Here is a 62,500-nt window from a genome sequence, read left to right on the forward strand (position 1 = left end):
TATTCTATTCGATTCTCATAAATTGTAAATTCTACTCTATTCCATTCTATTCCCTCTTCTCTTCTCTATATTCAATATGTCCTACGTTCTATTTTAAATTGTAAACAGTAAAATCTATTCTATTTTTAATATACTGTATTTTCTATTCTACTCTAAATTGTAAATTCTATTGCATTCTATTCTATTCTATTCTATTCTATTCTATTTTCTATTCTATTCTAATTCTACTCTTATTCTATATTCTATTCTATTCTATTCTATTCTTGTAAATTATAAATTCTACTCTATTCCATTCTATTCCCTCTTCTCTTCTCTATATTCAATATGTCCTATGTTCTATTTTAAACTGTAAACAGTAAAATCTGTTCTATTTTTAATATTCCATATTTTCTATTCTAAATTGTAAATTCTATTGCATTCTATTCTATTTTATTCTATTCTATTTTCTATTCTATTCTAATTCTACTCTTATGCTATTCTATATTCTATTCTATTCTCGTAAATTGTAAATTCTACTCTGTTCCATTCTATTCCCTCTTCTCTATATTCGATATGTCCTACGTTCTATTTTAAATTGTAAACAGTAAAATCTATTCTATTTTTAATATACTGTATTTTCTATTCTACTCTAAATTGTAAATTCTATTGCATTCTATTCTATTCTATTCTATTCTATTTTCTATTCTATTCTAATTCTACTCTTATTCTATTCTATATTCTATTCTATTTCTATTCTATTCTTGTAAATTATAAATTCTACTCTATTCCATTCTATTCCCTTCTCTTCTCTATATTCAATATGTCCTATGTTCTATTTTAAACTGTAAACAGTAAAATCTGTTCTATTTTTAATATTCCATATTTTCTATTCTAAATTGTAAATTCTATTGCATTCTATTCTATTTTATTCTATTCTATTTTCTATTCTATTCTAATTCTACTCTTATGCTATTCTATATTCTATTCTATTCTCGTAAATTGTAAATTCTACTCTGTTCCATTCTATTCCCTCTTCTCTATATTCGATATGTCCTACGTTCTATTTTAAATTGTAAACAGTAAAATCTATTCTATTTTTAATATTCCGTATTTTCTATTCTATTCTAAATTGTTAATTCTATTGCATTCGCTTCGTTTCTGTTCTCGTAAATTGCAAATTCCGTTCCATTCCCTCTTCTCTATATTCTATATTCCGTTCCCCCCCATTTCCCCTTCCCCCCACCCTCCAGTAAAATAAGGCCATAAAACCAGGCACCCCTCACTAAGCACAATCTCCCTGCTTAACAACCGAAACCCTGATTCCCAATTGTCGTCGTAAGTCGAGGAGCAGCTGCACGCAAAGCTTTCCCCTTTCCCTGGATTCCACCTGCTGCTTTGCACAATCCCGCCTTCCTCCCTGCCAGGCCCTCGTTCACGCCCGAGAAAAGCGGAAAACACGTTGGTTCGTGGGGCTGCCAACGAGTGCCCGCTTTTCCGGTTTTAAGGACAGCTCCACGCCCAGAAAGCTGGACGCAAACGTTGCCAGCGAGGTGACTTTCTTGGCAAAGGAATTTTAATTTGGCAGGCGGAGAAAAGGGCAGGGCGAGGTTTCTCAGAGCGAAGACGCACCTGTCGGGGGAGAAAAAAAACAGAGCGAAGAGGGATTAGATAAAGGCAAAAGTTCCCCTCGCACAGATCTGCCAGCCGTTCCCGACTCTAGGGGGCGATGCTCGTCTCCGTTTCAAAGCCGAAGAGCCAGCGCTGTCCGAAGACGTCTCCGTGGTCACGTGGCCGGCGTGACTCAACTCCCGAAGCCGCACGGAACGCTGTTCCCTTCCCACCAAAGGTGGCTCCTATTTTTCTACTCGCATTTTTTAACGTGCTTTCGAACTGCTCGGTTGGCGGAAGCTGGGACGAGTCACGGGAGCTCACTCCGTTATGCGGCGCTGGGGGTTCGAACCACTGAACGGGCCGGCTTCTCTGATCGACAAGCTTAGCTAGGGAGTCCCTCGACCAGGTTGAGCATCACTAAAGCCAAGGTTCAGCTTTCTCTTTCGGAACCGCGCAGGCTCAGAGGATCCTGGGCTGTTTTCTACCCTTCCCGATGCCAATTCCTTGCCGTTGTTCCGAGATAGACTTCTCCCGAAGCTGGAGGCTCTAAGATGGTTCTTTGGTGGCTAAAGAGTCCAGCTGGATCTCTCTCTTTTTTTTCCCCTCCCCTGGGTTCCTGCCAGGCGATTCCTCCCTCGCCCTTCTCATACTTCTCGGTGTGAGTGTGTCAGGAAGGATTTCCTGGTTGGTGAGACGGCGGAACTGACTGCCACATGAAGTGGCGGATCGGCTGTCAAATCAGCGGATCAGGCAGCCACGTGTAGGGAGTTTCTTTCCAAAAATGAAGGCTGGACGGACAGATGTCGGCGATGCCCTATCAGATTTTATTCAGTGATTTATTTCATTTGATCTTCTGCCACCTCGTCCTTTCCTCCTCCCTCAGTGAACGGACATTCCTTTTTCAATTGTGGCCGTAAGCCGAGGACTCCCTGTGTCCTTGAACAACGCAGGGATTAAACCCCAGTTAAACAGATGTGCCTGGCATCTTCCCCCAAGATAGATCCCAAAGAAACCCCATATGTTGGCTTAAATCGAGAGAGGGACTTACTTACAGAGTCGGAAGGGACCTTGTAGGTCATCTAGTCCAACCCCACCTTGTCCACCCTACAACCTGAGGCAAATTCCGCTTTGCAAGGTGGAGTTTTAGAGCAGGAGACCAGTCAATGGTGGCTTATAGAGCCGAGGTGGTGCAGTGGTTAGGGTGCAGTACTGCAGGCCACTTCAGCTGACTGTTTATCTGCAGTTCGGCGGTTCAAATCTCACTGGCTCAAGGTTGACTCAGCCTTCCATCCTTCCGAGGTGGGTAAAATGAGGACCCAGATTGTTGTTGGGGGCGATATGCTGACTCTGTAAACCGCTTAGAGAGGGCTGAAAGCCCCATGAAGCGGTATATAAGTCTAACTGCTATTGCTATTGCTATTATTCCATAAACTAGGATTAGGGAATTCATTTGCTGATGAATTGACCATCTCTTCTTCTTAATGTCGCATCCATGAAAGACATCCGTCCTGGATGTGTGGCTTGCAATAGAATTAGGTAAAAGTAAAGGCTCCTCTCGCACATATGTGCTAGTCGTTCCCGACTCTAGGGGGCGATACTCATCTCTGTTTCAAAGCCGAAGAGCCAGCGCTGTCCGAAGACGTCTCTGGGGTCATGTGGCCGGCATGACTCAACTCCCGAAGCCGCACGGAACGCTGTTCCCTTCCCACCAAAGGTGGTTCCTATTTTTCTACTCGCATTTTTTTACCTGCTTTCGAACTGCTAGGTTGGCAGAAGCTGGGACAAGTCACGGGAGCTCACGCCGTTAGGTGGCGCTGGGGATTCGAACCGCCAACTTTCTATCGACCTTTCCGATCGACAAGTTCAGCCTCTTTGCCCCTGAGCCGCCTTGGCAATAGGATAAAAAAAAATGCAGAAAAATCACCCCCCCCCCCAAAATGACGTAAAACCATCGCTGATAAGAAGGAAGAAGGGGATGGAGAGGAGGAAGGAAGGGAAGTAGAGAAGGAAGGGAGGGAGAAAAGAAAAGAAAGAGAAAACAAGGTGGTGTCTTAGCAGGTGCGAAGGATGGTAAACAAAGCATTTTAAACTATACCTTATAACCTTCCAAATGGAATAATAATAATATAAGAATGGCAAAGAAAAAGAACAATTATGTGAATGTATATCTATAATCTGTACGTAAGAGATTAAACGACAGTAAAAATATAAAGCATAATATAGGTAGATAATATTTGGTCATAAGTAGCTAAGTTTAAATAAATAAGAAATGTACATAAAAATGGATAACGAATAAGGAGATTATGAACGCAAGATAGAAATGTATAGAAAACTGCAAAGAAACCAATTCGGAACTGCGGTATGATATACAATGGAACTTATCGTTCCTATGTTGTTTTTAAGTTATGTGTTTGCTTTTGTTGATGTGTTTAAAATAAAAATTTATTAAAAATGAAAAAACAAAAAATTATCGCTGATAATGGCTTAACTTGGGGGAAAACAGCCTCGTTGTAGTTAATATTAACTCTCTTTCTTTGCTCCCCTCCGCGCCAGGATTTTCCCCCGTGAAAATAATCATATTATCTCCAAATAATTTTGCCGGTGGGGCTGGCGGGAATGGGTTCCCCCTTATCCCCTGCGCCGTTCGGGCGATAGTCTTCGCGATAAATGTTTGATTTCGGGCCGAAGTAAATGCTTTTTTAAAAAATTATTATTATTTCAAGATCAAGATTGTGAAAAGCCGCTCCACCCGTTGCCTCTCCTTCCCGCTGACGGTCACCACTTTCCTGGCCTCGGCCAGCTGGACGTTTTATGGACTCCTTCTAGATGATCTATATATCGCGGTTAGTATCTGGCCAGGTTTTGGGGAGCGGAGGGGGGGGGAGCTGAATTTGGCTGAAATAGACCTGGGTTTCAGGGCGGAGGGGGGAGGGCAAGCAGGGAGGGACGGTGGTCTTTTGACAGGTTTTTCTGCTTATGCTGCACGCCCGTTTTCTTCTTGGAGGGAAGAGAAGTATTTGTAGCTGGGGATTGAACTGCAGCACTGATGACGTTCCCTAGTTGGGTTATGAAACGTCTGCAAGAAAACCACCAAGCTCAGAGAGCACCAAGGGTCCCAAAATTTCCTCCTCCTTCTTCTTCCTCTCCTTTCCTCTTCCCCTTCTCTCCCTCCATCACCTCTCCCCCTTCTTTCTTTCTTTCTTTCTTTCTTTCTTTCTTTTTCTTCTTTTTCTCTTCCTCCATCACCTCTCCCCCTTTTTCTTTCTTTCTTTCTTTCTTTCTTCCTCCTCTATCACCTCTCCCCTTTCTTTCTTTCTTTTTTCTTCTTCTTCTTTTTCTCTTCCTCCATCACCTCTCCCCTTTCTTTCTTTTTCTTTCTTTCTTCTTCTTCTCTTCCTCCATCACCTCTCCCCCTTCTTTCTTTCTTTCTTTCTTTTTCTTCTTCCTCTTCTTCTTCCTTTTTCTCTTCCTCTCCTTTCCTCTTCCCTTACCCTTCCTCCACCACCTCCCCTTTCTTTCTTTCTTTCTTTCTTTCTTTCTTTCTTTCTTCCTTCTTCTCCTTCTCCTTTTTCTCTTCCTCTCCTTTCCTCTTCCCTTACCCTTCCTCCACCACCTCCCCTTTCTTTCTTTCTTTCTTTCTTTCTTTCTTTCTTTCTTTCTTTCTTTCTTTCTTCTTCTTCCTTTTTCTCCTCCTCTCCTTTCCTCTTCCCCTACTTTTCCTCCATCCCTCTCCTCCTCCTTCCTCCTCCTTTCCTCCATTCTTCCTCCTGCTGTTATCATCATCATCATCACCACCTCATTCCTCCTTCGTTCTAGTCTTCTCTTTCTTTCTCCTCTTCCTTCCTCTCTTTTCCCCCTCCCTCCTCCTGCTGACACCATCTTCATCTCCTTCCCCCCTCCATTTTTTCTTCTTCTGTTTCCTCCCCCTCCTCCCTGCAAAACCCATCCCCTTCGATCGCTGATGATGTTACCTAGTTGGGTCACGAAATGTCTGCAAGAAACCCACCAAGCTCAGAGAGCACCAAGGACCCCCTCAGTCCTCCTCCTCCCCTTCCTCTTCTCTTCTTCCTCCTTTTCCTCCTCCTCCTTCTCTTTGCAAGCCCCACCTCCTTCTAGCACTGATGATGTTACCTAGTTGGGTCACGAAACGCCTGCAGGAAATCAATCCAGCTCAGAGGACCGCAGAGTCCTCCTCTTTCTCCTTCTCCTCCTTCTTCCCTTATCTTCTCCAACTTATCTCCTCCTACACGCCCAATCCCCCCACTTCCTCCATCCCTGATGACGTTCCCTAGTTGGCTCGTGAGATGTCTGCGAATGAATCTCCCACACTTGCACACACACACACACACACACACAAGGACCCCACAATTCTCTTTCTTCCTCTTTCCAGATTCCCAATGTGCCGGGCATCGCAACCAGTCTCGTACGTTTTTGGCTCTTCTGGCGTTTTCCCGCCGAGCAGGACAAAAGTTACAAACTGCTCCTCACCTGAAGACGTGTGGGGAGGGGGGGCGGGCAGGAAGCAGAGAAGACCCTCCCTCCCAGAGCCCCCCCGGGGGAGGAGAGAAAGACCCTGAAATCAGAACATGTGCAGATGCTGGATTCACCCGCCTCGCCTGGCGCAACTGTCCATGCATTTCCACCTGGAAGGACCATGCTGGATTCCCGTGTGTTTTTGCAGCGGGAGTGTGGGGGGGGGCGTGAGAAATCCCCCGCCCCCCCTGGGTCAAAACAGATACCGGAAGAAGAGGGACAAGAATCCCACGCTGGCCTCTTCAAAAGGCCTTTGCAGACCTCCGAGTCTTGGGGAACGTAGAAGGGGCTTCCCCATCTCGTTTCGAAGATGGAGCTTCCGAAATTTTTCTTCCCAATCTTTCCCTCGCTCTTCCGAGGACTTTATTGCCAAAGCGGCAGGCTTGCCCCGTTGCCTTATCCGTCCACCAGAAGTGCCTTTTCTTTAAAAAATTAAAAAAAAAAACTAGCCAATAACCAGGGTATTTATTTATAGGGAGGGGGGAAATGTCCGGACCATATGTAATTTCTAATGTTGGATTTTCCTCCTTCCCAGAGGGAGCCCCCTTGTGGAGGGCTGTGAAGCCGTTACCGTGGCAACTCCACTGCGCTGTACAGTAGAAGTCATTTTACAGCAGTACGGTAGAAGCCATTTTAAGACACAACAGGCTACATCTTAACACACACCGAGGGGTGTTAGGGGTGTCTTACCCCCCCCCCCCCAGTATTTTATATATATATATGTGTGTGTGTGGTGTGTGTGTGTGTGTGTGTGTGTATATATGTATGTGTATATATCTGTATATATATATGTGTATATGTGTGTATATATATATATATGTGTGTGTGTGTGTGTGTATGTATGTGTATGTATGTGTATGTATGTATGTATATATATATATATATATATATATATATATATATATATATATATATATATATATATATATATATATATATATATATATATATATATATATATATTTAAAGTCACAACCCCTGGTATGCCCAAGTGTGGGAGGAAGGAGAGCTAAATAGCTTGAAATAGATCTATACTAGTCTTCCTTTATTTATTTATCAGCACAAATAAAAACACACATATATATATATTCTTCCCCTCTTCCTTTGCCACCAGCTCCTCTTTCCATTTTTTAAAATTTGATTCCAAAGATTAAAATCCAAAAGAAAAAAAAATCAGAGACAAAACAAGATTTTTTAAAAAAAGGTGAATTGAAAAGGACGAAACGCCTTTTTTCTAAAAAATAAATATTATTATTTAAATAATATGTATGTATGTATGTATATTTATATATATATATAAATACACACACACACACAAACACACACACACACACATATATATATATATATATATATACATATATATACATATATATATATATATTCTAAAAAACAATAATTCCCCCACTCCCCTACTGCAGCCAGTTCCTCTTTCCATTTTTTAAAAAAAAATTGATTCCAAAGATTAAAATCCGAAAGGAAAAAGGAAATCGGAGACAAAACCAGCAGATGAAAAATGACGTGAATGGAAAAGGACGAAATGCCTTTAAAGGAAAAAAAGAAAATACTTCCACTCCCCATTTACAACTGCCTCCTTTTTCCTTTCTTTTTGATTCCAAAGATTAAAAGATGAAATCCAAAAGAAAAAAAAAATGAGGAACAAGAGTAAAACGTATTCTTTTTACAAGAGTAAAAAAAAAAAAGTGAATTCAAAAGGACAAAAATGCCATATATGTATGGCATACACACACACACACACACATCCCCGTTTGCGACTGGTCTTTGGAAAATATTTACATGGCAGCTTTCCAAGATAGATAAGTTCTGTGGTCATAAATACTCCTTTGAAAGACAGTTTCCCAGGCCTTGGCTTGAAGGCGAAGGAGAGGAATTCACATCCCTTTAATAAAAGGTTTTTGTCAGGATCAGGAGTCCTGATCCTGACAAAAACATTTTATTAAAGGGATGTGAATTCCTTTTTGGGGAAGCCTCGGTCGGAACGACGGGGAGGAAAAATGTGCAATTTTAGGAACGATCAAAATTGTCACGTTCCCAAGTCCTGTTGGACCAGAACGCCAGGGAAACCGAGTCACGCCCTCCTGTCCTTCAAGCCACTTGTCTCTCCGGAAAGGGCGAATTATTTTCCCAGCTAATTACTAGGTGCCTTCAGCTCTGCCCCGGCCAACTTTGAAGGTGTGAGTTAAATCCACCCCAAAAATCTAGACTAGCCTGGTTGTTCGTTTTTTTTTTTCCGAGAAAAGAACATCCCGAATTATTATTATTATTATCATCATTATTATGGATCGCAGACATCATTTATCTTGTCACACCCAACAACACAACTCGGCATGTGGGCTAGTCTGCAAAAAAATGCAGAGTGTGACGGTAAAAGGAAGGCATTCATATTTATGAATAATTATCGGGTGGGCAGAGAACCAAAGGAAGGGGGGGAAAAATGAATACAGGGAATGCTTGAACTTAAAAAGCTTCATTTAGTGACCGTTCGAGGTTGTGGCGCGCTGCCAAAAAAAAAGGCTTTTGGCCTGGCTCAAATAGCAGGCAGACACACAAACACACAGACACACACACGAATTTGAGTGATATTCCCCCTGTGCTAAATGGACAATTTAAATTCCTTTCACCCCTTTTTTTAGCTTGCACAAGATCCTGGAACATCAGCTAAAAAGAATAGCATAGAATATAGATAGACAAAATAGAATAGAATAGAGGATAGATGGAATGGAATGGAATAGGATAGAATAGAATAGAGGATAGAATGGAATAGGATAGAATAGGATAGAACAGAATATAGGATAGACAGAATGGAATGGAATAGAATATAGGATAGACAGAATAGAATAGAATAGAATAGAATAGAAGATAGACGGAATGGAATAGGATAGAATAGAAATAGAATAGAGGATAGAATGGAATAGGATAGAATAGGATAGAATACAATAGAGGATAGACAGAATGGAATGGAATAGAATAGAGGATAGATGGAATAGGATAGAATAGAATAGACTAGGATAGACAGAATGGAATAGAATAGAATATAGGATAGACAGAATAGAATAGAAGATAGACGGAATGGAATAGGATAGAATAGAAATAGAATAGAGGATAGAATGGAATAGGATAGAATAGGATAGAATAGAGGATAGACAGAATGGAATGGAATAGAATAGAGGATAGATGGAATAGGATAGAATAGAATAGAATATAGGATAGACAGAATGGAATAGAATATAAGATAGACGGAATGGAATAGGATAGGATAGAATAGAATAAAATAGAATAGAATAGAGGATAGAATGGAATGAAATAGAATAGAGGATAGACAGAATGGAATGGAATAGAGGATAGAATGGAATGGAATAGAATATAAGATAGACGGAATGGAATAGAATAGAATATAGGATAGACAGAATAGAATAGAATATAAGATAGACGGAATGGAATAGGATAGAATAGAAATAGAATAGAGGATAGATGGAATAGGATAGAATAGAATAGAATATAGGATAGACAGAATGGAATAGGATAGAATAGAAATAGAATAGAGGATAGATGGAATAGGATAGAATAGAATAGAATATAGGATAGACAGAATAGAATAGAATATAAGATAGACGGAATGGAATAGGATAGAATAGAAATAGAATAGAGGATAGATGGAATAGGATAGAATAGAATAGAATATAGGATAGACAGAATAGAATAGAATATAAGATAGACGGAATGGAATAGGATAGAATAGAAATAGAATAGAGGATAGATGGAATAGGATAGAATAGAATAGAATATAGGATAGACAGAATAGAATAGAATATAAGATAGACGGAATGGAATAGGATAGAATAGAAATAGAATAGAGGATAGATGGAATAGGATAGAATAGAATAGAATATAGGATAGACAGAATAGAATAGAATATAAGATAGACGGAATGGAATAGGATAGAATAGAAATAGAATAGAGGATAGATGGAATAGGATAGAATGGAATAGAATATAAGATAGACAGAATGGAATAGAATATAAGATAGACAGAATGGAATAGGATAGAATAGAATAAAATAGAATAGAATAGAGGATAGAATGGAATGGAATAGAATAGAGGATAGACGGAATGGAATAGGATAGAATACAATAGAATAGAGGATAGAATGGAATAGGATAGAATAGGATAGAATAGAATAGAGGATAGACAGAATGGAATGGAATAGAAAGAGGATAGATGGAATAGGATAGAATAGAATATAGGATAGATGGAATGGAATAGGATAGGATAGAATAGAATAGAGGATAGACAGAATGGAATGGAGTGGAATGGAATAGAATAGAATTTTTTATTGACCAAGTGTGATTGGACACACAAGGAATTTGTCTTTGGTGCAGATGCTCTCGGTGTACATCAAGAAAAATAAAACACATTCTTCAAGAATCACAAGATACAACACTTAGCGATAGTCATAGGCTACTAATAAGCAATCAAATTATACTAGGAAACAAACAAAACAACATAAATTTTAAGGATAGAAGCAACACAGGTATAGTCCTATGTGGGAAGAGATAGTTACTAGGAAGGAAGAGAAGAAATAATACAGTAATACAGTCTTAGTAGCTAATTTGACAGTGAGGTGAGGGAATTAGATGTTTAGCAGAGTGATGGCATTCGGGGAAAACCCATCCTTGTGTCTAGTTGTCTTGGTGCGCAGTGCCTTATAGCGTCGTTTTTGAGGGTAGGAGTTGAAACAATTTGTGCCCAGGATGCGAGGGCTCCGTAGACATTTTCCCGGCCCTCTTTTTGAATCGTGCAATATACTGGTCCTCAACGGAAGGCAGGTTGGTAGCCATTGTGTTTTCTGCAGTCCTGATTCTCCGTTGAAGTCTCCGTCTGTCTTGTTAGGTTGCAGAGTTAAACAAGAGACAACGAGTTTAATCTACTCAGCTAGTGGATGCATGCAAAAAAGGTTTTGTCTCTCTTCGGAGGTCGGTACGTGTGTCTCTTTTGCATATATATATATATATGCAAAACTTGTCGCCTCTGTGGCACCTTCCTTGCAAATTAAGCCTCTAGAATAGTATAGCCAGCAATTCCTCCCCCACCCGCTCTCTTTGGGATTTCCTACTTCCCCGTAAGATCCCACCCGCCACGCTCCAGAAATGAAAATTCAACTTAATTAAGAAAAGCAGAAAGGACATTCTCAAATCAGTTCTACCCTCCTTCTTTGTCGCCACGTTTTGGCTCCGTGCGAAGAATCTCACCTGTCTGGATTTTTTTTAAATTTTTCCCTCTTGAACTGTTTTTTTTTTCCCCCCTGAGTTGCGTCGGCCAGTTTTCCAACATTGTGGATTGCTGTATAGCCCTCCTCCAACCTCCGAGTAACTTTCTACATGAGACGGGCGGATTAGATAAAAGAAATCGGATTGATCAAATTGGCGCATGTATAAAATGCTGGGAATCCTTAAGGAGCTTTTTCTGGCTGAAAAAATGAATAGAAGTTGAGGGGTTTTTTTGGGGGGGGATTTAGCAACTGAAAAAGGAACATGGGAAGAAGTGATTTATGTAATCTAATATCAAAGGGGAAGTTGCTTATCATTGCTCTAAAGAAGATTGGAAATTGTTTCCTTAAATGGTTTCCTTTCCTTTCCTCTCTCCTTCCTTCTTCACCTCTTCTCCTTCCTTCCCTTTCTCACTTCCTTTTTTTCCTTCCTTCCCCTCTAATCCATCCTTCCTTGTCTCCTTCAGATTATCATCCCTTTCTCCTTCCTTCCCTTCCTCCCACTTTCATTTTCCCTTCCCATTTTCTCCTTCTTTCCTCCTTCCCTTTTCTCCTCCCTCCCTTTCATTTTTCCTTCCCCTTTTCTCCTCCTCCTTTCAGTTCCCTTTTCCTCTTCCTCCCTTGCTTTCATTTTTCCTTCCCCTCTTTTCTCCTCCTCCTTTCAGTTCCCTTTTCCTCTTCCTCCCTTGCTTTCATTTCCCTTCCTCTCTTTTCTCCCTTTTTCCCTTCCCTTCTTTTCCCTTTCCTCCCTCCTTTATTTTCCCTTCCCCTCTTTACTCCTCCTTCTCTCCCTTCCCTTCTTTTCCTCTTCCTTCCTTCCTCCCTCTCTCCCTTTCATTTTCCCTTCCCCTCTTTCCTTCTCCCTCCTCTTTCCCTTCCCTTCTTTTCCCCTTCCTTCCTCCCTCTCATTTCCATCTCCTTCCTTCCTCCTTTCTCTTCCTCCCTCACATTTCCATCTCCTTCCTTCTTTCCTTCCTTCCGTACGCCTTCCTCTCCCTCTCCTTTCCATCTCCTTCCTTCCTCCTTTCTCTTCTTCCCTCTCATTCCCATCTCCTTCCTCCCTCCCTCCCTCCTTCCCCGCTTCTCTGCACTATTTTTCTTGCTGCATTTCTTATTTTACTTATTTTTACTTAAGTCAGATTTCAGATGACCTTGTGCTGCTGTTCAAACGTTTAATAAAATTTTTATTTTTTTAAAAAGAGGACGCTCTCTTTCTTGACACGGATTCCACAGCCAAGCTGCACTCCCCCCGCCCCAACAATTCAGTCATACGCTGAACAATCATTTACTGTCCATTTCTGTTCCTGTAAAGGCCCCCCGGGTCAAAACTTCATGCCATGTCGGGCGAGGTCGGCTCGGGCCTCCCGGATTTGGGCCTGCAGCTCGAAAGAGGCCTCCTGGCAGTCGTTGAAGGTAGCCAGGCGGTAGCCCACGACTCCCAGCGAGTAGCAGCCGAAGGTCACCAATAGATAGGTTGGCAGGGCCCACAGCACTTGGTGCCAGCTTGGGGATAAGGGGTGGGACCCCACGAGGTCCAGCATCAACGCAGCCCAGATGCCACCCAGGAGGAACAGGGAGCCGAGCCACTGAAATAGTTTCGTCATGATCCTGAAAAACAGAAGTAAAAAAACCAGTGAAAACTTGAGACATTTGCCAGGAGCAAATATATTTATATATTTTTTCAGGACACCTCTGCCAACATTTAAGAGTTTTCTGTGCAAAAAAGGATTTTTCGTTTGAACCATCCATTCCTCCCTCCCCCTCCTGCAAAATCTGGAATCAACTTTGAGTATTAAGGCAAGATATCCCTGCCAGGCAGAGAAAGAAAATGTATCTGAGTATCAGTAGCTATATAGTAGATAAGATAACGGTAAAGGTTCCCCTTGCACGTATGTGCCAGTCGTTCCTGACTCTAGGGGGCGCTGCTCATCTCCGTTTCAAAGCCGAAGAGCCAGTGCTGTCCGAAGACGTCTCCGTGGTCATGTGGCCGGCATGACTCAACGCCGAAGGAGCCCGGAGCGCTGTTCCCTTCCCACCAAAGGTGGTCCCTATTTTTCTACTTGCATTTGTTACGTGCTTTCGAACTGCTAGGTTGGCAGAAGCTGAGACAAGTCACGGGAGCTCACTCTGTTACGCGGCGCTGGGGATTCAAACAGTAGTAGATACATTAGTAGATATGATAACAGATTAGTAGGTATTAGTAAATATATTAGAGAGAGCACTTCTACCCAAACAGCAACATTTTTGCAATCCTTTCCACCAGGGCCTCTCCTAATAGCAATGACAGTATGTATATAATAACATCATATCATATCATATATATCATATATTATAGAACAGTGTTTCTCAACCTTGGCAACTTGAAGATGTCTGGACTTCAACTCCCAGAATTTCCCAGCCAGTGAATGCTGGGAATTGAAGTCCAGACATCTTCAAGTTGCCAAGGTTGAGAAACACTGTTATAGAATATAGAATAACAAGTGTTGGAAGGGACCTTGGAGGTCTTCTAGTCCAACCCCCTGCTTAGGCAGGAAACCCTGCACCACTTCAGACAAATGGATGTCCAACATCTTAAAAACTTCTAGTGTTGGAGCATTCACAACTTTTGGAGGCAAGTTATAGATTAGATTTATTATATAACATGTGTTGTTATATCTGTGCATTTCCCAATAGCAATTGCAATTATATTACAATTTTTTATTATTATTATTATTATTATTATTATTATTATTATTATTATTATATCAAGGATTACATCTGGGCCTCTAACAGCGACGGTTATGATACCTTTATTATTACAAGATCCCATCTGTGCATCTGCTAATTGCCATTATCTACGGTTATATATATTTATTATTATTATTATTAGCAGCAGCTGCAATCAAAAAAAGGATGCCAACCCACCCTTTTCCAATTTTTTGCAACAATTGCACAACAATGCATAAAATAAACAAGCCTCCCCGAGGGTAAACCCGCAAATGTCGCCCCGTGCCCGCATTCACACGACTCACCGATTCCGGGTTGCAGCGAGTTTTTTTTTTTTCCTTCCAGTTTCCCCGACTTCCCCGTCGCTCGCTGGTGACGTCACTAAACGCACCTGCCAATCACCGTGCCCGCTGAGCGGGTGGCGCCGGTGGAGCGCCGCGATGCTTGCCGGGAGTTGTAGTTTTGTCCCCCCCTGAACACGTTTTACGCTTCAGCGGAAGGTGGAGAAGGGAAGGCGGGTTCTTGAGCATGGGCAGAGTGCTGGGGAGGAGTCCACCACTTTTGGGGTGGTGTCTGCACCAGGTAAGCGTCTTTTTATTTATTTATTTAAGACTAAGCCCCAAAACTCTCATTTAACCCTGTTGGAAATTATTCTGGGTTAAAATGTTGGCCTCTGAACAGTCATGAGGACTGGAAACTTGGTTATGAGGGCTGTTTTTATTTTTTTATTTTATTTATTTATTTAGTAACTCGTGTACAAGATAACAGGAAAGAATAAACATGAATAAAAACACAGGAAATGGGTACAAATAAATGGGGAAAGTGCTTAAACATGAAAACATTTAAACTTAAACATTTAAATTTAAAACTTACACATTTTAAATGTTTCACGTTGCGGAAGCATGAGGACCGGAATCCTCACTACCTATCAGCGTGGCCTTTAAATTGCTTTTCTGTGCAAAACCATGAGGACTAGAAACTTTATAATAATACTAATAATACTAATACTACTACTGCTACTACTACTACTAATAATAATAATTGTAAATGCTGTGTAGTCTTTTCTGTGGAGAATCTGGCATCCTGGTTATTTGTTGGCATGGCGTTTCAAGCAGTTTTCTGTGCGTGTTCTGTGCAAAACCATGAGGACTAGAAACTTTTATTATTATTATAAATGCTGTAGTCTTTTGTGTGCAGAATCATGAGGACTGGCACGGCGTTTAAAGCAGTTTTCTGTGCAGAATTGTGAAGGCGGGGACTCTTCAGTGACAGTAACGGAATAACAGAGTTGGAAGGGGAACTTGGAGGTCATCTAGTCCAACCCCCTGCTCATGCAGGAGACCTGTGCTAGGGATTCGAACCGCCAAACGGCCGACCTTTCTGATCTTAGCCCCTGAGCCAGCCTTCCTTAGAAATGTTGCATTATAAAATCGGTTTGTCTGTGCGAGAGCCACGAGCGTCAGGATTTTTTTTATTGTGTATAGTGGGTGTTACATTCAATTGTCTCTGCAGACTCATGAGGACTGGGATCTCGTATTGTATTTAAATCAGTTGTCTCTATGCAAAGCCGTGGGAACTGAACTGAAGTCTTTATTATCAAGCGTTTTACACCACTTTTTCCATGCATAACCATGAAGAGGGCGCTTTTATCACAGAGCCACCCTTCAGCATTTAAATCGGGCAAAATATAAAACCATGAGGACCGGAAGCTTGGCATTATTCCTTGAGAAAGAAGCCTAGCTCCCGGCTTTCTGGCTGCCTCGATTTTGTCACCTGATATATAAAAAGCCATGTATTTATTTATTTTGTTGCTGTTTCAACTGCACACACACACACACCCCTCTGCCTTGAGGACACAGCCATGAGGACTAGGATTTTGACTTTTTTGGGGGAAACAAAATATTTATTTTTTGTTACATATTTTAACTTCTTTTATGAAGAAAGCGTTGTCCTGGCTCCCACCCACCCCTTTACATCTTCTGTTATGCATCATTTTACATCATTTTTCCATTTTATGTTTCAATCATCTTGTTTTTATTCCATATTCTCCCACTTATTTTTTTTTTAAATTCCTCAATATATAAACAATAACCTTTTGCCTCTCAAAGTTAATCAAATTTAACCTATCCTTTCCATCTGTTATTCTGTATTTACTCTTCATAATACATATCTTCGAGTTTAATTTTAGATGATAAACCTTTCAATTACTTAGTTATCCACATGTAGCAATTTTAATCTATATCCCACGCATTTTTTATTGAATATCTAGTGTTAAATTTCATTCTATTTTAAGAAAATCCTTTTCTTCCTTTCCTCCTTTCAATCTTTTTCTCTTAGTTTCTCATATTCTCTTCTCTCCACCTATTTGTTTTCTCTCTCTTTTTTTAATCTTAAAATTCCTGGATTTTCCCTTTCCAATCAGGACTAGAATCTTGACTTCAGCAAAAATACGAAGAACCGATCGATCGAAATATAAACGCCTCGTCGGAACTGGCCTAGACAAAACCATGAGGACTGCCGCCTTGGCTTTATTCGTCGAGGAAGTGGCTTCGAATCCACCCAGAAAGCCCGTTTCCTTAACCAACCAAGGCAAGGTGCCAGTCCTCATGATTTCGACTCGGGATTGGAAGGGCCAGCCTTTTCCCGTCAACCGAACTGCCACTTTCCTCGACCAGGACTCAAGTGCGCCTGGCCGAAGGTGCTGGGAACCAGGCGCCGCGACATTCCCACTGGGTCTCTCTGGCCAGGCGCGCGGGAATCCCGGCGGGCGCGGGAAGCAGCGGGAGGGGGTGCCACCCGCCGGGTTCCCACTGTTGTTCCCAGCTTTCTTTCTTCCAGATTCTGGAATCAGGCGCGTAAGGAAAGGGAGACCCGTCTTGGGAAATTGAGGCGGCTTCCGCAGGAAACATCTGGCTTCCTCCGCCGTCCAGCCTAGGCCGGGAGTTGGCCGGGATGGGAAGGAGAGGCTGGCATGGAGGGGGCAGAGGCCGAAGATCTGAGGGAGGGAAGGTGGGGCTGTAACTTTGATCTCCTCTTGGGACTTGATGGAGCTATCTTTCTCTTCCTCCTTTCTCACCTTCCTTCTCTTTCTCCTTCTTCTCCATCTTCTCCTTTGTCTATTGGTCTGTCTTCTCCTTCTGCATGTCCCTCCTTTTCCTTCCCTCCCTCGTTCTCTCCTTTTCCTCCTTCTCCTTATCACTCCTTTCCCCTTCTCTCCCTCTTTCTCTCCTTCTCTCCTTTTCCTCCTTCTCCTTATCACTCCTTTCCCCTTCTCTCCCTCTTTCTCTCCTTCTGTCCTTTTCCTCCTTCTCCTTATCACTCCTTTCCCCTTCTCCCCCTCTTTCTCTCCTCCTCCATCTTCTCCTTCGTCTCTTGGTCTAACTTCTCCGTATCCCTCTTTTTCCTTCTCTCCCTCTTTCTTTCCTCTTCCCTTTCTCCTTCTCCACCTTCTCCTTTGTCTCTTGGTCTAACTTCTCCTTCTCCGTATCCCTCCTTTTCCTTCTCTCCCTCTCTTTCTCGATCTCCTCTTTCTCCTCCTCCTCTCCCTCCTTCTGCTGCTCCTCCTCGTCTGTCTTCTCCTTCCCCTTGTTTCCCCCCTCCTCCTATTCTCCCTCCTTCCCTCCTCTTTCTCCTTCTCCATCTCCTCCTCCACCTCCTCTTTCTCCACCTCCTCTCCACAAACCCCACTTCCCTTCTAGCACTGATAATGTTACCTACTTGGGTCATGAAATGCCTGCAAGAAATCACCCCAGCTCAGAGACCATCTAGATTCTAGTCCTCCTCTTCTCCTCCTCTTTCTTTCTTTCTTTCCTTCTTTCCTTCTTTCCTTCTTTCCTTCTTTCTTTCTTTCTTTCTTCCTTCCTTCCTTCCTTCTTCTTCTTCTTCTTCTCCTCCTCCTCCTCCTCCTCCTTGCTAAAAAGTTTCTTCTTCTTCTTCTTCTTCTTCTTCTTCTTCTTCTTCTTCTTCTTCTTCTTCTTCTTCTTCTTCTTCTTCTTCTTCTTCTTCTTCTTCTTCTTCTTCTTCTTCCTCCTCCTCCTCCTCCTCCTCCTCCTCCTCTCTCTTCTGTTCCCCTCCATAAGCCCCTCTTTCTTCTAGCATTGATGTTGTTACCTAGTTGGGTCATGAAACGTCTGCAAGAAAACCACCCAGCTCAGAGAGCACCAAGGATCCCACAGTCCTTTTCCTCCTCCTCCTGTTCCTCCTTTAGCACTGATGATGTTACTTAGTTGGGTCATGAAATGCCCGGAAGAAAATCACTAAGCTCAAAGGACACCAAAGACCTCACAGTCTTCCTCCTCCTCCTCCTCCTTTCTTCTTCTTCTCCTTCTCCTCTTCCTCCTCCTCCTCTCTGGCCTTCCTCACTGCTAACCAGAATCCACCCAAAAAGCAAAACAATCTTTATCAGCCTGCGCAAAAAAAGGCCTCTGGGATCGGAAAGATTTCAATTCCGCTATTATAGAAACGTGGCCCGCAGGTGGCCTCTGGGCACGCACAGAGTACTTTCCTCCTTTCTGGTTAAAAAATAAAACACACACACACACAGAAACCCCAGATTTTCTGGAACTTTGCTGCGATGGAAGGGGGGGGGGTTGTCTGGCTTCCTCCTTGCAAACCTGGGTGCCTTTTCTCTCTCCCCCCCCCAACCCCCAGATCAAAGGCAGAAAAACCAGCTGCAAAAGTTGCTTTGTCTAGAAATCCTGGCTGGCAAACAGAGAGACGCCAGAGGCTGGCTTACTCGGAGCGCTGAATCGGCAGAAAACCCCCAACAAAAAAACCCTCGTGTCTCTTCTCCAGCCTTGCAAAGCAGGGCGTGCATTCTCCGAATTCCCCCTTTTATTCCGGCAACATCCCGCTTTGGCACATAGCCGGGCAGCGCCAACAGACTGGGGGAACGGCCCTCGAACCGGACAATGGGCCTTGCCAACCCCGTAGCCCATCGCCCTCGGCCAGCCCAGGCGAGGTCCTTTCTCCCTGCAAAATATTTGGGAATCTTCCCCAGTTTGGGGAAGTGTGTGTGTGGGGGGGAATTAATCAGCTTCGGATATATTCTCTTAGCAAATCTGTGTGTCTGGGGTGTGTGTGAATCACACTTTAGTCTAAACAATACCCTGTTTTCCCAACAAGAAGACCTACCTGGAAGATAAGTCCTAGCATGGTTTTTCAGGGTGCGGGTCATATAAGCCTTACCCCCCCAAAATAAAGCCCAGTTAAAATTGTCAGCCAGATGAATAGAATAGAATATAGAATAGGAAATAAGAGAATAGGAAATAAGAAAATAGAATAGAATAGAAAATATAAATAGGAAATAAGAGAAATAGAATAGAATATGGAGTGAGAATAGAATAGAAGAATAGAATAGAAGAATAGAATATAAAATAGGAAATAAGAGAATAGAATAGAATAGAGTAGAATAGAATATAAAATATAGAATAGTAAATAATAGAATAGACTAGAATATAGAATACAGAATAGGAAATAAGAGAATAGAATATAAAATACAGAATAGGAAATAAGACGAATAGAATAGAATATGGAGTGAGAATAGAAGAATAGAATAGAAGAATAGAATAGAGAATAGAGAATAGGAAATAATAGAATAGAATAGAATATAAAATACAGAATAGGAAATAATAGAATAAATAGAATAGAGAATAGAGAATAGGAAATGAGGAATAGAATAGAATATGGAGTGAGAATAGAATAGAAGAATAGAATAGAGAATAGGAAATAATAGAATAGAATATAAAATACAGAATAGGAAATAATAGAATCAAATAGAATATAAAATACAGAATAGAAAATAAGAGAATAGAATAGAATATGGAGTGAGAGTAGAATAGAAGAATATAATAGAATATAGAATACAGAATAGGAAATAAGAGAATAGAATAGAATAGAGAATAGGAAATAATAGAATAGAATAGAGAATAGAGAATAGCAATGCAGCCTTAGTGAATAGTTTGACAGTGGCGAGCGAATTAGATGTTTAGCAGAGTGATGGCGTTTGGGGGAAAACCCATCCTTGTGTCTAGTTGTTTTGGTGTGCAGTGCCCTATCGTGTCGTTTTGAGAGGAGGAGTTGAAACAATTTGTGTCCAGGATGCGAGGGCTCCGTAGATATTTTCCCAGCCCCCTTTTTGACTCGTGCAATATACTAGTCCTCAACAGAAGGCAGGTTGGTAGCCATCGTTTTTTTCTGGATGCATTTAGTGCCGTATTTCCCCCGAATATAAGACCTAGCCAGAAATTTAGCCCTAATGCATCTTTTGGAGCAAAAAAAAAGTTAATATAATAAGTCTTATTTTAGGGGAAAACATGGTAATGCAGAAATAAATCTCACGGTGGGCTTATTTTTATTAGGGTGGGTCCACGTGGCAGGCCCAAAAGAGATTTCATTGCAGAATTCACTGAGTCTTTCGCTAATCCAGGCCGGTGGATTATGAGTGGAGCCTCCCTGCTCAGACATAGCCTACCTGAGCACCGATGGGAGTTTCCGCTGGGAAAATCCAAGGTGTTTTTGAATTGCTGGGTTTTTTTTTAGGAGGGGAGGTTGCAAAGCACATCCATACATAACTAACCCCCCCCCTCAAAAATCCCCTAGGGCAGGTGATCTATCTCTGTCTAAATTTGGGGACTTCACGCGGCCTTTAGCCGCACAATCCTGGCTTGTAAAGGCAAAACAGACACCACAGGTCTGGACGTGCTCGGAATAAGTCAAGAGGTCCCTTGTTTTGTTATTTTACTTATGCATTTATTTATTTATTATTAAGATATGAATTTATTATTAAGTTTGTCCCTTGTTTCAACTGGCTGCAACCAGGGCAGGCGGAAAAGGCAAGGCCGAGATTTGAGGGGGGAGCGTCCCAAGGTAGAACTAAAAGATCATCTAGTCAAGCCCGCCCCTATTTCAGTCCTGGGTTCAGTGCAGGAGTTCCCCCCACCCTTTCCAATGCTTTTCTAGACAGCTCTCTCTCTCTTATTCACTCTCTCTCACTCACTCCCTCTCTCATTCTCCCCTATTCTCTTTCTCATTCCCTCTTTCTTATTCTCTCTCCCTCTCTTCCTCATTCTCTCTCTCCATCTCTCTCTCTTACTCTCTCATTTTCTCTCCCTCTCTCCCTCATTATCTTATTCTCTCTCCATCTCTCTCTCTACCTCTTATTCACTCTCACTCGCTCTCTCATTCTCCCTTATTCTCCTTCTCATTCTCTTTCTTATTCTCTCTCCCTCTCTTCCTCATTCTCTCTCTCCATCTCTCTTACTCTCTCTCTCATTTTCTCTCCCTCTCTCCCTCATTGTCTTATTCTCTCTCTCCACCTCTTTCTCTTATTCACACTCTCTCGCTCTCTCATTCTTTCTCATTCTCTCTCCCTCTCTTCCTCATTCTCTCTCTCCAGCTCTCTTACTCTTTCATTTTCTCTCACTCTCTCCCTCATTATCTCTTATTCTCTCTCGATCTCTTGATCTCTTATTCACTCTTTCTCTCTCTCACTCCCTCTCTCATTCTCTCTTATTCTCTCATTCTCTTTCTCATTCCCTCTCTTTCTTATTCTCTCTCTCTTCCTCATTCTCTCTCTCCATCTCTCTCTTATTCACTCTCTCATTCTCTCCCCCTCTCTTCCTCATTCTCTCTCCCCATCTCTCTCTCTTATTCACTCTCTCTCACTCCCTCTCCCATTCTCTTATTCTCATTCTCTTTCTTATTCCCTCTCTCTTTCTTATTCTCTCTCCCTCTCTTCCTCATTCTCTCTCCCCATCTCTCTCTCTCTCTCATTTTCTCTCCCTCTCTCCCTCATTATCTCTTATTCTCTCTCTCCATCTCTCTCTCTCTCTCTCTCTTATTCACACACTCTCTCTCTCTCTCTCTTGTCTGGAACCCTGAGGGTTTTTTTCTTCTTAAGCCTGGTGCCAAAAAAAAGAGAGAGAAAATTATCAGTCAAGGCAATGTATATCTCTCAATGTTTCTCCTGTTTTTTTGGTCCCCTGCAGCAAAGGGGATCTGAATTCAAAGCTGTTGGCTTTTTATCAGCAGGTTTAGGAAGGGGGGGGGGTGTTTAGCCTCAGGGACAAGACAATAGAAGCATATTCTGAATTTGGGAGGTGGTTGGCTTGCTTGATCCCAGTGCTGATTACTTAGGAAAATGTATTTTTCTGTGGCTCTTGCTTAATTTACTCCTGCCGGAGCAGGTATAAGCAGCTGTGTATTGCAGGGATATTGGCAGATGGGAGGTGAAGGAAGAAAGGAAGGGAAAGAGGGGAAGAAAGGAAGAAAAAAGAAATGAAGAGGAAAAGGGAGAAGGGAGGAAGGAAAGGAAGGAAGGAAAGGAAAGGGGGAGGGGAAAAGGAGAAAAGGAAAAGGAAGAAAGGAAAGCAGGGAGATGGGAAGGAAGGAATGGAGGGAAGGAAGAAAGAGAAGGGAAAAAAGGGGAAAAAAGGAAGGGAAAGAGGAGAGGAAAAGGGAGAAGAGAGGGAGGAGTGAAAGAGAGGGAGGAAAGGAAGGAATGCAGGGAAAGGGGGATGCGAAAAGGAGAAAAGTGAAAGGAAGGGAGGGAGGAAGGAAAGGGGGAGATGGGAAGGAGGGAGGAAAGGGAGAAAGAAACAAATGAAGGGAAAGGGCGAGGGGAAAAAGGAGAAAAGGGAAAGGAAGTAAGGAGGGAAGGGAGGGAGGGAGGGTAGAAAGGAGGGAGGGAGATGGGAAGGGGAGAGGAAAGGAAGGAAGGTAGAAACAAAGGGAAAGAGATGGAGGGAAAGGGAGAAAAGGAAAGGAGGAAGGAAGGAAAGAAGGAAAGCAGAATAAAAGCATTGAAAGGAATCTTGACGAAGAATATTGTAGGAATTGGGGGTGTCTGGTTTAAGTAAGTAAGTAAGTAAGTAAAATTGACGAATATTGTAGGAATTGGGGATGTCTGGTTTAAGGGAAGGAAGGAGGAAGGAAGGAAGGAAGGAAGGAAAGAAGGAAGGAAAATTGATGAAGAATATTGTAGGAATTGAGGATGTCTGGTTTAAGGAAGGAAGGAAGGAAGGAAGGAGATGGAAATGAAGAAAGGAAAAGAATAGCAGAATAACAGAGCTGGAAGGGACCTTGGAGATCTTCTAGTCCAACCCCATGTTCAGGAAGGAAGGAAGGAAGGAAGGAAGGAAGGAAGGAAGGAAGGAAGGAAAGAAAGGAAAGGAATGAATTTCAATTTCAAAAGCATCTCCCCAACTCTTATCACTTCTTCCCAGCTTTGACAGATCCGAGTAGCTTTCCCTCTTCGGCTGATGCCCACGATTCAGCCTCGCCCTCCACCGAATGCCCACGACTCCTGCCAACCCCTTCCGAGCCAAAAAAAATATTCTCCCCCCCTCCTTACAAAGAACCCCCCCACCCCAAATTAAAACGTCAGTGTGGTCACTTAGGGCCCAACCTCCACTCTCACCCAAGGCCATTGGAGCAAATTGGGACTTGCCATGCCAAGCCTCCCCCCCCCTTTGCCTGCCCCCCCCCTTTGCCTGCCCCCCCCCCCCAAGAGAGGGAGGGGAAGAAGTTACGAGAGCCGCTTTTCTAAGTAAATAAACCCTCGCTGGAGGTTTGCGGCTTGCTCCAACGTGCCCAGTTTCCCGTGAATGCTACTCCCCCTTGCCTACGGGTCACAACATTCGCCGCTGGAGAGAAACAAGAGAAGGGAAATAAAAGATTGAGATATTGGGCCAGCTTTGAAAAACAAAAAACAGCAGAGGCCAAATTCTTGGCCAAGCTTCTTGTGGGTCAGAAAGGCCGGCAGTTGTTGGGTGGTTCGAATCCCTAGTACAGGTCTCCTGCATGGGAAGGGGGTTGGACTAGATGACCCCTAAGGTCCCGTCCAACTCTGCTATCCTTCCTTCGCTGTTATTCGCTTTTCATCCTTTCTTTCTTTTCTGACTCTGATGGGTAACTAAAGGAACTGTTGTAAGTTGAGGACTATCTGTGTAGCAATAATAATGACAGACAGACGATAAAGAGAAGATAAAAAAGAGAGAATATATATATATATATATATATATATATAGATAGATAGATAGATAGATAGATAGATAGATAGATAGATAGATAGATTATAGGTAGATATAGATAGAATGATAGATATGATAGATTAGAGATAGATAAAATAAAATAAATAATGATAGAGAAGATAGAGAAAAGATAGAGATGATAGATTATAGAGATAAATAGAAAAAGATAGATTTTAGATAGATATGATACATTATACAGATAGACAGATAAAATAATGATAGAGAAGATAGAGAATAGATAGATAGAAAGAGATGATAGATTATAGAGAAATAGAAAAAGATAGATTATAGATAGAGATGATAGAGACGATAGATTATAGAGATAGATAGATAAAATAAATAATGATAAGAGAAGATAGAGAAAAGATAGAAAGATGATAGATTATAGAGATAAATAGAAAAAGATAGATTATAGATATACATTATAGAGATAGACAGATAAAATAATGATAGAGGATAGAGATGATAGATTATAGAGATAGATAGATAAAATAATGATAGAGAAGATAGAGAAAAGATAGAAAGAGATGATAGATTATAGAGATAAATAGAAAAAGATAGATTTTAGATAGATATGATACATTATACAGATAGACAGATAAAATGATAGAGAAGATAGAGAAAAGATAGAGATGATAGATTATAGAGAAATAGAAAAAGATAGATTATAGATAGAGATAGAGACGATAGATTATAGAGATAGATAGATAAAATAAATAATGATAGAGAAGAGAGAAAAGATAGATAGAAAGAGATGATAGATTATAGAGAGAAATAGAAAAAGATAGATTATAGATATAGATATAGAGATAGATAAATAATGGTAGAGAAGATAGATAAAAGATAGAAAGAGATGATAGATTATAGAGATAGATATAGATGATATAGATAAAATAAATGAGAGAGAAAAGATAGATAGAAAAAGATGATAGACTGATAGATAAAATAGATAATGATGGAGTAGAGAGAAAAGATAGAAATAGATGATAGATTATATAGACAGATAAATAGATAAGATATCCTAAATTCTTCTTGTCTTCTAGTAGTTTTTCTTTGGTAAGAATTTCCCAATCCTTTCAGTGCCGTCGTCATCTCAGTCACTAAACAAGTAAGTGGCGATGTGGAATGAGCCTACACTGGGGGTGGGGGGGGAATGAAAAGGCTGCCCCCCATCCTAGCTCAGCAGACCCTCCACTCAGAAAGTCTCAACCTATCCTGGAAATCTGCACAGATCCTCTTTTTCTAAAAAAGACTTTTCTAACTTAAAAGAATCTTTGTTTAAAAAAAAAAACACAGCCGGAGAAGCACTTAGGGGGCACCCAGAGAGAGAGAGAGGGGGGGGGGGGAAAGGAGATTTTAAATATAGCCCACCTACCCAATTCCACCCCTGGGTTGTTTTCCTTGCAATCAAACCTTGGGGGTCGGGAGAGTGGGGGAATGGGCAGGAAAGGGTTGAGTTACTATGGCTGGAAGGGCTTTTGCAAGGAATGTGATCCAATCCCCCCACCCACCCCCTCACCAAAGGGGTCAGCGGTTCACCCGAGAGCCTCTCCCTCGCTTTGGAGAGGCTGAACTGCATATGCCTTCCCTAGGGGGGGTCAGGGCAAAGGTTGAGCCAGGGGATCCTGGGGCTTGAAATGGGGAGGGGGGCTCTTGAGTGGATGAAGGGGCCAAGAGGAAGTCAACTTCACCTGGAAAGCAAGGGAGGTCACCGTTTCCTTTCGGTCTTTCTCATGCAAACTTTTTTTCCTTTCCTTTTTCCATCCCTCCTTTCCTTCTTTCTCATCTTTCCTTTTTCCATCCCTCCTTTCCTTCTTTCTCATCTTTCCTTTTTCCATCCCTCCTTTCCTTCTTTCTCATTTTTCCTTTTTCCATCCCTCCTTTCCTTCTTTCTCATCTTTTCTTTTTCCATCTCCTTTCCTTCTTTCTCATCTTTCCTTTTTCCATCTCCTTTCCTTCTTTCTCATCTTTCCTTTTTCCATCTCCTTTCCTTCTTTCTCATCTTTCCTTTTTTCCATCCCTCCTTTCCTTCTTTCTCATCTTTTCTTTTTCCATCTCCTTTCCTTCTTTCTCATCTTTCCTTTTTCCATCCCTCCTTTCCTTCTTTCTCATCTTTCCTTTTTCCATCCCTCCTTTCCTTGTTTCTCATCTTTCCTTTTTCCATCCCTCCTTTCCTTCTTTCTCATCTTTCCTTTTTCCATCCCTCCTTTCCTTCTTTCTCATCTTTCCTTTTTTCATCTCCTTTCCTTCTTTCTCATCTTTCCTTTTTCCATCTCTCCTTTCCATCTTTTCTTCATATTCCTTCCTTTCCTTTTTCCATCCCACCTTTCCCTCCTTTCTCATCTTTTTTTAATCACTCTTTTCCTTCCTTCTCATATAACTTTCCTTTTCTCTCACTCTTTTTCTTCCTTAAGTTCCTTCTTTCCTTTCCTTCATCATGGCTTTTAAAAAGCACCCGAGATTTCCTTGAATGAAGAGGGGGTGAGTTTAGCAAATCCTGCTATAAATTAAAAATAAAGTCCGATCTTTCCTTGCCTGACAGCGCCCCCTGCTGGAGATCAGATTGTGTCACAATGTGGGGAAGGCTGATTTTCCTGACCTCTAGGTTGGTGGTTAACACCCATCATCCCCAGCCAGCCCTATTTTGGTGGCAGCTTCAAGGTTTCAGGAGCATTATTAGATGGTGGTTTTCAACTCTGTAGAAGTCTGGACTTCAACTCCCAGAATCCCCCAGCCAGCATGCTTTAAGATGGGTGGACTTCCACCCCCAGAAAGCCTGCTTTAAGAGAGATGGACTTCAACTCCCAGAATTCCCCAGTCAGCCTGCTTTAAAATGGGCGAACGCCAACTCCCAGAATCCCCCAGCCAGCATGCTTTAAGAGGGATGGACTTCAACTCCCAGAATCCCCTAGCCAGCATGCTTTAAGAGGGATGGACTTCAACTCCCAGAATCCCCCAGCCAGCATGCTTTAAGAGGGATGGACTTCAACTCCCAGAATCCCCCAGCCAGCATGCTTTAAGAGGGATGGACTTCAACTCCCAGAATTCCCCAGCCAGCATGCTTTAAAATGGGCGGACTTCAACTCCCAGAATCCCCCAGCCAGCATGCTTTAAGAGGGATGGACTTCAACTCCCAGAATTCCCCAGTCAGCCTGCTTTAAAATGGGCGAACGCCAACTCCCAGAATCCCCCAGCCAGCATGCTTTAAGAGGGATGGACTTCAACTCCCAGAATCCCCTAGCCAGCATGCTTTAAGAGGGGTGGACTTCAACTCCCAGAATCCCCTAGACAGCCTGCTTTAAGAGGGATGGACTTCAACTCCCAGAATCCCCCAGCCAGCATGTTTTAAATTATTTAGACTTCAACTTCCAAAATTACAGCTGGGGAATTCTGTGACTTGAAATCCACCCATCTTAAAGTGAGAGACATTAATCCAGGAGATCTCCCTGGAGATCGATTTGGGCCACTTCCTCTTTCTCTCCATCGAGCCTACCTCGCAAGGTTGTTGGGAGAGGGGAGATGCCAGGAAATAAATATAACGTATATAAAAAAAAATTAGAATAATTTCCCAATCGTTCTACTTTTCCATCTCCCTTTCGTTGTATTTAATTTCAATTTCAACCAATTCCGTTGTATTTAAGCACAACGAGAATAAAGATTATACATATCCCTTCCCGACTCTGAAGATAGTAAAAATAAAAAAACCGCATCTTTCCAACGCTCGGGGAAATATGCTACATTTGCAAAGCGCTCGCAAAAAAGATTTGAAGAAGGCAGATGGCTCGTAGCTGTAAAAAAAGACACTTGTCTGGTTGCTGTTTTTGGTCTATTAAAAAAAAAAGAGGTTTTATTGAATTTCACCGAGGGAAACCGGAATGGCGAGAAGGCCAACGTCCCGGCGTCAATTCCTCTTCCGGCTTTTGCTGACCGTCTTCACGGGGACGGAGACTGGGGTGGCCATTTGGTAGAAGGTGGAAGAGATCTTCTGGATGTAGTAGAGAGCCACCAGGGAGAAGATTAAGCTTCAAGGAGAGAGAGAGAGAGAGAGAGAGAGTAGCAAAGTTAAACTGGGTTTACGATTGCTACCTGCAAATTAAATGAAAATTAAAGGGATTTACTGCTATGTCAAAAGTCCCTTTGGTCAGGAGTTGAGGATGGATAGAAGGTGGATAGACAGGTAGATGAGTCTGTCCGTCCTTCCTTCCTTCCTTCTTGAGCAGGGGGTTAGACAAGACCTCCAAGGTAAGAGCCGAGGTGGTAAGAGCCGAGGTGGCGCAGTGGTTAAATGCAGCACTGCAGGCTACTGCTAGATCAGCAGTTCAGCGGTTCAAATCTCACCGGCTCAGGGTTGACTCAGCCTTCCATCCTTCCGAGGTGGGTAAAATGAGGACCCAGATTGTTGGGGGCAATATGCTGACTCTCTGTAAACCGCTTAGAGAGGCCTGAAAGCCCTATGAAGCGGTATATAAGTCTACTGCTATTGCTATAGGTCCCTTCCAACTCTGTTATTCTGCTATCTTTCCTTCGTTGTTATTTGCTTTTCATCCTTTCTTCCGTCTCTGCTTGTCTTTTTTTTTCTTTGCCTTTCCTTCCTCTACATTTTTTCCCCTCTCCCTTTCCTCTGCTTCTATTTCTCCTTCCTTCCTTCTTGAGCAAGGGGTTGGACTAGAAGGCCTCCAAGGTCCCTTCCAACTCTGTTATTCTGGTATTCTTTTCCCTTCCTTTCCATCTCATTCCTTCCTTTTTTCTTTCTTTCCTTTCTTCCTTACCTTCCTTAAATCAGACATCTCCAATTTCTCCAATTCTTTGTCAATTTTCCTTTCCTTCCTTCCTTAAACCAGACATCCCCAATTCCTACAATATTCTTCATCAATTTTCCTTCCTTCCTTAAACCAGACATAACCAATTCCTACAATATTCTTCATCAATTTTCCTTCCTTCCTTCCTTCCTTCCTTCCTTCCTTCCTTCCTCCTTCCTTCCCTTAAACCAGACATCCCCAATTCCTACAATATTCTTCGTCAATTTTCCTTCCTTCCTTCCTTCCTTCCTTCCTTCCTTCCTTCCTCCTTCCTTCCCTTAAACCAGACATCCCCAATTCCTACAATATTCTTCATCAATTTTCCTTCCTTCCTTCCTTCCTTCCTTCCTTCCTTCCTTCCTTCCTTCCTTCCTTCCTTCCTTCCTTCCTTCCTTTAAACCAGACATCCCCAATTCCTACAATATTCTTCGTCAATTTTCCTTCCTTCCTTCCTTCCTTCCTTCCTTCCTTCCTTCCTTCCTTCCTTCCTTCCTTCAACCAGACATCCCCAATTCCTACAATATTCTCCGTCAATTTTTATCCTCCAGTCCTCTAATCCTCTTTGTTGCACTTCTCTTTCGCTCTTTCCGGAACTGGATGCAGTATTCCAAGGGGTGGCCTTAGCAAGGTATTACTACAGATCAATCCCACCTACCCCCCCCCCCACCTCCCCATTCAATCTCACACAAAACACACCGCTGCCTCTCCCCCCCCCCCCAGCCCACCTTTTGTCCTCTTACCAAGTGGTGACACACACACGATGAATCAGTCCTGATGCAAACAGGGCCAGGAGAAGGCAGGAAATAACTGCAGACCGGAGTGGGGAAATGGGGGGTGGGGGGGAGAGAGATAATAATAAACCAGGTTAAAAAAACCAGGATAATCCGTTCGGCTCCCACGAGACCCCCCCCCCTTCCCTTCATTCGACTCACTTTCAGGAAACACCTTTGCTTGGAACCCTTTGCCGAAAATCAGGCTTTCCAAATTGTTGAAGGCCTTTGTTGCGTGGGGGGGGGTCTCAGGGTCAAGGATGAGAACCGTCATATAAAGCCTGGACGTATTTTGCAACGGGTCTTAAGCCAGATGTTCACCTCTGCCTGGCAACCCTTGGGGAAAAAAACCTTTGCAAAAGTTTTTAAACTTGGGGTGGGAGGGGGGAGGGCTGTTTAACGCCTTTTATTAAGGCCACATCCCCAATCGGAAACGTTTAGGTGATCCTCGACATGACACATAAGTGATTTTTTTTTTTGAACTATTACCATCTGGCAGATGGTACAGGATAATAAAAACAAGGACAAAGAGGCTGAAAAAAAACCAGCTTCTATCCCGGAGCGTGACCCGATAAAAGCGCGGACGACAAAAGCACGCTGACAAAATCGCGTCGCTAAAATCGGGATGGTTTGCCGACAAAAGGGCGAATGACAAAACCGCGTCCGACTAAACCGCGGTGACGAAACCGCGAGTTCTAAAGCGCTCCGACGAATGAGCGCTGAAACGCGTCGACAACAGCACGTCGACAGAAGGACGCTTTACAACAGCGCGTCGACAGAAAGCCGATTTAAGTTAAGGTAAGGGTTAGGTTTAGGGTTAGCGTTACGGTTAGGTTTAGGGTTAGTTTTACAGCATGCTTCTGTCGCCGCCGCGATTCAGCGCTCATTTGTCGGAGCGCTTTAGAACGCGCGGTTTCGTCACCGCGGTTTAGTCGGACGTGGTTTTGTCGTTCGCCCTTTTGTCGGCGAACCATCCCGGAGCAGTAACCGTATTGAATTCTACGGTAGATAGTGCGATATCGGGTTTTCAATTTCAATGATACAAAAATAAATCGGGTTTAAGTCGACTCGATTTAAATCGGGGTTTAAGTCGACTCGATTTAAATCGGGGTTTAAGTCGACTCGATTTAAATCGGGGTTTAAATCGACTCGATTTAAATCGGGGTTTAAGTCGACTCGATTTAAATCGGGGTTTAAGTCGACTCGATTTAAATCGGGGTTTAAGTCGGCTCGATTTAAATCGGGGTTTAAGTCGACTCGATTTAAATCGGGGTTTAAGTCGACTCGATTTAAATCCCGATTTAAATCGATTTGATTTAAATCAACTCCACCTTGCCCAACACACACACCACGGTATATAGTGCAATATCAGGTTTTCAATTTCAATTATACAAAAATAAATCAGGGTTTAAGTCGACTCGATTTAAATCGGGGCTTAAATCGACTCGATTTAAATCGGGGGTTTAAGTCGACTCGATTTAAATCGGGGTTTAAATCGACTCGATTTAAATCAACTCCACCTTGCCCAACACACACAGAAAACCAAAGGATACGGTGAGGGAAAAAATGAAGAGGGCAGACCCCAAAAGACCCCCTTGGATGGTCAGCCATTCGCTGGACGCCAGTTGGCGGCTGTACATCTGCATCCCGGTGAAGAGCAGCAGGGATAACAGGGAGGAAAGGACCAGCGATATTCCCGTGCTGACCGCTAGAAAGACAAAACGAGACAGTCAAAGCCGGCGGGACAATTCGGTCATCGGCGCTGGGAAGGGTCCAAAAAAAGGTTAGTTTGGGGAGGGGGGGGATCCGGGCAGCTGCGTAACCCCTGCTAAGCCCTTCTTTGCCCCCTTCTTGGAGGGGTCTGGAGGGAACCCCGGCCAATGATGGTTTGTTTGAGGAATGCATGCTGGCTTATCCAGGGTTGGAAGGCAGAAGGAGAGGAGGGCCGGGTGTCTTCCCGTCCTGGGATCAGGCTGGTGGTGGGGGGCAGCTTCGCGCGAACGTCCAAGCAAGACGGGACTCTAGAGAAGCTGCCTCCCTTGAGGAGTTTGTCAAAATAAAAAAAGACGGGATATAAAATAAATGAAATTTAGCAATGTCGTTCTTGGGCGTAAAATTAGCTTTGTTTGACATTGTCCACCAAAAAGAGGCTGGAATTTAGAGCACAAAACTTGCAAAATATTAAAAGGATATGTTTAAATGTTAAATTTTCTAGTCTACCCATAATTCCCACTGCCATGTTTCTTTACCCATAATTCCCTCCTACCACAATGCTGCTCTACCCATAATTCCCTCCCATCCACAATACTCCTCTACCAATAATTCCCTCCATCCATAACGCTCCTCTACCCATAATTCCCTCCATGCACAATGCTCCTTTACCTGTAATTCCCTCCATCCAATCTTTTTACCTATAACTCCCTTCGTCCACAATGCCTCTTTACCCATAATTCCCTCCATCCACAATACTCCTCTACCCATAATTCCCTCCATCCACAATGTTCCTCTACCCATAATTCCTCCATCCACAATGCCCCTCTACCCATAATCCCCTCCATCCACAATGCCCCTCTACCCATAATCCCCTCCATCCCCAATGTCCCTCTACCCATAATCCCCTCCATCCCCAATGCCCCTCTACCCATAATCCCCTCCACCCCCAATATCTTTTTACCCATAATCCCCTCCATCCACAATTTTCCTTTACCCACAATCCCCTCCATCCCCAATGCCCCTTTACCCATAGTCCCCTCCATCCAATGCTCCTTTACCCATGATTCCCTCCATCTGCAGTGTCCCTCTACCCATAATCCCCCTCCATCCCCAATGCCCCTTAGGTATGAGAGCCAACACAGTGGCACAAGTAGCTGTCTTTGCCCAGGGAAGCTGTGCTGTTTTGGGATGATGGGGGTTGTAGTCCAAGACAGCTGGAAGCACCATTTGGGGGGGGATTCTGGGTAATGCCATGCCCTCTTTCATTTGCCTTGCCTTGCCTTGCCCACCCCTGCCACATTACCCAGGATGCACTTCGATGACTTAATCTGATGCCCATCTCCCCCTTCCCAGGGACCACGTTACCCATAGTGCCCCGCGCGACGACCCCCTGCTCCGTCCGCCGAGCCAACGATCCCTCCTCGGTTTGAACCAGAGCGTCTGTCTGCCTCGCGCATGCGCCGCCGGGAAGAGCCTCTTTTTCTCCCCCTCCCCTCCAACCACGCTGGAGCTTCTTTACGCGCACGCGCGGGCCCCGCCCCGGCTGGCTGAGCGCAGACGTGTACTTTTTCCTCACGCGCCTGCGCACGATTATAGGAGGCCTTTAAGCGACTTGGTGCATGCGCGGTGAGGATAGGCGGGAGTGCCTTTTTTTCACCGTCTGGCCGCTAGGGGGCCACCGCCTCTCCCTTCCCCGAAGGCGTCGAACAAAGCGAGGCGCGCCGCGTCTTCGCGGGTTCGAGCCTCCTCGCTTTTGCAAAATTGAGGGGAGGGAGGAATGTTTAAAAGAATGCATAAGAATCAAATTTACACGAGCTGTTTTTGCAATGATTGGCGAGCCCGTCTTCCCACCTCTGCCCTGCAGGAAGCGGAGAGGCACTCTGCGTAGGCTCAGAGGCGCCTCTCATCTCTTGTTGCATGCCCAGCTGGGGCAAAGGCAGCCCCTGAGCTTGTGCAGAGGGCTCCCCCATGATGCACCACTCCAATGGGGGCGCCCCTATCCCTTTTCCACTTGCAAATTATTTTGGCTCATCTAGCAAAGGATGCAAAGGATTTCCAACACCCCCACTCCTTAAAATGGGGGGGGGGAATGAGCCACTCTTGGGTTGAGCTTCCCCCGAGCATGCGCACTCCCCCTTCCTCCCCCCCACCCCACCCCTCCCTACAGATCCAACCCCAGCTGCAATAGACCGAGCCGTTCGCCGGCGCCGCCGCTGCAGGCGCGGCGCTGGCTGGGGGCTGGCTGGCTGGGGGGTCCCCGCTGGGAGCATCCCCGCCCCGTTTCACCGGGAGACATGGCCGAGGGCGACGATCTCCACTCGTTCACCTCCATCATGGACGCCTTAGTCCGGATCAGCGTGAGAACCCAACCTTTTATTTGGGGAGGGGTCGGATGGGTGGATGGAGAGAAGGATGGATGGATGGATGGATGGAGGGCGGGGGGCTTGCACAAAAAAAACGGGACTGCTGCAACCAAGCAGGATGGGGGGGTGCCCCCTTCTGTGCATATAGGGGATAAAGTTTGAAAGGGGGGGCTCTGGGGTCCCTATGTCGTGGGGGGGGAGAGAGAGAGAGAGAGAGATGCAGCCGGGAGAGGAAACTCCCCCCCCCCTGCTATTGTCTCCTGCCAGGGAAGAAACATGCTTCTTCCCCTTTAAAACATTTTTTTTAAAAATGCCCCCCCCCAGGTGGGTGTTGGCTGCCCCCCCCAACTGTTGGCAACCTGATTCCGCGCCCCCCCCCCCGGCAATTTCCCCCCCCGGGTGCTTTTCTTCTATTCTCCCTCGGGGCCAAAAAAAGAGAGAGAGGGATGCTGTGAGCATCCGAGCACAGCCGGCGTCGCCATGGCAACCTCCTCCCTGCCTGCTTCCCAGGCCGTGGTCCAGCTCCCTCTCTCTCTCCCCCCCTCCCCTCTCTCTTCCTTGGCTTTGTCCCCTTTTTTTCCCCTGCCAGGAAGGAAATGGCACCCCGGCAGAGGGTGGGCACGGTAAGATGCCTTTCTCTCTCCCCCACCCCCCCGCAATCACCCTCACTCCCGGAAACCCATGCTTCCCAGCCTGGCTTTTGGAAGATGGGCCACGGAGGACAGGGGGTGGGTGGGGCTTGGCCAGGATGGGGAGAATTTGCTGCCGTAAGGATCCCTTGCATCGCGGTGGGCGCGTGGGGGTGTGTGGGGAGCTCGGCGTAGCTACGGATCCACCCATTGTGGGGGAGATCCCAAAAGGAGATCTCTAGGAGAAGGATCCCAAGAATGGATGTCCTTGAAGGATTCGCAGGCAAACACCAGAGGGCCGGGCTGTGAGCCAAGCTGTTTTGGGAAAGGAGCGGAGGGGGGGGGATTTTTTCATGCGTGGCGATGGAGGAAAAATTGGAGACGGGGTCAGCGGGCATATTGGAAAGCGTCCTCCCGTCTGCCCTTGATCCTAGACAGAGCCCAGGTGGGAACAAGGAGAATGTCATTTTTAGATCTTTTGGGGGTGGGAGGGAATGTCTGTCAGAAATCATTTTTTTCTTCTTCTTCTTCTTCTGGAATCCATCAGCACCTGGTCTTTGCAGGTAGATTGCTCCTGGGCAGGGAAGTTCTAAGGTTGCCTTTTTTTTAAATGAGAGAGAGAGGGGGGGGGGAGAGAGAGAATGAGGAGGAGAGAGATGGAGAGAGAGAAAGTGAGAGCGAATAAGAGAGTATGGGAGACAGAATAAGAGAGAGAGAGAGATGGAAAGAGAGAATGAGAAAGAGAGAGGAAATGAGAGAGTAAGAGTGAGAGAGAGATGGAGAGGGAGAATGAGGAAGAGAGGGAGAGAGAGGGGAAGAGAATAAGAAAGAGAGAATAAGAGAGAGAGATGGAAAGAGAGAATGAGAAAGAGAGAGGAAATGAGAGAGTAAGAGAGAGAGAGATGGAGAGGGAGAATGAGGAAGAGAGGGAGAGAGAGGGTAAGAGAATAAGAAAGAGAGAATAAGAGAGAGATGGAGAGAGAGAGAATGAGAGGGGGCGAGAGAGAGATATGGAGAGAGAGAAGGAGAGAGAATGAGGAAGAGAGGGAGAGAATAAGAGAGAGAGTGAATAAGAGTATGAGAGACAGAATAAGAGAGAGAGATGGAAAGAGAGAATGAGAATGAGAGAGAGAGAGATGGAGAGAGAGAATGAGGAAGAGAGGGAGAGAGGGGGAGAGAATAAGAAAGGGAGAATAAGAGAGAGATGGAGAGAGAGCGAGAATGAGATAGAGAATGAGGAAGAGGGGGAGAGAGGGGGAGAGAATAAGAAAGAGAGAATAAGAGAGAGATGGAGACAGAGAGAATAAGAGAGAATGAGAGGGGGCGAGAGAGAGATATGGAGAGAGAGAAGGAGAGAGAATGAGGAAGAGAGGGAGAGAATAAGAGTATGAGAGACAGAATAAGAGAGAAGATGGAGAGAAAGAATGAGGAAGAGAGGGAGAGGGGGAGAGAATAAAGGGAGAATGAGAGAGAGATGGAGAGAGATTGAGAATGAGATAGAGAATGAGGAAGAGAGGGAGAGAGAGTGGGAGAGAATAAGAAAGAGAGAATAAGAGAGATGGAGAGAGAGAGAATGAGAGAGGGGGCGAGAGAGAGAGCTATGGAGAGAGAGAATGAGGAAGAGAGGGAGGGAGAGGGAAAGGGAGAGAGAGAAATGTTCTTTTTTCTAATTGATTGCCTCCATTCTCTTGAACTGTAAATCAAGTCGGGGTTATTCTTAGAAAGCCAGGATGGAGTCCTGATTACTTCGTTGGGTTTATTGGGGTGGGGGTGGGTGGGGAGATCTGGGTTCACCTCCAGCAAATGCCTGAAGGGATTCTGGGTTGCACGTCCCATCATCCTCAGCACCAATCTTTCATGGTTTGCCATTTTGGTCAAGGTTTGCACAAGGCTAGAAAGTGGGAGATGGGAGTTCTAGTCCTGCCTTAGGCATGAAAGCCAATTAGGTGGACTTTGGACCAATCACCAGGAGACTGGGAGTTCTAGTCCTGCTTTAGGCATGAAAGCCAATTGGGTGGACTTTGGGCCAATCACCAGGAGACTGGGAGTTCTAGTCCTGCCTTAGGCATGAAAGCCAATTGGGTGGACTTTGGGCCAATCACCAGGAGATGGGAGTTCTAGTCCTGCCTTAGGCACGAAAGCCAATTAGGTGGACTTTGGGCCAATCACCAGGAGATGGGAGTTCTAGTCCTGCCTTAGGCATGAAAGCTGATTAGATGGACTTTGGACCAATCACCAGGAGATGGGAGTTCTAGTCCCGCCTTAGGCACGAAAGCCAATTAGGTGGACTTTGGGCCAATCACCAGGAGATGGAGTTCTAGTCCCGCCTTAGGCATGAAAGCCAATTGGGTGGACTTTGGGCCAATCACCAGGAGACTGGGAGTTCTACTCCCGCCTTAGGCATGAAAGCCAATTGGGTGGACTTTGGGCCAATCACCAGGAGACTGGGAGTTCTACTCCCGCCTTAGCCCTGGAAACCATCTGCGTGACCTTGAGCCCATCCATCTCTGCCCAACCCACCTTGCAAGGTTGGTTTTTTTTTTGCGGCGAGGGGGGGGGAGAAAATAGCAGGAGGAAGGCGCATTGGATACATCCACACCCCCTTGAATGACTTACAAACATCGTAAAAGCGGGATTACAAATGCATTAAATTTGACAAAAGACACCCCGAACAGCTGGCCCGATCTCGTTCGTGCGGAGACCAAAATAGAGCAGAAATTATTTGCAGAAATGGCTTTTTCTTCCCCCCCCCCCTCCTTCCAACCTGGCTTTTCTCCTCCCACCTTTTTATATTTATTTTCTTCCTCTTCTTCTTCTTTTTTTGCAGACCAGCATAAAAAATATGGAGCGGGAACTGTTGTGCCCCGTCTGCAAAGAGATGTACAAGCAGCCTCTGGTTTTGCCATGCATGCACAATGTTTGCCACATCTGTGCCACCGAAGTCCTGCTCCAGCAAGGTTACATCTGCCCGGATCCCACCTCGGAGCCCACCTCCCCAGCGTCCACGCCGGCCACCCGGAGTCCTCGGTTAGGGCGCCGGATTGTGCCAAAACCCGAACGCCTGGACCGGCTTCTGAAATCAGGTATGTTTTTTGACTTCCTGTTCTGACCGAGGCTTCCCGGGAGCATGAAGCAAATTCCTTGTGCCGGGAAAAAAAACCATTTAAATAGGAGCCAGCTGTGTGCAGCAGCTGCCAAAAAAGCCAACACAGTTCTAGGCTGCATCAACAGAGGGATAGAATCAAGATCACGTGAAGGATTGATACCACTTTATAAGGCCTTGGTAAGGCCACACTTGGAAAACTGCATCCAATTTTGGTTGCCACGACGTAGAAAAGATGCGGAGACTCTAGAAAGAGTGCAGAGAAGAGCAACAAAGAGGATTAGGGGACTGGAGGCTCAAACATACGAAGAACGGTTGCAGGAACTGGGAATATGTCTAGTTTAATGAAAAGAAGGACTAGGGGAGACATGATAGCAGTCTTCCAATATCTCAGGGGATGCCCCAAAGAAGAGGGAGTCAAGCTATTCTCCAAAGCCCCTGAGGGCAGGATAAGAATCAGTGGATGGGAACTAATCAAGGAGAGAAGAATCTTAGAATTAAGGAGAAATTTCCTGACAGTGAGAACAATTAAATCAGTGGAACTCCCTGCCTCCAGAAGTTGTGAATGCCCCAACACTGGAAGTCTTTAAGATGTTGGATAGCCATTTGTCTGAAACGGTGTAGGGTTTCCTGCCTAGGCAGGGGGTTGGGCTAGAAGACCTCCAAGGTCCCTTCCAACTCTGCTAGCTAGACAATCATAGTGACATTTATAGAGACGCAGGAAAAACAGGGAGCGAGAAAGGAAAATGCTATCTCCCAAGGAAAGAACAGCCTAAAAGAAAAGAGAGAAAGAGTGGGGAGCAAAAGAAGAGGAATCCAATTTGAGGGTTGCTCAAATAAATCAAAGGAGAATGATAGGGGAAAGCTGGAAGACATACAAAAGGGGGAAAAGAGGAAGGAAAAAAAAGGGAATTTAAGAGTAGGAGATAGAAGGAGAAAAAGAAAGATGAGGAAAAATAGAACATCAAAGAGAAGAAGAGAGAAAATGGTTAGGAAAGGAGGAAAATGAAAAAAGAGATATCTTGGTAGGAAATGAAATACATGGATATTGTTGTTGACATGTAGCTAAATAGGATATTAGTGTCAAGTGCGGATAACCAATTTAAGTGAGAGGCTTGTTATATTGAAATTGGATGATATAGGCTGCATTTGGAACTAGAAACAACAACAGGAAAACGAAGTGATAAAGTTGATTTATTATTTACGGAAGGGCGAAAAACGATTGTTTTATTGGTTAAGAAAAATTAAAATTTAAGGTGGAAAGAAAATTTGGACGCCGAAATTAGGAAAGGATGGGGTGTAAAATTAATTAGGTATAAGAGAAAATTTTAAAAAAGGGGGGGGGGAACCCGATCAATACATTGTTTGTAAAGAGGTTTTGAAGTTTGTAACAAAAAAATAAATGAATTTATGCAAACTCCCCCACCCCTTTTATTAATTAGTTTTTCCTTCTTTGTCAACATTGGGAAAACATATTTCTCCTTTGTAATCATCATCATCATCATCTTTTAACGATCCCACATAATCCCTTGTGGGGTGGAGTCCAGGCAACTGAATTGAGCTAGTAGAGTATTTTAATGGCCAGATGCCTTTCCTGTTGCCAGAGCGGAGGTGTTTTTTCCCCCCAGCAGATATATCCTTATTGTGCACAGATAGAGAAATATCTGCCTCTAGGCCACCACACCACTCCCTACTTCTCCTTTCTAATCATGTCCCCATTTTCTTTCCCAACCCAGGTTTCGGCACGTATCCCGGCCGGAAACGGGGTGGCGCCTTGCACCCCCAGAGCATTCTCTTTCCGTGCCCGCTGTGCCAGCGCGATGTGGACCTGGGCGAGCGAGGCATAGGCAGCCTCTTCCGGAACCTGACGCTCGAACGGGTGGTAGAGCGTTACCGCCACACCATCAACGTCAACGCGGCCATCATGTGCCAGTTCTGCAAGCCGCCGCAGCTGGAAGCCACCAAGGGCTGCACGGAGTGCCGATCCAGCTTTTGCAACGAATGTTTCAAACTTTACCACCCGTGGGGGACACAGAAAGCCCAGCACGAACCCATCCCTCCGACGCTCACTTTCCGTCCCAAAGTAAGGCTCCCCTCTCGCTCAAAATGTGCCCCCAAATTCCTCTCCTGAAGATTGTAGATGACCTCTAAGGGGTCCCTTCCAGTTCTGTTTTCGGTGTCTATAGATCTATTTTTATTTCTTTGTTTTGAAGGGAAACCTTTGTGTTTGTTGTCGTCGCTAAACGAGGACTCCTTCCTGTTTCTCGTCTCTTGCATGTTGTGCGCTCCCCATTCTGGTTGTGAAGCGACAACTTCCCGGCTTCGGTTGTGTCTTCCTTTTCAGGGTCTGCTGTGTCCCGAACACCGCGAAGAAGTCACCCATTACTGCAGAACCTGCCAGCGTTTGGTGTGTCAGTTATGCCGAGTGCGTCGCACGCACACGAATCACAAAATCACCCCTGTGCTCAGCGCCTACCAGGCTCTTAAGGTGAGGCGTTTGCCGAATCTCGTCTCCCCCCCACCCCGACACCGCTCCCTCCACCCCCCGGCCCGTCTCCGAGTCCTTGAAGTTAAATCGGTTGCCAAATAAGACAACGCAATTCAGGAAAATATTTTTTTTTTAAAAACCACCTTTTTTATTTAAAAAAAGAATCAGGTTTGTTCAGCATTTTTAAGCGTGAAAAAATCACAATTACGTTTTTACAGCTTTCCGCTATCGGTATTCTTTCTCCCCCCCCTCATTTCTAATTTTCCATTCTATTGTTTCATACCTATATACCTCCTTGTTTCGTGATGATGATAATTTTAGAATGTATACAACGTTTACACAACATTTGCATCTTTTTCTTTGAAGTTTTTATTATTTTTTATTCTTTTACATGCAATTATACAGCCCCATAGTTATTCTTCTTCACATTTGTCATTCTTATTCATTTGTTATTCTGTTTAAATGGTTATAATATACAATTTGGGTTGTTTTATTTATCATTCCTTCCTCCTGTTGTGACACTACCTTATTTTCCCTTTCTTTTCTCCCTCCCTCCCTTCTCTACTTCCTTCCTTCCTCCTCTCCTTTCTCTTTCCTTCTTCCCTTGCCTCTCCCCTACTCCTCTCTTCCTCATCTCCCTCCTGCCCTCTCTCCTTCTCTTTCTATCCCTTCCCTCCTTCCTCTCCTTTCCTCTTTCTTCCTTCTTCCTCTCCTCTTCTCCCCCTTTCTTTTCTCCCTCCCTTCTCTACTTTCTTTCTTCCTCTCCTTCCCCTTCCTTCTTCCCTTCCTTCTCCCCTACTCCTACTCTTACCTCTTCCCTTCCCACCCTCTCTCCTTCTCTCCCATCCTCCTCTCCTTTCCTCTTTCTTCCTTCTTCCTCTCCTCCTCTCTCTCTTTCTTTTCTCCCTCCCTCCCTTCTCTACTTCCTTCCTTCCTCCTCTCCTTTCTCTTTCCTTCTTCCCTTGCCTCTCCCCTACTCCTCTCTTCCTCATCTCCCTCCTGCCCTCTCTCCTTCTCTTTCTACCCCTTCCTTCCTCCCCTTTCCTTTCTTCCTTCTTCCTCTCCTCCTCTCTCCCTTTCTTTTCTCCCTCCCTTCTCTACTTTCTTTCTTCCTCTCCTTCCCCTTCCTTCTTCACTTCCTTCTCCCTTACTCCTACTCTGACCTCTTCCCTTCCCACCTCCTTCTCTCCCTTCCATCCTCCTTTCCTCTTTCTTCCTTCTTCCTCTCCTCCTCTCTCCCTTTCTTTTCTCCCTCCCTCCCTTCTCTACTTCCTTCCTTCCTCCTCTCCTTTCTCCTTCCTTCTTCCCTTGCCTCTCCCCTACTCCTCTCTTCCTCATCTCCCTCCTGCCCTCTCTCCTTCTCTTTCTATCCCTTCCCTCCTTCCTCTCCTTTCCTCTTTCTTCCTTCTTCCTCTCCTCCTCTCTCCCTTTCTTTTCTCCCTCCCTTCTCTACTTTCTTTCTTCCTTTCCTTCCCCTTCCTTCTTCCCTTCCCTCTCCCCTACTCCTACTCTGACCTCTTCCCTTCCCACCCTCTCTCCTTCTCTCCCTTCCACCCTCCTCTCCTTACCTCTTTCTTCCTTCCCTCCTCTTCCTCTCGTTCTCTCCTCCTCTTTCCCTTTCTTTTTCTGTTGTTTATAGGTGTCTCTCTCAAATCTCAATTTATGTTTTGTCGGGGGTGGTATTTCCGCGAACCCCAATATAGTTTAGTATCCTCAGGATTAACGGTGATACGACGTCGTCCAGATTTCCAGAAGGAGGGAGAGGGAGGGGCTGAATTCCACAGCGGCAAGGGACAACTCAGTTCAGAAAGCTAGTGTATGAGAAAGAGAGTGAAGACAGCTCCTTCTCAATGGTTCCCAGAGTGTGTCCTTTTTCAGCACGCTTTAGCTTGGCAAGATTCTGTCTCTGGGTGAAAAACGATAAATAAATCTTCTTAGAAGAATCGCAGAGGGTTTTTCTTGGGGTTTTGGAGACTCCTAGAGATCAGCGGTCTGTAGGATCCAACCCTCCGCCCAGTTGCTTCACTGTTTTGTTTTTTTTCTCGCTCGCAGGAAAAATTGACAAAAAGCCTAGCTTATATCCTGAGCAATCAAGACACAGTGCAGGCGCAAATCAACGAATTGGAAGAGACTCTTCGGCTGACGGAGGTAATTTTGCTCTCCGTTGTTGGGGTTGAACCCAGGCCCAAACAATCAGGAAGATTTGGTCTACAAGTTTGGAACTAACTTCCTTGCTTCCGCGTCCTTTGTCCGTAAAATAACGGGCTTTCATTCCCCTGCTGACTGGGGAATTCTGGGAGTTGAAGTCCACCCATCTTCCCGTATTGACTGGGGAATTCTGGGAGTTGAAGCCCACCCATCTTCCCGTATTGACTGGGGAATTCTGGGAGTTGAAGCCCACCCATCTTCCCCTGTTCACTGGGGAATTCTGGGAGTTGAAGTCCACTCATCTTAAAGCATGCTGACTGGGGAATTCTGGGAATTGAAGTCCACCCATCTTCCCGTATTGACTGGGGAATTCTGGGAGTTGAAGCCCACCCATCTTCCTGTAGTGACTGGGGAATTCTGGGAGTTGAAGTCCACCCATCTTCCCCTGTTCACTGGGGAATTCTGGGAGTTGAAGTCCATTCATCTTAAAGCACGCTGACTGGGGAATTCTGGGAGTTGAAGCCCACCCATCTTCCCATATTGACTGGAGAATTCGTTTGGGATGGCAGAGGGTTTCCTGCCTGAGCAGGGGGCTGGACTAGAAGACCTCCAAGGTCCCTTTCCAGCTCTATTCTGATTGAACGGCCGCCCTCAGTCAAGGACTCGATTCATTTCTGCCAACTGGGTTTATCCGAGATGGTATTTCACGGGCAAAATTCAAATAATTTGCCCAATTTCCCGGCAGGTGAATGGCACCCAGGCCAAAGAAGAGATCATAAGGCTGATGAACAACTTAAGCGGACTGCTGGATGAGAAGCGGTCTGCCCTGCTTAACGCAATCGAGGATTGTCGCCAAGACCGGGTCAGCCGGCTACAAACCCAGTTACAGGAACATCAAGCCATGATGGAGAATTCTGGCATGGTGGGTTACTCACAGGAGGTCTTGAAGGAAACGGATCAGCCCTGCTTCGTCCAGGCCGCCAGGCAGCTTCACCACAGGTGGGTGAGGCCAAATTTCCCCCCTGATTCTCGATTTTTTTCCCCTCTTTATTCCTGCTCTTCTCTTGACTGCTCCGTCTTTCCGACAGGATCCTCAGAGCGACGGATTCCCTCCAGGCCTTCCGGCCAGCGGCCAGCGCCTCCTTCGGCCAATTCCAGGTGGACATCAGCCGGGAAGTGAAGCTCCTAACAGACCTCATTTTTATTAAAGGTGCGTAAAATCGCCATTTTTGAATGATGGGAAACGGGAAGGATTTTTTATTCCTTCCAGCGACCACAAAATGTTAATTTTTTTCTCCCCAAAGTTAAAATTAGCAGCCGATTGGTGCCATTTCTGACTGAAGTTCCTTAAAATCTCTCCCCCGCCCCATTTGTATGGCCGCTATGCTTTTTTTCAAGTCCTCGTTTAGCGACTGCCTCATTTAGCGACCATTTGCAGCCACGGCCCGTGACGAGAAAGTAACTTTCCTCACATCAGGTCTTGTAACGCAAAGCAAAATGGCGAGGAAGATAATTCGCACGGTCGACATTCTACTTTGTGACTGGCCTCGCTTAACGGCCCTGTTGTTGGTTCTCATAGCAGTCACTAAGCGAGGATGACCTGTAAATGGCAGGCATGCGAATTGCTACCAATGTAGTTCCGGAGTCCTTTGCACTGGCTTGTAAGTACCTGTGTAGCTAAATAGTTCTCAACCTTGGTGATTTTAAGATATGCGGACTTCAACTCCCAGAATTCCCCAGCCAGCCATGTCGAAGTCCATCCATCTTCCTCTGCTGGCTGGTGGATTCTGGGAGTTGAAGTCCATCCATCTTCCCCTGATGACTGGGGGATTCTGGGAGTTGAAGTCCATCCATCTTCCCCTGATGACTGGGGGATTCTGGGAGTTGAAGTCCATCCATCTTCCCCTGATGACTGGGGGATTCTGGGAGTTGAAGTCCATCCATCTTCCCCTGCTGACTGGGGGATTCTGGGAGTTGAAGTCCATCCATCTTCCCCTGATGACTGGGGGGATTCTGGGAGTTGAAGTCCATCCATCTTCCCCTGCTGACTGGGGAATTCTGGGAGTTGGAATCCACCCCTCTTAAAACAAGCTATCTGGGGGATTCTGGGAGTTGAAGTCCACCCATTTTACTTGCTGACTGGGGAATTCTGGGAGATGGAATCCACCCCTCTTAAAACACGTTATCTGAGGGATTCTGGGAGTTGAAGTCCATCCATTTTCCTTGTTGACTGGGGGATTCTGGGAGTTGAAGTCCACCCCTCTTAAAGTTGCCAAGGTTGGGAATCGCTGCTGTGGATCAAAAGATCTTAATACCTCAAGAGTTTCCCGCAACAGGAGTGCCAATTTTGTACCGTGAGCCCCTCGGGGCACGTACCGTGTTGTTTTTTTGTATGTGTTGTGTATCTGTGTGGCATGACCCGTGGACGAGCGGAAAGACCGTGGAACTTGGAACCGTCGGCGCGGTGGTGAGTCCACCTTGGCCCCCACCTCCTCCTCCTCTACCTGTCCCTCACCTGCGGACGGGCTCCCCGAGACGCTTTCCGATGCTTTCATTCCCGTCGCTTGTATCGTTTTAATTCTCAGGGTCCCAACTTCCCTCTTTCCCCCTCGCCCGGCCGCCATCCATAATCCACGGCCAGCCCCACGTTTGAGCCACAGGGCCTGCCCACCCCACGGCCCAATTCTCCCAGGTGTGCTTGGCCGTCGACCCACCCATCCGTCACGCAGTCATTAAGTGAATCCGGCTTCCCCCTAGGAACCGCCAAAGAGGATCGTACGATCCTCGGACGCTGCGCCAGTTCCTAAAGAAGGGTTCCGTTGCGAAGCGTCTGACGTCGAGAAACTCGACGGACGTCCGAGAAACTCCCAATGTCCGCTAAAACGAGCATTTGCAGGTCGGGAAGTCGCCTGTAGTTTTGGAACGGATTGGTTTAGGATTGATTTAAGGGGACCCGGTGGCGAAGACGCCGAGCTTGTCGATCAGAAAGGTCGGCAGTTCGAATCCCCAGCGCCGCATAACGGAGCAAGCTCCCGTTCCTTGTCCCAGCTTCTGCCGACCTAGCCGTTCGAAAGCACGTAAGAAATGCAAGTAGAAAAATAGGAGCCACCGTTGGTGGGAAGGGAACGGCGTCCTGTGCGCCTTCGGCGTTGAGTCATGCCGGCCCACATGACCACGGAGACGTCTTCGGACAGCGCTGGCTCTCCGGCTTTGAAACGGAGATGAGCAGCGCCCCCTAGAGTCAGGAATGACTAGCACATATGTGCGAGGGGAACTTTTATCTTTTGAGGGCAGGACGAAAGCTCCCCGGACGTCCGGCGGCCCACGGGAATCCTGGTTGTTTTGGCTCCCACGGGAACCGAGTTTAATTATGGTTTCCCGCCGGGTCGAAGCCCACCCCACGGCCCACTCCTGCCAAGTTGCGTGGCTGTTGATCCCTCTGCTTTACCTCTCTTTGTTTATAGGCTGGCTCTGCTGCTGAGACATCACCGCAGTTAAAGCTGAGGCAAGTCACCTCCCGCTCCACCGTTCCCGTCCCTCCCCGATCCTTTCCCGCCTCCCTTTCTCTTTCTTCTCCTCAGCCCCATGGATCTGATCCCGCCCTTCCGTTGCATCCATCCCTGCCTCTCCCTCCTCCTCCTCCTCCACAGACCTCGTTTTTGGGGACCTTCTGCTCTGCTATTTCCAAACCCTCGTTGAAATAAACATTCTAGTCCTCATGAACGCCGAGGGAGCCTCCGCGAGGGCTTAGAATGCCGGAATGCTTATTTGGACCGAGGGTTTTCCGATCAAGAGCACTCTTAAAAAACTTTTTCCTACCTGCTATAGCTCCCCGCAATTCCCTTCCGAGGCCTCGCTCTTAATTTTTTGGCGAAACAAATCATGGTTTATTATTTCGTCAAAATTCCTTGTTATCCTGGATCGGTTGGACTGAACCTGAGTGGTGGGGGGCTTGGGTTTATGGAGGGAAGGCCAGGGGATTGCTGAAGAGGTGAATAGAATAGAATAGAATAGAATAGAATAGAATAGAAGGAACGTTTAACAGAAAATCAAGAATTAGAAGGGACCTTGGAGGTCTTCTAGTCCAACCCCCGGGAACGGATCTATACCATTTCAGATAAGTGGCTGTCCGGTCCCTTTTTAAAAAACCTCCCGTGATCTTCTGGGCAGTGGAAACCTGGTTGCGGAGTCCCCAAAAGAAGCTAAAGCGAGGTTAGAGATGATGGAGAGAGAGACGGAATGGAGTATCAGAGAATGGGCATCAATTGGTGGCTGGCACAAAAATAAAAATTCCCCCAAGTCTTTGTTGCTCTGGTGTCCTGTTGCCTTTAATATTGACACCTCCAAAACTTGCTTTCCCTAGCCTGATGCTCTTTATAAACATAGACCATTATCCTGCCCACCAGCAGGGCCATGCTAGGGGTGCATTATGGGACCTGTAGTTCAAAACCGAGCCCCTCGTCCTTCTGTACGGCGTGGGTTCCAAAGTCTTTAGTTGCTTGCAGATTTAATCAGATGGCAGAGCAAAGTGCCTTCACTCTGCCTTCACTAAAGGAACCCCTTGGTGCCAAAATAAACTTACTTCTAATCATCATCTGTTGCTTCTAATAGCAACTGGCTGACTTCCGGTAATCCGTCGTTTATCTATCATTCATTTATTTAGCCTACGGCCCCCTACAAGGGTTCGTGCGCTTCCTGCTAGATTAACTTAGTTTAAATGAGAACGGGTGTGAAAAATGGCCCTGAGACACTCTTTTCGGTGCCGTTATAACGTTCAGCGGGTCACTCAGTGAACTGTCGTACATGGAGGACTCCCCGTAGTTTTGGAACAAATTTATTTGGAACAAAACAACAGGGAATCCGGCGGGAATCCTGGTAATTTTGGCCTCTACGGGAACCGTGTTGGAGTGGAAAGCATAAATTTTGGTTAGTTTCGAGGGTCTCCGAAATCAGAACTCCTTTCCTTTATTTTCAGCATCTCCCCTCCCGTATCCTTGCACCATTCTCTCGTTTTTCTCACTCTCCGTCTCTCTCTTCCCTCCTCCGCCTCTTCCCCTGATTTCCCCCCGACTTGCACTCAGTCTCTCTTGTGCCCCCCGGATTCTTCTCAGCAGCTTGCCTGTCCCTCCCCCCTTGATTCTTGTCCCTCTCCCTCCGCGGAAACGCACCCGTTCTTTTCTCCGCCTTCGGGACCTCGTCCTGGTTGCCTGCGGTCAGTCTGCCGAGCGCCGCTCAGCCGCGGTCTGACGTCGCGCGCCTTCCTCTCTCCTCTCCCGTTGCAGCCCCGGAGGCTCCTGTGATTGACACGCAGCGGACGTACGCCTACGACCAGATCTTCCTCTGCTGGCGCCTGCCGCAGCATTCGCCAGCCGCCTGGCACTACACGGTGGAGTTCCGGCGGGCCGAGCCCAAGGGCAAGGCGCTCAAGCTCTGGCAGAGGCGGGAGGAGGTCCGAGGCACCAGCGCCATTGTGGAGTACGTGGACACGGATAGCGTTTATGTGCTGCGCGTCCGAGGATACAACAAAGCGGGCTTCGGGGACTACAGCGAGGATATCTATTTGCGTACACCGCCCGCACCTGGTAACATTTCCCTCGTTTCCCTCTGTAGAGACCCAAGTCACTTTTTCCAGGGCTGTTCTCACTTTGAACGAATGCTCGTAACGCCGCATGTGTTCCAATGGTGGGTTCTTCTCCCCGTCGCTACGGGGGCCACACGTCCTTTCGTGCGTATGCACTGCCCCTGCGACACCCAGCTGCTTGTCGGATCTCGCACAGGCGCTGCACGCAATTGGCCGATTGCTTTAAAAAGCGGGATGGAACGTGGGCGGGTGGCGGGAGTGGGGGGGCAAACGAGCCGTCATACCGGTATGCTGTCAGCAGCTCCCGGCTACTTCCGGTACGCCTGTACCGGCCAGAACCCACCACTGGTGTGTTGACTGCAGTGGTATCCATGCTGTGGTTTAGACTTCAGTTCCCTGAGTAACGTTGGTTTAGCGGCCGTTCTGAAGTTACAACGGCATTGAAAAGAGTGACTTTGGACTGCTTTCACACCGTTGCAACCTCTCCGTGTTCGCGTGCTCAAAATTCAGACCTCCATGGAAGCTTCGTATCTATGACGGTCGCCACATCCCAGGGTCACGTTGATCCCCTTTTGCGACCTTCTGACAAGCAGCGTAAACGGGGAAGCGAGATTCACGTGTGTCTAACTTAAGTGGGGTAATTACTGAAGGGGGGGGTTGTAAAATGGGGCAAAAGTCATTTAACTGTCTTGCTTAGCAACAGGAATTTGATGCTCGCTTGTGGTCATAACTCCAGGACTACCAATAGCTACTTCTGTGTTGCATGATCTCCTGGAGGTCGGAATTGTCTTCCCAACTGCTGCTTTTGTGTGTTCTACGTTGAAGTCTCATATGGTTTAGGATCTTCCTAATTCCCGCAGCTCCTGTTCTCATGTGGTTTAAGCGCTTCCTAATTCTTGGGGTTCTTGTTCTCATATAGTTTAGCGGCAAAGGTTTCCCCTCACACTTATGTGCTAGTCGTTCCCGGCTCTAGGGGGTGGTGTTCACCTCCGTTTCAAAGCCGAAGAGCCAGCGCCGTCCGAAGACGTCCCCCTGTTCTCGTACGGTTTAGGCTCTTCCTAATTCTTTCTTCCTCGCTTTCTTCTCCCATTCCCCCCTTTCCTCCCCAAAGTGCTGAACTTCTTTCTGGACAATCGGTGGGGTTTCAACCGAGAACGGCTGGCCATCAGCAAGGACCAGCGAGCGGTCCGCAGCGTTCCCGGTCTTCCCATGCTGTTTGCCGCCGAGCGTTTGATGACCAGCTGCCATCTTTCGGTTGACCTGGTGATCGGCGACGTGGCGGTCACTCAAGGGCGCAGCTATTGGGCCTGTTGCGTGGATCCCAGTTCCTACCTGGTCAAGGTGGGCGTAGGGCTGGAGAGCAAGCTGCAGGAATGGTTCCAGGTGCCCCAAGACGTGACGAGCCCCAGGTGAGCAAATATTCGGAAAGAAAGAGAAGGAATGAAGTTTAGACACTTTTGCTGTCCAATTTATATTCTACCTGTTACCGTTTCCCCCCCCCGGCTCAGGTACGACCCGGATAGTGGGCACGACAGCGGCGCTGAGGATACCACGTTGGAGTCATCGCCGCCCTTCGCCTTCCTGACCATCGGCATGGGCAAAATCCTCCTTTCCCACGGGGTGTCCCTGACCTCGCGGGATCCCGGCAACTCCACCGTGCCGTTGCCTCCCCGCGTCGGCATCTGTCTCGACTACGAGCACAGCAAAGTGACGTTCTTCGACGCCGTCTCCTTCCGCAGCCTTTGGGAGTGCGGGGTAGACTGCTCGGGGCCCGTCTGCCCGGCCTTCTGCTTCATCGGCGGTGGCGCCTTACACCTTCAAGAGCTGGTGGTCAGCCGTCAGGAACGGAAAGTCACCATCAGCGGCTTCTCGAAGCTGGATTGAAATTTGCCGTCGGGCCGATTCCGAGCATGTTCGGGGAGAGGATCAACCAGCAAGAAGGGGGGACCTTGGGGTCTGGAGTGTGCACGTGTGTTTCTCCAGCCCCTGCTTGCGGGGGGCGGAAAAATGAAAAAAGGATCTCAAGGTATGGGGTGGGTGAGTAGAGTGTTTGGGCAATAGGAACAGGGCAGAGCATATGTTGAGCAATGCTGCCCTCTAGCGGATAGACTGTTTAAATTCTGATGGTGGCGGAATTCCTAGCTCCCCCCCCCATCCCAGCTGTGGGGGCTGAGAGCAACTTTCCCCCCACAGCCACCCCACGTAGGGCGATTTTTTAAAACTATCCAACATCCTTTCTCTGTTTCGTTCTCATCTTCAGATTCCCCCTCCCGTTGCGCTCCTGTCTGGGGCAGAAATCTCAGTTGAAAAAAGACAAATACGAACACCCCCCCCCCCCAAAAAAAAACCTTGTTTGGAGCATGGCTGAGTTTGGAATGGCTTCTAATGCCTTTCTCCCCCCCCCCCCAACCACGTTTTACGTTGAAAAAGATTTTTTACAAAATATTGTAAAACGCCACCTCGAAAACGTCCGCTCTCCTCACCTCCGTCTCTTTACTCGTAAGGTACAATCCGTCCCGCTGTACTTCCCGCGTAGTCATCCTTTTAAATTAATCTCTCTCTTTTTTTTAAAAAAAACCCCCTCCCTCGTCACGCTCAAGTTTACCGTTTCCGCGAATCGCTCCGTAACTCGTTTTCCTAATTTTGGCAACTTCCGATTTTCCGTTGGTTGAGAAAGGGCCGGTCGTGACACCGCGGCTGACTTACCTGCCGTGTTATATCCTCTCTCGGAAATCCAAGAGCAGCTGGGAAGATAAACCACGTTTTTAAAATTTCCTAGTGTTTCCTCAGCAGTTTGCTTCTTCAGAGGGTCAATCCCCCGCGCGACCAAGTGTCGATCCCCCGTCTGAAGCTATCGGCGCAACCCACAAATGGATTCCAAAGCGGATTTTAAGTTTTGCAGCTAAGATTTCCCGGCTGAAAAGTCAGCGTGAATTCCCCCTAATTCCCTAACCGGGAATCAAGATTATGCCCCCCCCCTCTTTTTTTTCTTAAAACAATGGTAGATTCCCTTCCCCAAAAGTTTCCTTCTCGTAAAAGTAAACCCAACCAAATGTCACTTTTTGGTTTCTTCTACGCCAAAGCTGGTTTGACATCCTGAATTTCTGGTTTAGCTCGGGATCCATTTGATCTTCCAACTTTGGAAAAGCCGGGGAGGGGGGGGAATTGTCTCCCCCCCCCCTTAAAAAAAAACCCAAGGATTTCTATGGATGTTTTCTCATCTCCTGCGGTTGTTCATTGTAAAAATGCAAAATCGATCCTAATGGAAATTTGTCGGATTTCTGCCCCCCCTCGGAAGTTGTTTGTGATGTGAATCCTGAACTATGTCAGGCCGGATCCTGAAGGACGTGATAAATTATGCCATCGATAGTCTTCGATTTACGGCAATTCTTTTTAACGACTTTCCAAGAAAAAAAAAGTTGACTTTTGCAACCACTCCGTGATGACGCGATTCAAAATTTGTGCCCTTGGCCAACTTGCATGAATTGACGACGGTGGCAATTCCTCCGAGGAGGGGCCGTTTGCGACCGTCCCAGTTTCGCTTAACGACCACGGGGGATTGGCTGAACGGCCCAGCACACACCCTCCCCCCAAAAAGAAAAGAAAGATGCCACTCCTCTTATTGACCGGAATGGAACTTCCGGTGGCCGTTATGGGTCGTCAGTTCGAATCGATAGCTGTGATTTTTTTCGCCGCGCGACCTTTCCCAGGTTGAACTGAACGCAGTTCAACAGGTGCAGAGCACGCGAGGGTACAAATGCCTAGGAGATTTGGTTTTCATTTCTGCAAAAGGAACTGTTTTGTAAGTGTTGAGGTGTTCTGTGAAAATATGGTGCCAGGTAGAATTACGTCCCCCCTACCCAAATCCCTTTCCCTAAATTAGCCCCCGTTTTATCAAACTTCCTCCTTGGGGCCACTTTTTAAATTATTATTATTTTTTGATTCCCCAAGGAGAGCCATTCTAGATAGTGTGTCGGTGTTGTGACGGAATTTGTGGTCGCAAAACGAAAAGGGGCATATCGGAGGCCGGCGTGAATCCCCGTGGAGGGGTAGGGGGATAGCGGGCTCGGTGGAGATTGGCGAGATCGCCAAGCGATCTTTCTCCGATCCCGAGGCAGCTTTTTTTGGGGGGGGGCAAGCAAACCAGCATAATCCAAGCACAGGTGGCGAGTTCGAAAATCCAACGACACCACGACAATCGCTGCGGAGTTGGCCCCCATGGGGGCTTGTAGGACTATTGCTTCATCCGCCCCTCCCCCTAATGTTGTCCTTTTTTAAAAAAAAAATCATTAAGCCTCCCTTCCCTTCTGAGTCCACACTGAGGACTAGAATCTTGCTTCCATCACTCTTGCGCAATCCCCCGGCCTAGGTTGAAAAAAACGGGCCTAGGGATGGATAGAGAGAGAGAGAAGAGAGTCTTGATGGGGTAGAAACTTTGCTACGTTCCTTCCCTCCCTCCCTCTCTTCTTTTTTTGTTTTTGTTTCTCCATTTCTTTGACCAGATTGTTAAATTAAAAAAAGAAATAAAAGTTTTAATGGTTGACTAGGGTTGACTTGAATGGAGGTGTCATTCCAATCCAAGCCACTAGAGGCCGCCGTGACCCTAAGATCCTACAGAATAAATTCCTTTTTCTAAAAAAATATTTTTTTCTCTTAAGAAATTTGAGTTTGGCTGCTGGGAAATGGTTGAAATTTTGCTTTTCTGGAATTGTTAAGTTTTCTGTCTTGTTTCCATGTCTTGGTTAAAACTGTTGCTGTGCACTGCCATTCAAAGCCCCTCACATTCTTCCTGGGACTTGTAGTCTGTCTAAAGTTACCGTTGCGTGCCTGATCTCCCCTCTGGGTAATGTCTATTTGTAATATAAATTAACAGTGGGGAATCTTCTTTGTTTGCTAGCCCCAAAAAACTGGGTTTCGAGAAGGGAAGAAGAAGGCAGTGGCTGCTACAATCCCGGGAATAATTTAGTTTGTACATTGGAATCAGTTCGTTCATTCAAATCATGCCCTGTCCATAAATGGACTTCAACTCCCAGAATTCCCCAGCCAGCATGGGTGAATTTCAACTCCCAGAATTCCCCTGCAAGCATAGATGGACTTCAACTCCCAGAATTCCCCTGCAAACATAGATGGACTTCAACTCCCAGAATTCCCCTGCAAACATAAATGGACTTCAACTCCCAGAATTCCCCTGCCAACATAGATGGACTTCAACTCCCAGAATCCCCCTGCAAACATAGATGGACTTCAACTCCCAGAATCCCCCTGCAAACATAGATGGACTTCAACTCCCAGAATTCCCCTGCAAACATAAATGGACTTCAACTCCCAGAATCCCCCTGCAAACATAGATGGACTTCAACTCCCAGAATTCCCCTGCAAACATAGATGGACTTCAACTCCAAGAATTCCCCTTCCAACATAGATGGACTTCAACTCCCAGAATTCCCCTGCAAACATAGATGGACTTCAACTCCCAGAATTCCCCTGCAAACAGACTTCAACTCCCAGAATTCCCCAGCCAGCATGGGTGAATTTCAACTCCCAGAATCCCCCTGCCAACATAGATGGACTTCAACTCCCAGAATTCCCCAGCCAGCATGGGTGAATTTCAACTCCCAGAATTCCCCCGTCAACCTGAGTGGATCCAATGGTGCTTTTTCAAGAGGCAAAATGTGGACTCCATAGATATTCAACACGAGTGAACTTCAACCCCCAGAATTCCCCCTGCCAACATTGGTGAGTTTCAACTCCCAGAATTCCCCTGCCCAACATAAGTGGACTTCAACCCCCAGAGTTCCCCAGCCAGCATGGGTGAATTTCAACTCCCAGGATTCCCCTGCCAACATAGATGGACTTCAACTCCCAGAATCCCCCTGCAAACATAGATGGACTTCAACTCCCAGAGTTCCCCAGCTAGCATGGGTGAATTTCAACTCCCAGAATTCCCCTGCAAACATAGACTTCAACTCCCAGAGTTCCCAAGCCAGCATGGGTGAATTTCAACTCCCAGAATTCCCCTTCCAACATAGATGGACTTCAACTCCCAGAATTCCCCTGCCCAACATAAGTGGACTTCAACTCCCAGAATTCCCCAGCCAGCATGGGTAAATTTCAACTCCCAGAATTCCCCCGTCAACATGAGTGGATTTCAAGAGGCAAAATATGGACTCCATAGATATTCAACACAAGTGAACTTCAACTCCCAGAATTCTCCCTGCCAACATTGGTGAGTTTCAACTCCCAGAATTCCCCAGCCAGCGTGGGTGAATTTCAACTCCCAGAATTTCCCACGCCAACAACAGGTTGAGCTTCTAACATCTGGAGTTCTGCCAACTTAGCTGGACGTCAGTTCCCAGAAGTTGCCATTCATGGGCTTGAAAAGACACACTATTCTGATTTTAATCTTCGTGGAATACGGCATAAACATACCGTAAATCTAATAAATGCAGAATAATCTCGGTTGGGGGGGGGGGGAGGAAGTGATGTTCTCTGCAGGGCTAATCTCCATCTCGGATCTGTTTGAAGCCCAGGTGGCAAATCCTCAAGTCTCTCGGCCGAAGGACTAAATGCCCCTTGGCCTGGATGAGGGGTTTTCCTGCAGGGAGATAGCAATAGCAATAGCAGTTAGACTTATATACCGCTTCATAGGGCTTTCAGCCCTCTCTAAGCGGTTTACAGAGTCAGCATATCGCCCCCAACAATCTGGGTCCTCATTTCACCCACCTCGGAAGGATGGAAGGCTGAGTCAACCCTGAGCCGGTGAGATTTGAACCGCCGAACTGCAGATAACAGTCAGCTGAAGTGGCCTGCAGTGCTGCACTCTAACCACTGCGCCACCTCGGCTCTGGGATCTGCCCAGATGAGATCTGCCCAGCCAGGATACGATGATCACTTTAGCCAAGGCAAGGGAGGGTTTTATCGTGCCAGCTACCTTTATTTTTACCTGGATTCGGGCCCAAAGCTGCCGGGAAATGTCCCTCCGGATTGCCTTTGGGTCCGGTGGCATAGCAGTTGTGGGTTTCGCGTGCACACACACACACACACACACAAATACACACACTCCTGCTTTGCCGGAAGGAAAAAGAGAGATGAGAGACAGAGAGAGAGTGAGAAAGAGAAAGAAAGAGATAAAGAAAGACAGAGAGAGAGACAGAGAGAGAGAGAAGAGGACATTTAATTATGCCTTGTTTCCTTGTACACACATACACAAAGACACACACACACACTTTTTCTGCAGCCAAAGCTTTCCCTAACACAGAGTTGGAAGGGACCTTGGAGGTCTTCTAGTCCAACCCCCTGCTTAGGAAGGAAACGCTACACCACTTCAGATAAATGGTTATCCAACATCTTCTTAAAAACCTCCTTTTCTGGAAGGGAGGGAGGGAAGGAAGGAAGGAAGGGAGGAGGGAGGAAGGAAGGAAGGAAGGAAGGATTTGGAAGGGACCTTGGAGGTCTTCTAGTCCAACCCACTGCTTAGGAGGAATCCCTACACCACTTCAGATAAATGATTATCCAACATCTTCTTAAAAACTTTCTTTTCTGGAAGAAAAGGAAAGAAAGAAGGAAGGAAGGAAGGATGGATTTGGAAGGGACCTTGGAGGTCTTCTAGTCCAACCCCCTGCTTAGGCAGGAAACCCTACAACACTTCAGACAAATGGATAATCCAACATCTTCTTAAAAACCTTCTTTTCTGGAAGAAAAGGAAGGAAAGAAGGAAGGAAGGAAGGAAGGAAGGAAGGAAGGAAGGAAGGAAGGAAGGAAGGAAGGAAGGAAGGAAAAGATTTGGAAGGATTTGGAAGGGACCTTGGAGGTCTTCTAGTCCAACCCCCTGCTTAGGCAGGAAACCCTACACCACTTCAGACAAATGCTTATCCAACATCTTTTTTTAAAAAAAATAGTTTTTATTGGACATTTTCAAGTTTAAAACCACAAGTAAAAAAAAAAGGGGGGGAGAAAAAATAGAAAAACAAATACAGAACAGATAAAAAAACACAATCAACATAACAATGTAATGTAATTTTACAGCTTTCCGTATCACCCTGTGTATTCTGCTTTTTATTCTGTCACTGCCTTCTCGTAGGCTTTAACAATTCTAATACTAATGTAATAATCATCTTGCAATAGAATAGGGCAATGCACACAATCAGCTTTTACATACACATATTTTCCTTCATATTATAATCAATAGTTTTTAAAACTTTTATTTCTTGTTTTGGATTCTATTCTCTAGCCACTTGCACAGTCTACTCCAACTCCCAGTGTGGGAGCATTCACAACTTTCTAGTGGCAAGCTGTTCCACTGATTAATTGTTCTAACTTTCAGGAAATCCCTCCTCGGTTCTGAGTTGCTTCTCTCCTTGATTAGTTTCCACCCATTGCTTCTTGTCCTGCCCTCAGGGGCCTTGGAGAATAGCTTGACTCCCTCTTCTTTGGGGCATCCCCTGAGATATTGGAAGACTGCTATCATGTCTCCCCTGGTCCTTCTGTTCATTCAACTAGACATCCCCAGTTCCTGCAACCGTTCTTCGTATGTTTTAGCCTTTCTGTTCACCGTCCACGGTGCGAAACCTGCAAAGTTGCGCCTTGGACATCCGATGTGTAATCAGGACGAAACTTGAACGGGGCGTGCCTCATCGGGAAACGTGACGCGTGTCAAAAATAATAATAATAATCAACATTCTCGTGGCCGATGATGGACAGCCATTCTCCAGCCTTAAAAGTCTGCTTCCTTGTTACTCAGCTGAGGATTTAGCTTGCGCTGTTCGGGTGGGGCAAAGCGAGGGGAAGGGAAGCGTCCGGTTTGAAGTTCACCCGTTGGTCGTAAGCTGAGGACTAGCTATAATTTGCGCAGAGACCAAGCCTTTGGGAGGCCGGGCCTGGTTTCCGCACAAATTTGACAGCTTGTTCTCGATTTACGACGGGTGTTGTGGCCTGCCAGTGGAGGTGGCAGCCGATTCAGACAGTGAGGAGGGTTGGGGAGGAACCTGGGCCAGTCCTGGAGTCTGGGGGAGGCTCTGAGGAGGGCTCTGTGTTGGAGGCAGAGAGAGGGCCAGAGCCGTCTGACAGTTATCAGCTGCCTTCGGAGTCAGACATCAGTGAGGCAGAAGAACAGCTGGAGCCTGTTCCCAGAGTGCGCATGCACAGAGCTGCCAGACGAAGGGAACGGCTAAAGAACAGGGGTCGACTTGGGAGTTAAGGCCACAGGTGGACGGTGAATGGCCCCTCCCAGAGGCAATAAAAGAGGAGCGAAAGGGGAGTGGAGTTTGCAGGAGACCATGAGTTCGCTTAATTGTTTCGTGACTCTCTGAGACTCCTGGCCAAGTTCTGCAGATCTCGGCCTGGCAGCTCTCCAAGCCAGATAAGGTCTGTGACCGTAAATCCTCCCTTGAAAGACTTTGCTGGATGCAAAGGAGCAGAATTCACCGTCAGTTAATAAAAGGGGTTTTTGTCGGGAGAACAAGGAGTTTGCTTCATGTTCTCGAGAAGCCTCGGTCAGAACAACTGGCCACTTAGTTGCTAAAGTTGTGACGGGCCTCCTCAGAGCTACCTCAAAACCTTGTTTCAAAGTTATGATGGCTTTCCCCCCCATCCTTGGTTATGTGGCCACATTTTGGACATTTGGCCACTGTCCCAGATTGACAGTGTTGGTGATTTCCCGCGATCAGCACAGAAGATGTTTTGAGTTATTTTGCGGAAAAATCAGCATCCACCTCCGATTTCCAAGGGGGGCGGGGAACATCCATTGGGTTGCTTTGGTTTAACGACCATTGGGTTCGTTTAACGACCGTTCAGTTCGTTTAATAATGACCCCTTTTGGTTTAACGATGGCGGTGTTCATTTAATGACTAAAAATAAGTGATAAAATCAGGCAGGTTCACACGGGGAATTAATCTAATTAAATTTAACCCGCCCAGTTCATTTAGCGACCGCTCAAAGTTACAGCGGCACTGAGAAAGGGACTTATGACTGTTTTTCACACTTAACGACCGTTGCAGCATCGCAGGCTCAAAATTCAGACGCTTGGCAACCGACTCGTCTTTATGACGGTCGCAGTCCCGCGACCCCCCTTTGGGGAACATCTGACGAGCCGAGTCCATGCCAGATTCGCTTAACAACCATGTCCCTAACTTAAGAACGGCAGGCGGTTCACTTAATGACGGCGGCAAGCAAGATCGTACCCAAAGGGGACAAAATTCACTGAACGGATGTCAATTTTGCGGGGCCCGGTTGTGGTCGTGCAGCGAGGACTCCCTGTTCTTGGTTTTACGAGAGCGGCGTTCAGCGAGGGGGTTGGTCTAAATGACCTCTCATGTCCCCTCCTTGGCTTTGAACATCGCACGAGTCTAGGCATCCAGGAATGATAACTACGCAGCTCGTTCTTCTCGGGCTCCGAGCAGCACAAAACGAGGAACACAATTTTTTTTCTTTTCTTTCTTTTCTTTGGATTTATTTCTTCGGTTGCTTTCTCCGCCCGCTGACTTCTGGAGCAGTTGACGCTGTTCCAGCCTCGTCCTTCACTCTCCTCCCAACCCTCTTTTTCCTTGTTTCTTTTATGAGGTCATTCAAACATTTCATTGCGTTTCCTCATTTTTTTCTCTCTCCCCGTAAGCTGCTGGCAAGCCTCTTCTTCCAAGGTTTGGAGAGAAAACACACACACACACACACATACACACACACACACACACACACCTGCCTCATTTCAGAAGAACTGCGGGGACCCAGATTCTCTCCGTTTATTAAATGTATTTAAAATGTATTTGTTATGATCTATGAAATGGACTAATTGTGTCCCAGCCCAATGAATTAAATTTTAACGAAACAATTAAACAGAGATTGGATAACCATGTGTGGTGTAGGGTTTCCGGCCTAGGCAGGGGGTTGGACTAGATGACCTCCGAGATTCCTTCTAGCTCTGTGATTCTGCTATTTCCTTCCTTTCTTCCTTCCTTCCTTCCTTCCTTCCTTCCTTCCTTCCTTCCTTCCTCCTTGAGCAGGGGGTTGGACTAGATGACCTACAAGGTCCCTTCCAACTCTGTGATTCTGCTATTTCCTTCTCTTTTTCTTCTTCCTTTCCTTCTTTTCTCCTTTCTCTCCTTCTTTCTATCTGTTTCTCTCTCTCATTCCCTCACTCTCACCTTCCTTCCTTCCTTCCTTCTGTCCTTCCTTCCTTCTTGAGCAGGGGGTTGGACTAGATGACCTACAAGGTCCTTTCCAACTCTGTGATTCTGCTATTTCCTTCTCTTTTTCTTCTTCCTTCCTTTCCTTCTTTTTTCTCTCCTTTCTCTCCTTTCTATCTGTTTCTCTCTCTCATTCCCTCCCTCTCACCTGCCTGCCTGCCTTCCTTCCTTCCTTCTGTCCTTCCTTCCTTCCTTCTTGAGCAGGGGGTTGGACTAGATGACCTACAAGGTCCTTTCCAACTCTGTGATTCTGCTATTTCCTTCCTTCTCCATTTCTTCTTCCTTCCTTTCCTTCTTTTCTCCCTCCTTTCTCTCCTTTCTTCTTTCTCTCTATCTGTTTCTCTCACTCATTCCCTCCCTCTCGCCTGCCTTCCTTCCTTTTTTCCTTCCTTCCTTCCTTCCTTCCTTCCTTCCTTCCTTCCTTCCTTCCTTCCTTCCTTTCTTTTTGAGCAGAGGGTTGGACTAGAAGACCTCCAAGGTCCCTTCCAACTCAATCTGTAACCTGAGGTCTGCTCTGCTTTTTTGTCCGTCCGTCCTGCTTCCAGATATTTCAAGTCTGTTGATTGTGGTTTTTACATTGTTGTGGTTTTAAAAAAAAAAGTTTGTTTGTGTTGTGTTGGTTACTCTATTGGCAAAGAAATTGTGTGGTTCCCCCCACCCTTCTTTCTTAAACCTCAGCCAGCCCTTAGGTGCTTAAAAGTCTCCGTCTGCTTGCGGCAAACCTTGTTTGTTTTGGCTTTTTGAAGATAGCTTATCCTTCTTTTTGCCACAGTAGCGACAATTTCTCACAAAAGCTCTACAATCGATTGGCAAACATCCTGTTATACTTCTTTTCTCTTTGTGTCGCTTCAACGGTTTTCTAAAACTATATATCCGGCGGAAGAATAAATGTGGCGGCGGGAGGAAATATCAACCTTAGGGCAATGCTTTTTTCCCCTGCCTTAGAACAGGTTTCTAGTCCTCAAGATGCTTCCGAATATCCTTGTGAATATCCAAGTGCCTTGTCCCTGAAAATTACAGCCCAAACTTTACCCAGTCCCATTCTCCATAGAAATCTAACTGAAGTGTCCCCATCTTCCTTATTACCACTCGAAATAATCATTCAAATGAGCAAGTACTATTTCAAACGAACAATTAAGCATGCAAATTGGAGGCCTTCCAAAGTCCAATATATATTTTTTAGATCCGGTAGGTTGGAAATGAATTGGCGCACCGTAGCAGGGAAGGGGAATTTTAATTCTCGGTATGTATTTGCGTCGATTCCGAGCGCACCGTTTGTCGAGATAACTCAGGTTTGGCCAAGATAACCCCAGATAATCCTGCCGACGGTCGTAAGTGTGTGTGCCGTTGTGTACGTTCAAATGGCCACTGAGTGAAAACCGAGGACTGCCTGTAGAGCAGTCCTGTTGGGTTGCCTGAAAAAAATATGTATCCTAAATTCTCCTTTGTCTTCCAGTTATCTTTGTTTTTTTAAGAATTTCCTAATTCGGCTTCTATCGTGTGTCCCCCCCCCAAAGACCCAGCGGTGTGTGCGTGTATGTTTGTGTGTGTCCCCCACTTCTGCCTCACGCATGGCTAGTGTGGTCTAGATCAGTGGTCACCAAACTGTGGGTCCTTGAGAAAGTTTTGGTGGTCCGCAGAAAAATTATTTGCCTTTTTTATATTGCATTCAATCAGGGCTCCTCAACCTACGAACGGAGATATGCAATGAACGCTTGTGTTGCTGCAGGGAGTCTCCCCCTTCAGGGTCTTTTTGTGGGGATCGGAGGGGGGCTGAAATTCCGACTTGGGGTCTGCTTCGGCCTCCTGGTGGGGGGCTTTGGTTGAAGGCTGGAGGGAAGCGCCACTGGTGGGGAAGAGCCGGAGGGCCTCGTTCCAGTGGGGCTGCATCACGGCCTGGAACTGGCTGACCATCTCAGCCCGCTGAGCCTCCAGGCACCGGCACCTGGCCTTGCACCCCCGCAGATCTTCCCTCTGCTTGGAAAGGCCATGCTCCTAGTCCTCAGTGAGGTGCCTCTGCTGAGCCTCCTCCTCGGTCAGATCCAATTTGAACTGAGCTGTTTTGCCAACTCTTTCTCCTGGGGGCTGCTTAGCTCCAGCAACGGCTTCCTGTTGGGGCCCTAAGGAGCCCTGGGCGGGCAGGCGAGGAAGGGCTGGGAGGGGAGGGGCGAGTAAAGGCCGGCGAGGCGCCCCTCGATGTGAGTGACATAGAATTGGCCACGCCCACTCACTCACGTGACCACCTTGCCGCGCCTACCCAGCCGGTCTTTAGGCAGATCGTATGAATGGATCCGCGGGATTTAAAATTATGAATTCGGCGGCTCCTGAGGTCCGAAAGGTTGGGGGCCCCTGGTCCAGATGACCTCTGAGGGTCCCTTTCAGGGTTCTGCGATGCCGGGGAGACACATATTTTTTTTCTTTCCTATTTATTTACGTTCCAATTAAGAATTTAGGATTTGGGTTGCTTGGGGGAGGTGGGAACCAGGAACATTTGGAGAAAGAAAAGTGGGGCGAAAGGCAGTAAAAATTAAAATTTGAATTTAATTTATTCCATTCCTTCATGTCTCCAAAGTTGGCCTCTCGGGAATGCTTTTTTTTTTTTTAATTAAGAGGGGAAAGGAAAAAATGGGGAAGGCCAGAATCTCTCGGTCCTCTTTTTACGTCCAAAATCGACGCAGAACGAACTCTTTTTTTAAAAAAATAATAATAATCCCGCCTTCGAATCTTCCTCTCCAGAGTCGTATTAGTCTCTTTCTCCTGCTACGAAACTTCCCTGCCCGTCTCCATAAATTAATCATTGGCCATAAATTAATCAAGCAAAACAGTCCCTCCGTAAACACCACCCCGACGAGAGTTCATCGGTTTTGACTTCCTGTCGAGATCCCTGTGGTGGTGAGTTCCGCCGGCCCCGTAGGTCTTTTTTTTTTTTTTTTAGTAAAATTCCCATCTTGGTCCATAAGTCGCTCCAAGTTTCTAGTCCTCAGTGTCTTGGGCATGGCTCCCGGTGTAGGAAGGGCAACGGATTCCTTCTTCACCCTCCATCCGTAATTCTGCTCCTGGTCGACGGAGGAGGCATGCAACCCTTCGGAAGTCGTCCCCCCCCCCACAAAAAAGTCACCCCACTTTCTCACTGGGTCTCAGTGGTGCGAAAAGTGCTGAAGTTCCTTTTTTTTTTTTCCAATTCACCCCACCCTCCAAAGTCCGGCTGTAGGAACAGCGCCCCCTACAGTTGATCGTTGGCCATGGCAGGGTTGGTATAGGAGAAGCCCTTCGTGGTGTTTTGGGGTTGCCTATTCCCCTAAGGAAGAAACAGAAGAGAGATTGAGAGCGTCCCCCGATTTGCGGCTGTAAGAAAAATCGTATAGGGTCTCCTGCTTGATCGGGGGGGGATGGATTAGATGACCCCCCAGGGTCCCTCCCAACTCTGTATTCAATGGGACTGAAGTTGCCTTCGGAAGTTGCGGGAGCTTCATCCCTGGAAGCTTTCAAGAAGAGACTGGGCTGTCAGAAATGGGGCAGGGGTCTCCTGCTTGGGTGGGGGTGGGGGGGTTGGACTAGATGACCTCCGAGGTCCCTTCCAAC

The 62,500-nt window shown here is 46.1% G+C and overlaps 3 protein-coding genes across 5 annotated transcripts; 1 reads left to right on the top strand and 2 right to left on the bottom strand.

Moving 5' to 3' along the window:
* Positions 1 to 12,668: 12,668 nt before the first annotated feature.
* LOC148048681 (dolichol-phosphate mannosyltransferase subunit 3-like) lies at positions 12,669 to 14,473 on the bottom strand. Its single transcript, XM_087703698.1, has 2 exons — positions 14,422 to 14,473; positions 12,669 to 13,018 (listed from the first exon to the last, which is right to left on the bottom strand). The coding sequence occupies exon 2, from the start codon at positions 13,012 to 13,014 to the stop codon at positions 12,733 to 12,735; it is 282 nt and encodes a 93-aa protein (XP_087559824.1). The 5' UTR covers positions 13,015 to 13,018; positions 14,422 to 14,473; the 3' UTR covers positions 12,669 to 12,732.
* A 13,492-nt stretch (positions 14,474 to 27,965) lies between these two features.
* Positions 27,966 to 32,916, bottom strand: KRTCAP2 (keratinocyte associated protein 2). 2 transcript variants are annotated; one of them, XM_087705124.1, is made up of 6 exons: positions 32,809 to 32,901; positions 32,733 to 32,742; positions 31,270 to 31,424; positions 29,879 to 29,942; positions 29,687 to 29,753; positions 27,966 to 28,169 (listed from the first exon to the last, which is right to left on the bottom strand). In XM_087705124.1, the coding sequence occupies exons 1-6, from the start codon at positions 32,884 to 32,886 to the stop codon at positions 28,049 to 28,051; spliced, it is 495 nt and encodes a 164-aa protein (XP_087561250.1). In that variant the 5' UTR covers positions 32,887 to 32,901; the 3' UTR covers positions 27,966 to 28,048. The 2 variants fall into 2 exon arrangements, with proteins under 2 accessions (XP_087561250.1, XP_087561249.1); XM_087705123.1 differs by lacking the exon at positions 32,733 to 32,742 and having other exon boundaries at positions 32,795 to 32,916.
* Positions 32,917 to 33,636: 720 nt separating this feature from the next.
* Positions 33,637 to 50,302, top strand: TRIM46 (tripartite motif containing 46). 2 transcript variants are annotated; one of them, XM_087705126.1, is made up of 10 exons: positions 33,637 to 33,786; positions 37,249 to 37,504; positions 39,261 to 39,607; positions 39,869 to 40,012; positions 42,065 to 42,160; positions 42,906 to 43,159; positions 43,249 to 43,370; positions 47,443 to 47,742; positions 48,853 to 49,150; positions 49,250 to 50,302. In XM_087705126.1, the coding sequence occupies exons 1-10, from the start codon at positions 33,724 to 33,726 to the stop codon at positions 49,623 to 49,625; spliced, it is 2,256 nt and encodes a 751-aa protein (XP_087561252.1). In that variant the 5' UTR covers positions 33,637 to 33,723; the 3' UTR covers positions 49,626 to 50,302. The 2 variants fall into 2 exon arrangements, with proteins under 2 accessions (XP_087561252.1, XP_087561253.1); XM_087705127.1 differs by lacking the exon at positions 48,853 to 49,150 and having other exon boundaries at positions 49,250 to 49,457.
* Positions 50,303 to 62,500: the final 12,198 nt, after the last annotated feature.

The sequence above is a fragment of the Thamnophis sirtalis genome, unplaced genomic scaffold (genome assembly GCF_051295495.1).
Source record: "Thamnophis sirtalis isolate CommonGarterSnake01/CBP01778 unplaced genomic scaffold, rThaSir2_p1.2 scaffold_2, whole genome shotgun sequence".
In the NCBI taxonomy this organism is placed as follows: Eukaryota; Metazoa; Chordata; class Lepidosauria; order Squamata; family Natricidae; genus Thamnophis; species Thamnophis sirtalis.

Excerpts from the sequence above, each read along its gene's own strand:
- LOC148048681 (XM_087703698.1), bottom strand. The coding sequence starts at position 13,014 with ATGACGAAACTATTTCAGTGGCTCGGCTCCCTGTTCCTCCTGGGTGGC.
- KRTCAP2 (XM_087705124.1), bottom strand. The coding sequence starts at position 32,886 with ATGCGCGAGGCAGACAGACGCTCTGGTTCAAACCGAGGAGGGATCGTT. Across the intron at positions 29,943-31,269 it reads TCTTCATTTTTTCCCTCACC|GCCTTCAACAATTTGGAAAG; the intron begins GTATCCTTTGGT and ends CACGCAACAAAG. Across the intron at positions 29,754-29,878 it reads AGCAAAGGTGTTTCCTGAAA|TTATTTCCTGCCTTCTCCTG; the intron begins GTGAGTCGAATG and ends TCCGGTCTGCAG.
- TRIM46 (XM_087705126.1), top strand. The coding sequence starts at position 33,724 with ATGGCCGAGGGCGACGATCTCCACTCGTTCACCTCCATCATGGACGCC. Across the intron at positions 33,787-37,248 it reads ACGCCTTAGTCCGGATCAGC|ACCAGCATAAAAAATATGGA; the intron begins GTGAGAACCCAA and ends CTTTTTTTGCAG. Across the intron at positions 47,743-48,852 it reads GCGTACACCGCCCGCACCTG|TGCTGAACTTCTTTCTGGAC; the intron begins GTAACATTTCCC and ends TCCTCCCCAAAG.